Below are 72,089 nucleotides of genomic sequence, written 5' to 3' on the forward strand. Positions count from 1 at the left end.
AAAAAGTTCAAGTTTACGTCAATTCAGTGATTTCCATTGATTCCATCTATGAGGACTGCAACAGCGCACCCTGTGGAGGACTGCAACAGCACACCCTGTGGAGGAGCAGGCTATCACTGACAGCAACTTCCGGATTTCCGCATTTAAGTGCACATGTGCGAATGCAAGAAGTTTCTGTCAGATTCACAACGTAATGACGGCGAATGCTGACAGTTTCGTCATCATTACAACTGCAAATTCTGGGCCATAGTGTCTGTAAGCTGTGGTAAGAACCAATACACTGTCAGCAATCTACAGTTAAGTCCAGTTGTCACACTGTCAGTAATTCGCAATAAGGACCAATATTCACACTGTCAGTGATGTGGATCAGGAACCAATGGTCAAACTGTCAGTGTTGTAGATGATGATCATCATCATAGGCAGTCGCTCGGAATCGAGAAAGACTTGCTTCCACTCTTAAAATGAGTCCTTAGGTCGCTGAATAGTGCAAAACAAGAGCCACAATCCCTGTACAGGTGGGACAGATAGTCGCTGAGGGAAAGGGTGGGTGGGACTGGTTTGCCACACGCTCCTTCCGCTGCCTGCACTTGATTTCTGCATGCTCTCAGCGATGAGAATCGAGGTGCTCAGCGCCCTCCCAGATGCACTTGCTCCACTTAGGGCGGTCTTTGGCCAGGGACTCCCAGGTGTCAGTGGGGATGTTGCACTTTATCAGGGAGGCTTTGAGGGTGTCCTTGAAACATTTCCTCTGCCCACCTTTGTCTCATTTGCCGTGAAGGAGTTCCGAGTAGAGCACTTGCTTTGGGAGTCTCGTGTCAGGCATGCAAACAGTGGCGGAGCTGCTCGAGTGTGGTCAGTGCTTCAATGCTGGGGATGTTGGCCTGGTTGAGGATGCTAATGTTGGTGCGTCTGTCCTCCCAGGGGATTTGCAGGATCTTGCGGCGATATCGTTGGTGGTATTTCTCCAGTGAATGGATTGGATAAATACTTGAAGGGGAATATCTTGCAGTGGAATATCTGCAATATATTTTGAAGGGGAATATCTGCCCCAATCCGCAACCTTATCACGGTTATTGGTTCTCCCTCATCACTCCTCCAGCCACCATCAGAGTCATCTTCTCCATAAGTCCCATCACCCGCATTGAGGCTCTTCAATCCAGTCTGACCATTTCACCACCTCTCCTCCGCCAGTGCTTACTAATCAACAAAAGCATGTCCCTCCCCATTCAAAGCTGCACCATTAATCTCTCCACAAAAACCCTCCTTTGTCCTTTTGCCTTCAACCACTACCCCTTCTCTAAGAAAGTGCATTTATATAGCGCCTTTCACAACCTCAGGAATTCCAAAGCGCTTTTCAGCCACTGAAGTACTTTTTGAAGTGTGGTCACTGTTGTAATGTAGGAAACGCAGCAGCCAATTTGCGCACAGCAAGCTCCCACCAACAGCCATGTGATAATGACCCAGATAATCTGTTTTTTTAGTGATGTTGATTGAGGGATAAATATTGGCCAGGACACCAGGGATAACGCCCCTGCTCCTCTTTGAAATAGTGCCCGTAGGATCTTTTATAGTCAACTGAGAGAGCAAATGGGGCCTCAATTTAACGTCTCATCCGAAAGACCGCATCTCCGACAGTGTAGCGCTCCCTTAGCACTGGCGCGTCAGCCGAAGCTCTTCCACCTATCAGTGTCAGCTGTGACTCAATGGGTCACACTACTTGCCTCTGAGTCAGAAAGTTGTGGGTTCAAGTCCCACTGCAGGAACTTCAGAACATCAATCTAGGCTGACATGGCACTATTTCAGAGAAGAGCAGGGGAGTTCTCCCCGGTGCCCTGTCCAATATTTATGTCTCAATCAACATCACTAAAAAAAAAAGAAAATCTTATCACAGTGCTGTTTGTGGGAGCTTGCTGTGCGCAAATTGGCTGCTGCATTTCCAACTTTACAACAGTGACTACACTCCAAAAGCAAAAGTACTTCATTTGCTGTAAAGCGCTTTGAGATGTCCGGTGGTCGTGAAAGGCGCTGTATAAATGCAAGTCTTTCTAAAGTCCTTGATTGTGTTATGGTCACCAACCCTTAACCTGTCATGTCTAAATCACTTCAGTCTGGTTTCTGCCCGCTCACAGAACTGAAACCTTTTTGGCAGAAGCCACCAACAGTATCTCTTGTGACTGCACTGAAGGTGCTGATGCAGATCCCCCCCCCCCCCGGGGAGGGGCAGCAGGTGGGGGGTTTATTTTTGCCATGAGAGGGGTGGCGGGGTGGGGGCAGTGAGATCCGAATGGAATGCAAGGAGTGGCAGAGTTTGGGAGTGGTTGCAGTTTAGACAGGATATGGAAGATGTCTGTGAACTCCCCTCAAACTCCCCTGGGCTGCACCACGGTCAAGATTCTGTGTCAAATATGATGGAGTGACATGGGTTTTAAGTGGGGCGGGAGGGCTCGTTTTTTTTTAAAAAACAAATTAAATTTGGTTACGAATTGAATTTCTTGGTAATGGACCCAACCGGCCAAGAATTTGTTTTTCCATAAACATCTTTGACACTGGGCAAGGGACAGAGAACTGAAGCAATGCGTCGTGTTGCTGTGAGGGTTGCAATGTCTCGGTGCTTCCAGCGCTGTGGAGATTGAGCCTATATATTATTTTACAGAAATATATTGCACCCAAACAGCTTCGGACAAGCTGACTGCTCAACATCAGCAAGTAATTAAAGAGATTTTCTCTCTCTCTCTCTCTCCCTCCCTCTCTCTCTCGTAGTGCTGTTGAAATTCTCTCGGCGATTCCTGAGAGCAGGTTTGCATGGACTGTGAGCACCTGCCCCTGGCCGCGGTCTGAGTGTGAAATATTTTTACTGGAAATGATTCAAAGTTTTGGGAAAGGTTTTTTTTTTGAGAGAGAGAGAGAGAGAGGGCGCTGGGCAGGATTACGCCATTGCAGCCTGTTGGATCTGGGATTTAAACAAGACTGAGCCACCCCTTGGGCTGGAGACAGGAGTAAGGGAAGAGGGCAGCTCAGCGAAAGAGAAGGTGTGGGCATTTGTCTTGCTTCTCTCCGGTCCCCAGTTTCTGGCAGACAGAGTCCGGGATTAACTGTCATCGGAGGCATTCCACTATGGGACAGATCCATAGAGTGCGGAGGAAAGTTTTGCAGAAGTTTGTCTGGAACTTTTGGGTGTCCTTGCGTTCGCAGCTTGCTGTCGACCTCGGCCAACTCGGAGCATGGAAGTACTGAGGAGCCTCACCCTACTCTTCTGGTCTCTCAGCTGCTTCTGGGACCTGCCCAGCTCCGACTCGGCGGCGGTGCTGGGACACACGGCCAAGGGGCAAGGTGGCGTCCGCCAGGCGGTAGCCGGGGCGGCCAAAAGGAACCCCTCCGGGAGGGCGCACAGCCCCGGGGCTGGCCGATGGACCCCAGGGGCCGGGAGAGGTACGGCGGGCGTTAGGTCAGCGCTGTCGGGCAGCAGGAGAGGGAGCCCCAGGGCTGGGGAAGGGGCGGCCAAAAGCGAGAAAGGCAGAGCCGAGGCAGGAGCGCCGGGCGCCGGCAGTCGGAGGTCCAGAGGCAGCGCCGGGACCCCGCAGGTCACCCCTCACGATTACATGCTGTTCCTCTACAAGACCCTGTCGGTGGCGGAGCGCGGGGGCTTCAATGTCAGCCTGCAGCACTCGGCGGGGCTGGCCAACACCATCACCAGCTTCGTGGACAGAGGAGAAGGTAAGGCCATGGTTGGACTTGTGCACCTTAGCTCAGGGGGTGTAAGTGTGGTATACCTTAGCTCAGGGTATATGTGGGGTACACCTGAGCTCAGGGGGTGTAAGTGTGGTACACCTTAGCTCAGGGTGTTTGTGTGTGTGTGTGGGGGGGGGGGGGGTGTACCTTAGCTCAGGGTGTGTATGTGTGGGGTATACCTTAGCTGAGGGTGTGTGTGAGGTACACCCGAACTCAGGGTGTGTGTGGGGGATATACCTTAGCTCAGGATGTGTATGTGTGGGGTGTACCTTAGCTCAGCGTATGTGTGGGGTACACCTTAGCTCAGGGTGTATGTGTGGGGGTACACCTTAGCTCAGGGTGTGTATGTGTGGGGTACACCTTAGCTCAGGGTGTGTGTGGGTACACCTTAGCTCAGGGTGTATGTGTGTGTGGGTACACCTTAGCTCAGGGTGTATGTGTGGGGGGTACACCTTAGCTCAGGGTGTGTATGTGTGGGGTACACCTTAGCTCAGGGTGTGTATGTGTGGGGTACACCTTAGCTCAGGGTGTGTGTGTGGGGTACACCTTAGCTCAGGGTGTGTATGTGTGGAGTACACCTGAGCTCAGGGTGTATATGTGTGGGGTACACCTTAGCTCGGGGGGGGGGGTGCACCTTAGCTCAGGGTGTGTATGTGGGGTACACCTTAGCTCAGTGTGTGTGTGTGGGGTACACCTTAGCTTGGGGTGTGTGTGTGGAGTACACCTTAGCTCAGGGTGTGTGTGTGTGTGTGTAGGGGGGGGGGGGGCGGAGGGGAGTTGGACAGGAGAAATACCCAGCTTTGTACCCACCTGGTCAGGGCAAGTGGCGAGGCTCTTCATCAATGGGAACAAGGTCTACAGATACAAACCCAACCCAGTCACATCGTGACGGATTCTGCCCCTCAATCCCTCATCTTCTATCTGGTTAATTTCACTGTGAAGTTGACTAAAGGTCTCTTTTTGGGGCCATCGATAAAGACACACACACGTACACACACGGAGGCATCTGGACTGCCTGGGGCAGGTAAGCAGGCGAGATGCCACACAGGGCCAACATGAGATTAGGACTGGGAGCCCAGGTGCAGTTGGGGCTGGGTTTTTTGGGGCCACTTTCTGATTTGCAATGTCTGAGGTGTGTGGCAGCGGCAGCGATTGATAGCAGTGCCTCGGGGGAACTCCCAACAGATAATGAGTTCCAACTAGTGACAAGTTCTGGGGTTTACCCCCTACTGTCTCTTCCATTGTAACTTATCAAAAGAATTTGGAGCGAGCGAGCGAGAGAGGTCGGGATGCTAAGTGCGGCGTGTTTTTTGCAGGTACAAGGTATCTTTGGACCTGTGGTGCCCAAAGCTCTCCCCCACTGGGGGCTTTTCCTCGACTCGTGTCTGGGTCTGTTGTAGACCCGTGGTAGAGATTTGATCGCTGTGATTGGTCAATAACTCCATTATCCTTGGATCCTGCGACTCCCAGGAGGGGAGAAGGTGAACGAGATGGACCGGGGCCGTTTCTAGTGTAACACTTGCTATGTCTTAAAAGCTACCTCTTTGACCAAGCGTTGGGCCACCTGTCCTAATACCGCCTTATGCGGCTCGGTGTCAAATGATGTTCCCGTCAAAGCACCTCGGGATGTTTCACTATGTGAAAAGCGCTATATAAATGTAAGTTGTTGCTGGCTGTCCCATTTCCCGAGTGGTCCCTTGCTCGCTCTCTCTCGCGCCCCCCACTCCTTACCAAATCCACCCAGAGGAGCTGGTCCCTTGGGGGTATCTTTACCGCCCCTGACAGCATCACCATCCTTAAAGCACCGCCGCAGTGTTAAACCAACCGCACCAACTTCTGCAAACAGAAACGGGTTTTTATGAAAGAGTTAAGGATCAGTGTGTGAGTCATTGTGTAACCCACACCGAGGCACTCGGCAGATCCCTGGGTCCTGCTCGAGAGTCCATCAACATCGCGAAGGTTTATTACGGGTTCAGTGACTGATCGGCGGCTGGGGACTGAGCGAATCGATCAGAGAGGGGAGGGAGAATGATCAGCAAATATATGTCGCTGTGACTGGCTGCTCATTCCCCCAGCAGTGAGCGGGCAAGTCCTGTTAGCTTGCTGGTGTCTGCTAAAAGCTTCACTGCAACTTGTAAAGCCCCAGAAACCAAAAAAAAAACCCAGAACGGCAGGGTTTAGAATTGTTGCAAGCAATAAACTGAGAAAGTTTTCGTGCAAATTAAAGGGCCCTTTAACAGCAGGTATTGGTAAATAACTCATTCCAAAAACTCATAGCGACTTTAAACCCCCGGAATGAACCCCCGGTGTCTCAGCCTCTGCATTGTTCTATCCCTTCTCTGTGTCGCTCCACATCGCCTCTCCCGACCCTGTATCTTAGCCCAAGTGCGGTTGGACCCTGCAGTTTGGGCGCGTTTGCTGCTGTCTGGAGAGCTCTGGCTTGGAATGTAATTGAATGCGAGCGGATCTGCGCTCGCACAGAGCGGGGGTTCCTGTGTGGAGCGGAGCCTCCGCACTCAGCGGCGGGCCCGCACTGACAGTACCAGGGGTCCGCACACAGCGGCGGGCGCCGCAACTTCCGCCACACTGAGACATAGGAGTGTATTTACAACACACTTGTGTGCAGACATAAAGACACATGGGCTCAGCTCAGTGTGTTTCTTCCTTTGCTTTGATTTCCAGTGGCATAAAAGTCAGATATTTAGGGAGCGGGAGAAATTACGTATCGCCGGACTATTGGACAGTGAGGGGGGTGAGGGAGAGTGAGGGGGGTTTGGGGTGAAGTTCGGGGGTTGGGATGGGGTTTGGGGTGGGGGTTGGGTTTGAGGTGAAGGGCAGGGGTTGGGGTTTGGGGTGGGGGTGAGGGTGGAGTTTGGGGTGAGGGTGGGATTTGGGATGAAGGGCAGGGATTGGGGTTTGGGGGGTGAGGGTCGAGTTTGGGGTGAAGGGCGGGGGTTGGGGTGGAGTTTGGGGTGAGGGTGGGATTTGGGATGAAGGGCAGGGATTGGGGTTTGGGGTGGGGGTGAGGGTGGAGTTTGGGGTGAAGGGTGGGGGTGAGGGCGGGGGTTGGGTTTTAGGGTGGAGGTGGGGTTTGGGGTGAAGGGTGGGGTTTGGGGTTTGGGTGGGGTTTAGGGTAAAGGGTGGGGTTGGGGTGAAGGGCGGGGGTGAGGGTGGGGTTTGGGGTGAGGGTGGGGGTTGGGGTCTCAGTGGGGTTTGGGGTGAAGGGCGGGGGTTGGGGTTTGGGGTGAAGGGCGGGGGTGAGGGTGGGGTTTGGAGTGAGGGTGGGGGTTGGGGTGACAGTGGGGTTTGGGGTGAAGGGTGAAGGGTGGGGGTTGGGGTTTGGGGTGAAGGGTGGGGGTTGGGATGAAGGGCGGGGTTTGGGGTTTGGGATGAAGGGTTGGGGGGTGAGCAAGTCTGTGAGATTAGAGTTAAGAATGAATGCAGGGTGGGGGATAAACCAGTTGGAGAGGAGGAGCTGCCTTTACCAAAGTGCTGAATATCTTTCTCACTCTTTCTCCTCCTTCCATCCATTCAGTGATTCCCTCTTTCCTTACCTTCTTCTCATAATGAAAGATGGACAAGAAGATGGAATGCACCGTGCATGCGCAAATGGGCCTGTTGTCATGGTGACACGCTGGCTTGTTTAGGCATCTGCACCTGTGCCAGATTAGGTCACCAGCTTGAATGGCTGGAATAGAGATTGGGTTGGATAAGGCACAGTGTTTACTTGGAGTCAGCTGTATTATAAGGCCACTGGCTTTCATGTCGAACATTCTTCGCCTCTCTCTCCTCCTTTAAGATGCTCCTTAAAACATACCTCATTGACCAAGCATTTGGCCACCTGTCCAAGTATCTCCTTGTGTGGCTTGGTGTCAATATTTTGGCTGATAATTGCTCCTGTGAAGCGCCTTGGGTCATTTTACCACATTAAAGCTGCCATATAAATGCAAATTGTTATTTGTTGTTGAAAATTATCCCAAACTAGCACCAAAAGCCAATGTAATAGGAATGGAATTTGGTTTATCCTGGCACTGTAAGAAATTGGTCTCAATTCCTAGGATTGTCGGCCCAATCATAGGCAAGGCCGCTGGTTTTCATTTTCGTAGACGTAGAAACTCGACCATCTTAGGAATGTAGCCTCGAAAAAACAGCACAAATCCTAAATCTTGCGTAATGAAAATGGCATTTGCAAACTCCAGTCCGGGAAGGTGTCCTTAAAGCGTGAGATTTGTAGTGTACTTGATTTATAGGTCAGATGAAAGCTGGCTGATTGATGGTGAGCCTGCGGGATTTGCCCAGTTCGCTCGGATTTTCTCGTCCGACCTGGGCATGTCCGGGAGCAGTGGGGGATGGGAGCTGGTGGGTGAGAGCATGGCTGAGATGGGGCTGTGACATGCCCCTCATGGTCGAAGAGCCCGCTGACATGTGCTGTCTAGGCTCACATGTTGCAGAATGGCCGCTCGGGTGAAGTGGCAGAGGGAAGCTGGCACGTGTGGATCTGCTCCCCAGAAAAGTAAAAACATTTGTGGTTACTAACTAAAACAAGTGTACAAAAAAATTACTAAAAGTACTAAACAATAATACACTTTTAATCCAAATGTGTCCAATATGTGTCTTTATCTGGATATTTGTGGTATGTCTGGGCTTTGTCTCATTCCAAACTTGACTTTTGTATGTTACAATAAATGTACACTTTCTCAGTCAATGCTCAACATATGGTTCACCATTGCTGCCAGTGCTCTGACTAATAACTGTAGTGCTGTAAATTCTTAATATGCTCAATGATGTTAGGATTTTTCTTCAGTGCTTTTCCTGTCCAATTTTCTCTCCTTTTCTGGACAGACTTACTCATCCTGGAATGCAGTTTCCTGGCCACCGGTTGCTGTGCATTATCTTGCCAAGTGGTCATTCTATACAATTAAGCCTAGACTGTGTGTGTGTGTGTGTGTGAGAGAGAGAGAGAGAGAGTGGGCTGGTCTCCTGTGAGTGGCACCAGGCATTGCGTTCGTTACCTCTAGACTTGACTATTCCAAAGCACTCCTGGCTGGCCTCCCATATTCTACCCTACGTAAACTAGAGGTCATCCAAAACTCGGCAGCCGGTGTCCTAACTCGCACCAAGTACCGCTCACCCATCACCCCTGTGCTCGCTGACCTACATTGGCTCCAGGTTAAGCAACACCACAACTTTAAAATTCTCATCTTTGTTTTCAAAATCCTCCATGGCCTCGCCCCTCCCTATCTCTGCAATCTCCTCCAGCCCCACAACTCCCCGAGATGTCTGTCTGCGCTCCTCTAATTCCGCCCTCTTGAGAATCTCTGATTATAATCGCTCAACCATCGGTGGCCTTGCCTTCTGTTGCCTGGGCCCCAAGCTCTGGAACTCTCTGCCTAAACCCCTCCACTTCTGTGCTGCTCTCTCCTCCTTTAAAACGCTCCTTAAAACCTACCTCTTTGACCAAGCTTTTGGGTCATCTGCCCTCATTTCTCCTTATGTGGCACGGTGTCAAATTTTGTTTTCGAACATTCCTGTGAAGCGTTTTGGGACACTTTACTATGTTAAAGGCACTATATAAATACAAGATGTTGTAGTTGTTGCTCCGCCTGATAGAATAGAATCATAGAACGGTTATGGCATGGAAGGAGGCCATTCGGCCCGTCGAGCCCGTGCTGACTCTCTGCAAGAGCACCTCAGCTAGTCCCACTCCCCCGCCCCTTCCCTGTAGCCCTGTAATTTTTTTCCTTCAGGGACCTATCCAATTCCCTTGGTCTGATTGAATCTGCCTCCACCACCCTTTCAGGCGTGCATTCCAGATCCTAACCACTCGCTGTGTAAAACAGTTTTTCCTCGTGTCGCCTTCAGTTCTTTTGCCAATCACCTTAAACCTATACCCTCTGGGTCTCGACCCTTCCGCCAATGGGAATAGTTTCTCTCCATCTACTCTGTCCGGACGCTTCATTCACCAAAACTCCTGTTCCTATTTCTAATGTTCTTATGTTGACGATTTTGAACACCTCTGTCCAATCTCCTGATCCTGCTCTCATTTGACATCTGCCGCCCGGCACTTTCCTGCAGGGGTCAGTCATTGGGCAGGACCCTTCATTAACATGTCACTCCCTAGTCTCGGGAACCAAAGTCAATTGTAACCCTACAGCCAAGCTTGACGAAGATCAACCAACCCAGCGTCTGGCCCAGATGGAAACGGGGTCTTGCTGCTCCTTCACACAGAGCAGATAGCTGGCAACTCATTCTCGACTGGAAAAAGGGAAGGCATTCGGCAAGGAGTGGTTTGGGAAAGGTTCTCAAATCCTACAGCAGTCCCTCTCCCCCAGCTCCCCTCCCCTCTTGTGGCCTTGTTTGCTTTGGGATGTTGAGATAATAGATCCCAATTAACCTTGAAGGCTTGCTGAAGGTTGCAGAGGTGTGTTGGGTCCTTAGATCAGTCCTGGGGCAATGTTGCTGGCCTAGCGTGGCCAACAGACACGTCCCACCACAGGATAGACAGTCGTTGCAACCGAGGTCAAGTTGGCACAGCGTTGAACATTTCAAACCCTTTCAGCCCCGGCACAGTGGTCACTTTCTCAATGTAGCGCCCAACTTGTTGACAATCGTGGACGGCCCGTGTGTCAGACACAGAGTCGCACTTGGCGCCAAAGCGTTTGCTGGGAAGTTGGTGAGATCACAAACACAGCAAACTGGAAAATAAGAACCAACTTCAAATAAGGACACGCCGTAAGCTGCCTTTCCCTTTACAGGCGCTGCTACACATTTGTAAATAAAGAACGAAGGGTCGGCCTCACACACTGGTAAATCCAGGGCAGTAACCAGCAAAGCTGGGCAGGTCACATACTGATGTCTCAGCACAGCAGGACCTGTTCCAACGCTTGGCTAAATATCCCTTGCCTAATTGAATACTGGTGGGGGAACTCACCAACATAATCATGGCCTTTTCTTCAACAATTGCCCCAAATTTAGCCCTTTGGTTAATACTAGAGGCAGAGCGTCACGGGGGTAATTGCTGGTAACACGCTATGTATTATTTTGCCTTCTCTCTCTGGTTCCTGCTACAAACCTGCCCCGAGCCTTCCTCCTGCTGCTCCATGTCTGTATCACTAGGAGGAGCTCATGGTCCTTTACCTGCTCCTCAACACAGAAGGATGTGATGATGCAATTACCAGGGCGATTACATCATGGACTCGGCCAATTGCACTGGAACAATGTCCGCTGAAGGCCAGAGAGACCGAGGGGCAAAGCTTTCAAAGCACGGCGCTCCAACCCCAGCATCACCCACCCACCCTCCCTCCAAGGGTCTGCACAGTGTGGCACGGAGCCGGCAGACCAGGATGGCCATCCCAGATTTACTGGCTCACACATAGTCACAAAGCAATTGGAAATGTTCTAGCCATCGGTATCTCTCTCTGCAAATCAAGAACTGAACAACCAGGGAATAAGACAAGACTGGTTAATCCCTCAAGCCCATTCCACCAACACTTCCTACACAATTTGCTCTGCCATTCATTTTATTTCTTGAGGGAAAATTGTGAACAATGTCTCCCTGATCCCACGATGGTCAAGCAACTCCCCTCCAAATATCGATCTAAACTCCAGTCTGCATTATCCAGACCTGGCTCGTTGCTTTTTATAGATCGTATGTCCATGGCCCCCAAAAATAACAGGAGCCAACATTGCTTCATCATTTGATTATCTTAGTCTATATTTATCTATATTTTTAAATCTTATAATACTCCTGTGAAGCGCCTTGGGACGTTTCATTATGTTAAAGGCGCTATATAAATACAAGTTGTTGTTGTATCTCTCGATAGATAGGATAGACAGAGAGAGACTATTCCCGCTGGTTGGGGAGTCTAGGACGAGGGAGCACAGTCTAAAAATTAGACCCAGACCTTTCAGGAGTAAAATTAGGAAACACCTCTACACACAAAGGTTGGGAGAGGTTTGGAACTCTCTTCCGCAACCAGCAATTGATGTTGGGTCAATTGTCAATTTTAAATATGAGATTGACAGCTTTTTGTTAACCAAAGGTATTAAGGGTTATGGGCCAAAGGCGGGTAAATGGAGTTAGGTTACAGATCAACCATGATCTCATTGAATGGCAGAACAGGCTCGAGGGGCTCAATGGCCCCCTCCTGTTCCCGTGTTCTATTATTCTATACACAATGTCTATTAGACTCTCAGTTCCATTTGACTGTTATTTAGAATAATGTGATTATACCCTCCACTGAATTATCACCTTATTACTCTATTGTAACGGCAACTATTTCTCTGTCACCAAACAATATCATTCCAGTTCAGCTTCATGTCTCCTTTGGTCCTGCAGGTGGCCATCTGTTCTCTCACAGCTGGCCAGTATTCATGTGGGGGGTGAGAGCGGGTAGGTGAACTTCACACAGAGCCAGCACAGGTCTGCTCGTAAACAAGCACATCCCAGCTGGAGTCTCGTTTCTCCCTCTCTCCAGCCCAGGAAGGCGGAGGTCAATTGCAGTTATTACTCAGTAAGCAATAATGGACAGGGGAGTGGGTTAGGGACAGGGGCAGTGGGTTAGAGACAGTGGGTTAGGGTCAGGGACAGGGGTTAGAGACAGGGGCAGTGGGTTAGGGACAGTGGGTTAGAGACATGGGGAGCGGGTTAGGGATAGGGGTTAGAGATGGGGGGAGTGGGTTAGGGGCAGGGGGAGTGGGTTTGGGGCAGTGGGTTAGAGATGGGGCAGTGGGTTAGGGGCAGGGGGAGTGGGTTAGGGGCAGGGGTTAGAGACAGGGGGAGTGGGTTAGGGACGGGGGTTAGGGACGGGGGTTAGGGACGGGGCAGTGGGTTAGGGACAGGAGCAGTGGGTTAGGGACGGGGGTTAGGGGCTGGGGTTAGGGACGGGGGTTAGGGGCAGGGTTAGGGACAGGGGTTAGAGACAGGGGCAGTGGGTTAGAGGCAGTGAGTTAGAGACAGGGGCAGTGGGTTAGGGACAGGGACAGGGGGTTAGGGACAGGGGTTAGGGGCTGGGGTTAGGGACGGGGGTTAGGGGCCGGGGTTAGGGTCAGGGGCAGTGGGTTAGGGACAGGAGCAGTGGGTTAGGGACGGGGGTTAGGGACGGGGGTTAGGGACGGGGCAGTGGGTTAGGGACGGGGGCTAGGAACAGGGGCAGGGGGTTAGGGATAGGGGCGGGAGTTAGGGACAGAGGTTATGGGCCGGGGGTTAGGGGCCGGGGTTGGGGACAGGGTTAGGGACAGAGCAGTGGGTTAGGGACAGGGCAATGGGTGAGGGACAGGGGCAGGGGGTTAGGGATCAGGGCGGGGGTTAGCGACAGGGGTTATGGGCCGGGGTTAGAGGCCGGGGTTAGGGACGGAGCAGTGGGTTAGGGGCAGGGGCAGTGGGTTAGGGATAGGGGCGGGGGTTAGGGATGGGGGTTATGGGCCGGTGGTTAGGGGCCGGGGTTGGGTACAGGGTTAGGGACGGGAGTTAGGGGCAGTGGGTTCGGGGACTGATGCACTAACAACATGCCCTGCTATAACCTTGCATAGCTGAACACTACGTTAAATGGTATGAAGGACCACCCACTCCCCCACCCCCACAGCGCTATTTAAAGGTTCTTGAACTACTTACAGGTTAGTTGCTGGATTATTGCTTCTGGCTGCTGGTGCAATTGCCCGTGCATTTGAAGCTTCCCTGTACTTGGATTATTCAGCCAGCTGAAGGGAGCCAACTCAGTAAAGTTGAGGTAAATTCGTCGATGCTGTGCATCCAGACAGGAGGAGGCCATTCGGCCCATCTTTAGAAGAACAGTCCCGTTAGTCCCACTGCCCCGCTCTTTCCCCATATCCCTCCACTACCCTATCAGGCAGTGCATTCCAAATCCCAAACACTCATTGCGTAAAAAACGTTTTGCCTCATGTCAGCTCTTGTTATTTTGCCAATCACCTTGGATCTGTGTCCCCTGATTATTAACCCTTCAGCCACTGGGAACGGTGCTCCAGTAAAGGTCGGCGCAAGTGGGATAATTAGGCCGACAGTGTGGTATTCCTATATCTAACCCCTACTCCCTTCAAGCAGAGAACATAAAAACATAAGTCAGCCATACGGCCACTCGAGCCTGCTCTGCCATTCAATATTAGAAACATAGAAACATAGAAAATAGGTGCAGGAGTCGACCATTCGGCCCTTGGAGCCTGCACCGCAATTCAATGAGTTCATGGCTCAACATGCAACTTCAATACCCCATTCCTGCTTTCTCGCCATACCCCTTGATCCCCCTAGTAGTAAGGACTACATCTAACTCCTTTTTGAATATATTTAGTGAATTGGCCTCAACAACTTTCTGTGGTAGAGAATTCCACAGGTTCACCACTCTCTGGGTGAAGAAGTTTCTCCTCATCACGGTCCTAAATGGCTTACCCCTTATCCTTAGACTGTGACCCCTGGCTCTGGACTTCCCCAACATTGGGAACATTCTTCCTGCATCTAACCTGTCTAAACCCGTCAGGATTTTAAACGTTTCCATGAGATCCCCTCTCATTCTTCTGAACTCCAGTGAATACAAGCCCAGTTGATCCAGTCTTTCTTGATATGTCAGTCCCACCATCCCGGGAATCAGTCTGGTGAACCTTCGCTGCACTCCCTCAATAGCAAGAATGTCCTTCCTCAAGTTAGGAGACCAAAACTGCACACACTACTCCAGGTGTGACCTCACCAAGGCCCTGTACAACTGTAGTAACACCTCCCTACCCCTGTACTCAAATCCCCTCGCTATGAAGGCCAACATGCCATTTGCTTTCTTAACCGCCTGCTGTACCTGCATGCCAACCTTCAATGACTGATGTACCATGACACCCAGGTCTCGTTGCACCTCCCCTTTTCCTAATCTGTCACCATTCAGATAATAGTCTGTCTCTCTGTTTTTACCACCAAAGTGGATAACCTCACATTTATCCACATTATACTTCATCTGCCATGCATTTGCCCACTCACCTAACCTATCCAAGTCACTCTGCAGCCTCACAGCATCCTCCTCGCAGCTCACACTGCCACCCAACTTAGTGCCATCCGCAAATTTGGAGATATTACATTTAATCCCCTCGTCTAAATCATTAATGTACAATGTAAACTGCTGGGGCCCCAGCACAGAACACAGAAACATAGAAAATAGGTGCAGGAGCAGGCCATTCAGCCCTTCTAGCCTGCACCGCCATTCTATGAGTTCATGGCTGAACATGAAACTTCAGTACCCCCTTCCTGCTTTCGCGCCATACCCCTTGATTCCCCGAGTAGTAAGGACTTCATTTAACTCGCTTTTGAATATATTTAGTGAATTGGCCTCAACTACTTTCTGTGGTAGAGAATTCCATAGGTTCACCACTCTCTGGGTGAAGAAGTTTCTCCTCATCACAGTCCTAAATGGCTTACCCCTTATCCTTAGACTGTGACCCCTGGTTCTGGACTTCCCCAACATCGGGAACATTCTTCCTGCATCCAACCTGTCCAAACCCGTCAGAATTTGAAACGTTTCTATGAGGTCCCCTCTCACTCTTCTGAACTCCAGTGAATACAAGCCCAGTTGATCCAGTCTTTCTTGATAGGTCAGTCCCACCATCCCGGGAATCAGTCCAGTGAATCTTCATTGCACTCCCTCAATAGCAAGAATGTCCTTCCTCAAGTTAGGAGACCAAAACTGTACACAATACTCCAGGTGTGGCCTCACCAAGGCCCTGTACAACTGTAGCAACACCTCCCTGCCCCTGTACTCAAATCCCCTCGCTATGAAGGCCAACATGCCATTTGCTTTCTTAACCGCCTGCTGTACCTGCATGCCAACCTTCAATGACTGATGTACCATGACACCCAGGTCTCGTTGCACCTTCCCTTTTCCTAATCTGTCACCATTCAGATAATAGTCTGTTTCTCTGTTTTTACCACCAAAGTGGATAACCTCACATTTATCCACATTATACTTCATCTGCCACGCATTTGCCCACTCACCTAACCTATCCAAGTCACTCTGCAGCCTCATAGCATCCTCCTCGCAGCTCACACTGCCACCCAACTTAGTGTCATCCGCAAATTTGGAGATACTACATTTAATCCCCTCGTCTAAATCATTAATGTACAATGTAAACAGCTGGGGCCCCAGCACAGAACCTTGCGGTACCCCACTAGTCACTGTCTGCCATTCTGAAAAGTACCCATTTACTCCTACTCTTTGCTTCCTGTCTGACAACCAGTTCTCAATCCACGTCAGCAAACTACCCCCAATCCCATGTGCTTTAATTTTGCACATTAATCTCCTGTGTGGGACCTTGTCGAAAGCCTTCTGAAAGTCGAAATATACCACATCAACTGGTTCTCCTTTGTCCACTTTACTGGAAACATCCTCAAAAAATTCCAGAAGATTTGTCAAGCATGATCTCCCTTTCATAAATCCATGCTGACTTAGACCTATCATGTCACCTCTTTCCAAATGCGCTGCTATGATATCCTTAATAATTGATTCCATCATTTTACCCACTACCGATGTCAGGCTGACCGGTCTATAATTCCCTGTTTTCTCTCTCCCTCCTTTTTTAAAAAGTGGGGTTACATTGGCTACCCTCCACTCGATAGGAACTGATCCAGAGTTTATGGAATGTTGGAAAATGACTGTCAATGCATCCGCCATTTCCAAGGCCACCTCCTTAAGTACTCTGGGATGCAGTCCATCAGGCCCTGGGGATTTGTCGGCCTTCTTTAAGTTCTGGACCATGGTCTCTGAATTAACTGTTTCATTCTTCATCCTAATGTAGAATTCCACCATATTATGGTCACTCTTCCCTAAGGGGCCTCGCTCAGCAAGATTGCTAATTAATCCTCTCTCATTACACAACACCCAGTCTAAGATGGCCTTACCCCTAGTTGGTTCCTCGACATATTGGTCTAGAAAGCCATCCCTTATGCACTCCAAGAAATCCTCCTCCACCGTATTGCTTCCAGTTTGGTTAGCCCAATCCATATGCATATTAAAGTCACCCATGATAACTGCTGCACCTTTATTGCATGCACCCCTAATTTCCTGTTTGATGCCCTCCCCAACCTCCCTACTACTGTTTGGAGGTCTGTTCACAACTCCCACTAACGTTTTTGCCCTTTGGTGTTCTGCAGCTCTACCCATATAGATTCCACATCATCCAAACTAATGTCCTTCCTAACTATTGCATTAATCTCCTCTTAAACCAGCAATGCTACCCCACCTCCTTTTCCTTTTATTCTATCCTTCCTGAATGTTGAATACCCATGGATGTTGAGTTCCCAGCCCTGATCATCCTGGAGCCACGTCTCTGTAATCCCAATCACATCATATCTATTAACATCTATTTGCACAGTTAATTCATCCACCTTATTATGGATACTCCTTGCATTAAGACACAAAGCCTTCAGGCTTGTTTTTTTAACACCCTTTGTCCTTTTAGAATTATGATGTAGTGTGCCCTTTTTGTTTCTTGCCTTTGTTTACTCGGCCTTCCACTATTGCTTTTTACCTTTCTACCATCTGTTTCTGACTCCATATTACTTCGCCCTGTCTCACTGCATAGGTTCCCATCCCCCTGCCATATTAGTTTAAACATTCCAGAACTGCATTAGCAAATGTTACCCCCAGGACATCAATTCCAGTCCTGCCCAAGTGCAGACCGTCCCTTTTGTGCAGGTCCCACTTCCCCCAGAACTGGTTCCAATGTCCCAGGAATTTGAATCCCTCCCTCTTGCACCACTGCTCAAGCCACGTATTTATTCTAACTATCCTGCTCCCTCTACTCTGATTGGCATGTGGCACTGGTAGCAATCGAGAGATTACTACCTTTGAGGTCCTACTTTTTAATTTAACTCCTAGCTCCCTAAATTCAGCTTGTAGGACCTTTTCCCGCTTCTTACCTATATCGTTGGTACCTACATGTACCACGACAACTGGCTGTTCACCCTCCCTCTCCAGAATGCTCTGCAGCCTCTCCGAGACATCCTTGACCCTTGCAACAGGGAGGCAACATACCATCCTGGAGTCTCGGTTGCGGCCGCAGAAACTCCTGTCTATTCCCCTTACAATAGAGTCCCCTATCACTATAGCTCTCCCACTCTTTTTCCTGCCCTTCTGTGCAGCAGAGCCACCCATGGTACCATGAACCTGGCTGCTGGTGCCTTCCCCTGGTAAGTCATCTCCCTGGTAATTCATGGCTGATCATCGACCTCAACTCCACTTTCCCGCCCAATCCCCATATCCCTGATTCGTGTAGACTCCAAAAATCTATTGATCTCAGCCTTGAATATATTCAGTGACTGAGCAATGACAGCCCTTTAGAGAATTCCAAAGATTCACAACCCTCTGAGTGAAGAAATTCCTCCTCATCTCTGTCTTAAAAGGCTGGCCCCTTATCCTGAGACTGTGACCCCTGGTTCTGGATTCTCTAGCCCGGGGGAAACAACCTCTCGGCATCTGCCCGGTCAATTCCCCTCAGAATCTTGTATGTTTCAATGAGATCACCTCTCATTCTGCTGCACTCCAGAGAGTATAGACCCAATCTACTCAATAAAGCTCGAGAATTGGACGTTGGGATCTGTGAATTTACCTGACAGTGTGTATCAGTTCCTTTACTTACCAAGCCATTGCAAAGCTGCAGTTGTATTTTTAACTGTCGTGAGCAGTGATTTATTTTATTGACCTGTGAACGTAGATTAGAATAATAATGAATGGCTTGACTGAATAATGAGGTTGCCATGGTTCAGACAGCTTCTCTAAGGCTCCTTCTCGTGGTTTATGACATCATTTGAACCCAGGGATAAATTGACAGCCCATTACTCACTTGCCACCGTCCATAATTCTGTGTATATTTTAAATGTCAGCACAGAGATGAATCTAAGCTTTCCTCTTTTGAAAATGTATTCATTTTTTACTTTTGTGTAATATTACTGTAAAGAAAAGAAAATCTCCTTGTAAGTTCTGGTAAAATAGAGGCAGATGTGTTGCCAGTTCAGGAAAACCCCCCACTACGCCCTGAGTCCTGCCTGTCTTCTTTAAAGTGCGGTGCTGTCACGGTGAAGTGTCTCAGAAGACCTTCTTCCAACCATCTCCCTCTCCTGTAGGCAGTGCTTCACTACACTTCATAGAATCATAGAAATTTACAGCACGGAAGGAGACCATTTCAGCCCATCGTGGCCGTGCCGGCCGACAAAGAACTATCCAGCCTAATCCCACTTTCCAGCTCTTGGTCCAGAGCCTTGTAGGTTACGGCACTTCACGTGCACATCCAAGTACTTGTTAAATGTGGTGAGGGTTCCTGTCTCTACCACCCTTTCAGGCAGTGAGTTCCAGACCTCCCCCACCCTCTGGGTGAAAACAATTCTCCTCAAATCCCCTCTAAACCTCCTACCAATTAGTTTAAATCTATGCCTCCTGGTTGTTGAACCCTCTGCTAAGGGAAATAGATCCTTCCTATCCACCCTATCTAGGCCCCTCATAATTTTATACACCTCAATAAGGTCTCCTCTCAGCCTCCTCTGTTCCAAAGAAAACAACCCCAGCCGATTCAATCTTTCCTCAAAGTTACAGTTGCTGGTAGCCACTTCAGGGCTTCAGCCACGTGAGCGTTTCTTGGGCGTGTCGTTACACTGGGATTGATGGTGGGTTATTCTACTCTGGAGCCCATCACAGCCAATCCTTACTGTGTCCTTAGTTGATATCCACCCTTGCCTGCTTCTGGTTAGGTGTCAGTTCAATAGTGGCGGGTGTAATGTATGCACGTGTGAATATGCTCACAGGATTGTAGAGCAGTTGCTGGAGGGGAGCGGGCAGGACAGAGGGCCTCCTTGTAGAACTGCTTCTGGGCTTGGCCAAGGTGGCCATCAACCGGTGCAGGCAGCGATGGGGTCGTTCAGCCCGACTGCCCGCCTCTCTTCAGCAGTTATGTTCGCGCCAGGGTGTCCCTGGAGATGGAGCTCGCAGTGTCCACCGGTACGCTCGCGGCCTTCCGCGAGAGGTGATAATGCACTCCAGAGGGACTGGAGTGCATTATCACCCCCGGCAACCACATTTTAATTTAAGTTTCCGTTAAAGTTTATTTGTTAATTTGTGGGTTCTAGTGCCCTTGCAAAAAGGGGGCATTTGATATTACGTTCTGCTTAAAATAGTTGTAGAGCTGTTGCATTGTGAGTGGCTTAGCCAGTCACGTGATGTTCACAAGACTCAATAAAACCCCAGTCCATTAGGTCTAGGTCATCCACGATGAGGTATGCAGTTGTGAGCCTGGTGGATGAACTGGTAATGTGTAGTGTGATTGTTAAACCTTTGTTAATAAACCAACTAGTTCTTAATAGCAATGTGTTGCTATGAATTCTTAAGCAAAGAACCCATGAAGCAAACACATTACAGTCACATGACCTAATGGTTGGCCTTTCTAAAATCTAATCTCCCAGGGGAGATTCTGGGAGACTTTCCTCTGCTTTGCCCAGAGGAGCTGAGACCAAGTGCATTGCTTCCCTGCGGAGAGGACAAAGCCTTTGTGTCTGCCATGAGAAAATTACTTTTAATTTTATGTTTCAGCAATAACACTGGGGCTAGAATTGGACGACAGTTAATAGAATCCGCCTGAATCCTGAACCGAATCACTATCTGGGCAGTTATAGATTATCACAGTTGTTTGGTGCTAAAGGGATGAGGGAGCTGAGTAACACAGCGAATTAGCACAGTGCGCTTTAATATCACGGGGGTTTAAGGATAAATCTAGCCCAGGTGGAAGAGGGGATGGGCTTGGAACGGTGTCTTTATCCAGGTGCAAGGACACAGCACAAAACTGCGCACAGCTCAGGGCAAGTTGAACACAAGAACATAAGAAATAGCAGCAGGAGTAGGCCATTCAGCCTGTCGAGCCTGTTCTGCTATTTAATGAGATCATGACTGATCTATGACCCAACTCCAAGAGACAGTGAAAGGCTCTATAGAAATACAAGTCTTTCCTAAATTTACTCAATAGTCACATTGCTCACCGCGATGAAGGCAAAAACTGAACAAAAAGATAAATTGGAGAAAAATATTTTCTGAAAGCCTGGAAGTTTCACTGTGCGAGATTTTCATTTGGGCACCGAAGGCTAAATTTCTGTCTTCACCACCTTGGGGGGGTTAATCGTGTAGAAATGGTCCCATTGTGGAACAGCTGATTTTCGTTCCATTGAAATGGCTGGGTGGGCAATTCACTCCCAACTGATCACCACGCAGGCGGCGAACAGGGACATTTACCCCTTGATGTGTATCAAGTTCCTCGATCCATTATTTTGGCACAGGCGTTAATCCATTCACTTCAAAACCTTAAGCATTCAGATGATGAGATCGCACCTCGTAATTTTCTGGGAAATATAACATTCTACAAAACAGGCACTGGAAATTCCTATTACATCACGAGCCAACAGCAAGAATAATGTGGGGAAATGTGAGGTTAGTCACTTTGGGAGGAAGAATAGAAAAACAGAATATTTTTAAGTGGTGAGAAAGTTTTAAATGTTGGTGTTCAGAGAGATTTGGGTGTCCTTGTGCAAGAAACACAGAACGTTAGCATGCATGTACAGCAAGCAATAAGGAAGGCAAATGGCATGTTGTCCTTTATTGCAAGGGGGTTGGAGTATAAGAGTAAGGAAGTCTTGCTACAATTGTACAGGGCCCTGGTGAGACCACACCTGGAGTACTGTGCACAGTTTTGGTCTCCTTATCTAAGGAAGGATATTCTTGCTTTGGAGGCGGTGCAACACAGGTTCACTGGATTAATTCCTGGGATGAGAGGGCTGCCTTATGATGAGAGATTGTGTAGAATGGGCCTATACTCTCTGGAGTTTAGAAGAATGAGAGGTGATCTCATTGAAACATACAAGATTCTGAGGGGGATTGACAGGGTAGATGCTGAGAGGTTGTTTCCCTGGGCTAGAGAGTCTAGAACTAGGAGGCATAGACTCAGGATAAGGGGTCGACCATTTAAGACAGAGATAAGGAGGAACTTCTTCACTCAGAGGGTGGTGAATCTTTGGAATTCTCTGCCCCAGATGCTCTGAATATATTCAAGGCTGAGATACATAGATTTTTGGAATCTCGGGGAATCAAGAGATATGGAGGTCGGGCGGGAAAGTGGAGTTGAGGTCGATGATCAGCCGTGATCTTATTGAATGACGGAGCAGGCTCGAGGGGCCGTATGTCCTACTCCTGCTCCTAATTCTAATTTATATGTTCTTAAGACATTAAAAGGCAGCAGCAAGAATGGGAATGTTCAACAGCCCTTCTAATGGAGCTTGGTAAAGGAGCACATAACATCATCATCACCAATGGCACTTATATCATGAGTAAAACCTCGTGGGGAGGGAGAGGTGAAACAGGAATAGTTAAAATATCATATTTTTAACTTGCAGGATGAATTTCAAGAGCTGCAGGATCCAACAAAAGCGTTTTCATTTAGTTTTCGGTGGGAGGAGGAGGGAGAAATAGCAGCAGAATCTCTTACCGAGCCCACCTCTCCCCCACTTTGCCCCTCTCCCAGGGGGAAGTGTGCAACCTGTGTCGTTATACGCGGCCTCGAGCCGGTCAGAGGCCCCAAGAGAAGCCAATGACAGGACCTAGGCAATGGTGACAGCTGACCCTGAACATTTTGCCAACTATTTCTACATCACCTGTTGCAATCACGCCTTGTGACGATTGTACGTGTGCAGATTCAACACCAGATTCAGTCGGTGGTATTTAGTGTTATCCAGAAAGTAGAGACTTGCATTTATATAGCGCCTTTCATGACCACCGCACATCTCAAAGTGCTTTACAACTAATGAAGTACTTTTGGAGTGTAGTCACTATTGTAATGTGGGAAACACGGCAGCCAATTTGGGCACAGCAAACTCCCACCAACAGCAACGTGATAATGACCCAGCTAATCTGTTTTCTCGTTATGTTCAGTGAGGGATAAATATTGGCCAGGACACTGGGGATAACTCCCCTGCGTTTCTTCAAAATAGCGCACCATGGGATCTTTTACGTCCACCTGAGTGAGCAGACGGGGCCTCGGTTTAACAACTCATTTGAAAGACGGCACCTCCAACAGTGTAGCACTCCCTCGGAGTGTCAAATTAGATTTTTGTGCTCAAGTCTCTGGAGTGGGACTTGAGCCCACAACCTTCTGACTCCAAGGCGAGCGTGCTACCCACTGAGCCATAGATAGCGAAATCTCAGTGCCCCAAACCGAATCTTTGTGCTGAAGCTCTCGCAAGGCAAACGCCACTCCTGTCGCCCTCAGCCGTCCCACATTCTAACACATTACTCTCAGGGGGTTACGCTGACATGAAAGATCTCAGCAACAACAATGACAGTGTGCATTTATGTAGTGCCCTTAACATTGTAAAACGTCCCAAGGTGCTTCACAGGGGCGTTATCAGACAAAAAAATAATTGACACTGAGCCACAGAAGGCGATAGTTGACCAAAAGCTTGGTCAAAGAGGTAGGTTTTAATGAACATCAAAGGATGAGAGAGAAGCACAGAAGTTTAGGGAGGGAATTCCAAAGTTTAGGGCCTGGGCAGTTGAAGGCACGGCTGCCAATACTGAGGCGACGGAAGTCAGCAATGCGCAAGAGGCCAGAATTGAAGGAACAGAGGGTTGAGTTACCGCCCTGGATTGACTGAGAGGGAGCACTTATACATGCCTTTAGAGTTCTTTTGCATTCCGGTGCATTGCTGTGCACGTCCTGGTACCCAGCGCTGTAAGTAGTGGCAGTGATGTAAGAGGGGTTTCCTGACCTGAGGGCTTGTTAGATTGCAGCGTAGCCAGTTTATTTTCATAAGAACGAATTTTAGGAAATTTTAGTACCTTGTATATAATATATATTTATATTGCACGCTGACTGTTATTTCCTGGCAATCAACTGCGGATTTATCATTCGATAAACTTGGAGTAATTACGTTACAATCAGTAAGCCTTTGGTGCGACATCATCAGGTATTGACTGCCTGTTAGCCTGTCAATGTGACAGTGTGGCCTATAGAGGCAGCATAACCAAGGCAGTACCACTTCACAGGAGGAGTGCTCAGAGGCAAAGCACGAACGAACAAGACATTGCGTGTACTGGACCCATACTTTCCGGGGTGTAGAAGAATGAGAGGTGATCTCCTTGAAACAAACAAGATTCTGAGGGGGATTGACAGGGTAGATGCTGAGAGGTTGTTTCCCCCAGCTGCAGAGTCTAGAATCAGGGGTCACAGTCTCAGGATAAGGGGTCGGCCAGTTAAGGCAGAGATGAGGTGGAATTTCTTCACTCAGATGGTTGTAAACCTTTGGAATTCTTTACCCCAGAGGGCTGTGGATGCTGAGTCGTTGAGTATATTCAAGGCTGAGATAGATAGATTTTTGGAGTCTGAGGGAATCAAGGGATATGGGGATTGGGCTGGAAAGTGGAGTTGGGGTCAAAGATCAGCCATGATCTTATTGAATAGCGGAGCTGACTCGAGGGGCCATGTGGCCTACTCCTGCTCCTAGTTCTTATGTTCTTATGTTCCTTGTGTCCCAGCCAAGATTCATCCCTCAACCAACACCTCATTCAGCCCAGTGCTGTTTGTGGGATCCTGCTGTGTACAGATTGGCTGCTGCGGGGGGCATTTTGTTTGGGCTGCAGATGAGCTAAGGTTCAACCTGGCCATACAGGAGAGTGTAGAACCAAGGGGCAGAGTCTTGTACAGGCCAGTACGCGGTGGTTGTATCGAGAGGATGTAAGGAGCTGTCCCTGACATCGAACAAGGTGCAAGGGCAGAAACATGACATAACATCGAGTCTACGGCAGAGAAACAAGCCGCTCGGCCCAGCAGGTCCGTGCTGGTGTTTGTGCTCCATCTCCCACCCTCCTCCCACCCTCTTCATCTCACCTCTATAAACTCATACCGTTTGTTTTGTATTTGAGTCTTTGAGGGGGGATGAACATAAGAAATAGGAACAGGAGTAGGCCATTCAGCCCCTCGAGCCTGCTCCGCCATTCAATACCATCATGGCTGATCTTCGACCTCTTCTCCATCTTCCTGCACTGTCCCCATATCCCTTGATTCCCTTAGTGCCCAAAAATCTATCGATCTTTGTCTTGAATATACTCAAAGACTGAGCCTCCACAGCCCTCTGGGGCAGAGAATTCCAAAGATTCCCCACCCTCAGAGTGAAGAAGTTTCTCCTCATCTCTGTCCTAAATGGCCGACCCCTTATCCTGAGACTGTGACCCCTGGTTCTAGACTCCCCAGCCAGAGGAAACATCCTCCCTGCATCTACCTTTGTCAAGCCCTGTAAGAATGTTGTATGTTTCAATGAGATCACCTCTCATTCTTCTAAACTCTAGAGAATATAGGCCTAGTCTGCTCAATCTCTCCTCATAGGATCTCTAAGGTCCCATCACAATTTCCAATAACTGTACGCTGATAATACTTGTGGCTACACCTTTGCTGGAATGTTTTGCCACCAGTGCGTTGAACTGCAATGACTGTCTTTATCTTGGCCAACACGGCAGCCATTCCACACGGGCTTCTTCAGAATCCGAGCTGCCGACCGTTGACACGCAGGGTAAGCGCTCAGATCCACACGTGAATATTCGCGCTATCTTTCCACAAAGCCCTGGCCACCGATAAAGTCCGCAAATGTGTCCCTGCCATTGCAATCGCCTTTGTACCTTCCAAGTCATTTTATGGTACGGCACCGTTCCTTTAGCAGGGTTACATTACACGGGACTCTTCCCTTTTATTCAAGCTCCATATCACAGCACTGGACTCAGATTAAGTTACTGAGAGCGAACGATCAAAACTTCAGTCTTAAATTGGGATTACGGAGACGTGGCTCCAGGATGATCAGGGCTGGGAACTCAACATCCAGAGGTATTCAACATTCAGGAAGGATAGAATAAAAGGAAAAGGAGGTGGGGTAGCATTGCTGGTTAAAGAGGAGATTAATGCAATAGTTAGGAAGGACATTAGCTTGGATGATGTGGAATCTATATGGGTAGAGCTGCAGAACACCAAAGGGCAAAAAACGTTAGTGGGAGTTGTGTACAGACCTCCAAACAGTAGTAGTGATATTGGGGAGGGCATCAAACAGGAAATTAGGGGTGCATGCAATAAAGGTGCAGCAGTTATCATGGGTGACTTTAATATGCAAATCGATTGGGTTAACCAAACTGGAAGCAATACGGTGGAGAAGGATTTCTTGGAGTGCATAAGAAATGGTTTTCTCGACCAATATGTCGAGGAACCAACTAGGGGGGAGGCCATCTTAGACTGGGTGTTGTGTAATGAGAGAGGATTAATTAGCAATCTCGTGCGAGGCCCCTTGGGGAAGAGTGACCATAATATGGTGGAATTCTACATTGGATGGAGAATGAAACAGTTAATTCAGAGACCATGGTCCAGAACTTAAAGAAGGGTAACTTTGAAGGTATGAGGCGTGAATTGGCTAGGATAGATTGGCGAATGATACTGAAGGGGTTGACAGTGGATGGGCAATGGCAGACATTTAGAGACCGCATGGATGAACTACAACAATTGTACATCCCTGTCTGGCGTAAAATAAAAAAGGGAAGGTGGCTCAACCGTGGCTATCAAGGGAAATCAGGGATAGTATTAAAGCCAAGGAAGTGGCATACAAATTGGCCAGAAATAGCAGTGAACCTGGGGACTGGGAGAAATTTAGAACTCAGCAGAGGAGGACAAAGGGTTTGATTAGTGCAGGGAAAATAAAGTACGAGAGGAAGCTTGCAGGGAACATTAAGACGGACTGCAAAAGTTTCTATAGATATGTAAAGAGAAAAAGGTTAGTAAAGACAAACGTAGGTCCCCTGCAGTCAGAATCAGGGGAAGTCATAATGGGGAACAAAGAAATGGCAGACCAATTGAACAAGTACTTTGGTTCGGTATTCACTAAGGAGGACACAAACAACATTCCGGATATAAAAGGGGTCAGAAGGTCTAGTAAGAAGGAGGAACTGAGGGAAATCCTTAATAGTCGGGAAATTGTGTTGGGGAAATTGATGCGATTGAAAGCTGATAAATTCCCAGGGCCTGATGGACTGCATCCCAGAGTACTTAAGGAGGTGGCCTTGGAAATAACGGATGCATTGACAGTCATTTTCCAACATTCCATTGACTCTGGATCAGTTCCTATGGAGTGGAGGGTAGCCAATGTAACCCCACTTTTTAAAAAAGGAGGGAGAGAGAAAACAGGGAATTGTAGACCGGTCAGCCTGACCTCAGTAGTGGGTAAAATGATGGAATCAATTATTAAGGATGTCATAGCAGCGCATTTGGAAAGAGGTGACATGATAGGTCCAAGTCAGCATGGATTTGTGAAAGGGAAATCATGCTTGACAAATCTTCTGGAATTTTTTGAGGATGTTTCCAGTAAAGTGGACAAAGGAGAACCAGTTGATGTGGTATATTTGGACTTTCAGAAGGCTTTCGAAAGGTCCCACACAAGAGATTAATGTGCAAAGTTAAAGCACATGGGATTGGGGGTATTGTGCTGACATGGATTGAGAACTGGTTGTCAGACAGGAAGCAAAGAGTAGGACTAAATGGGTACTTTTCAGAATGGCAGGCAGTGACTAGTGGGGTACCGCAAGGTTCTGTGCTGGGGCCCCAGCTGTTTACATTGTACATTAATGATTTGGACGAGGGGATTAAATGTAGTATCTCCAAATTTGCGTATGACACTAAGTTGGGTGGCAGTGTGAGCTGCGAGGAGGATGCTATGAGGCTGCAGAGTGACTTGGATAGGTTAGGTGAGTGGGCAAATGCATGGCAGATGAAGTATAATGTGGATAAATGTGAAGTTATCCACTTTGGTGGTAAAAACAGAGAGACAGACTATTATCTGAATGGTGACAGATTAGGAAAAGGTGAGATGCAACGGGACCTGGGTGTCTTGGTACATCAGTCATTGAAGGTTGGCATGCAGGTACAGCAGGCGGTTAAGAAAGCAAATGGCATGTTGGCCTTCATAGCGAGGGGATTTGAGTACAGGGGTAGGGAGGTGTTACTACAGTTGTACAGGGCCTTGGTGAGGCCACACCTGGAGTATTGCGTGCAGTTTTGGTCTCCTAACTTGAGGAAGGACATTCTTGCTATTGAGGGAGTGCAGCGAAGGTTCACCATACTGATTCCCGGGATGGCGGGACTGACATATCAAGAAAGACTGGATCAACTGGGCTTGTATTGACTGGAGTTCAGAAGAATGAGAGGGGACCTCATAGAAACGTTTAAAATTCTGACCGGTTTAGACAGGTTAGATGCAGGAAGAATGTTCCCAATGTTGGGGAAGTCCAGAACCAGGGGTCACAGTCTAAGGATAAGGGGTAAGCCATTTAGGACCGAGATGAGGAGAAACTTCTTCACCCAGAGAGTGGTGAACCTGTGGAATTCTCTACCACAGAAAGTTGTTGAGGCCAATTCACTAAATACATTCAAAAAGGAGTTAGATATAGTCCTTACTACTAGGGGAATCAAGGGGTATGGCGAGAAAGCAGGAATGGGGTACTGAAGTTGCATGTTGAGCCATGAACTCATTGAATGGCGGTGCAGGCTCGAAGGGCCGAATGGCCTACTCCTGCACCTTTTCTATGTTTCTATGTTTCTAAAAAAAGTGCTGGATTCCATTCCAGATATTCAGCAATTATGTTGCATTTTGCTGCCGTTTTGTTCAGTGGATGTACACAGAGCTATGAGGGATCATTAGATCCATCGCCACCGAACTTTGAGTACAACTTTTACATTTACAATTAACCCAAGCGCCTTGTTAAACAACTAGAAACTGCAAAGTAACCAAAAATGTTTGAGAAAACCTTGCAAATCAAATTAAAATTTGGTTGCCGGGGGTGATGATGCACTCCAGACCCTCCGGTCGCCACCTGTTGCGGAAGGCCGCGAGCGTGCCGGTGGACACTGCGTGCACCATCTCCAGGGACATCCTGGCTCGGTTGTAAGCACGGAAGAGGGGTAGGTAGTCGCGCCAAACGACCCCCTCGACTGCCTTTGGTGGCCTGCTTGGCCAGGCCCAGGAGCAGTCCTGCGAGGAGGCCCTCCGACCTGCCCGCTGTGTAGCATGTCCGTCGATTGCAAAGCACTGATTTCGAACACCACCACCGCCCAACTTCCCCTCCAAGTCCTGTTGTAACATAGAAACATAGAACATAGGTGCAGGAGTAGGCCATTCGGCCCTTCGAGCCTGCACCACCATTCAATAAGATAATGGCTGATCATTCACCTCAGTACCCCTTTCCCGCTTTCTCTCCATACCCCTTGTTCCCTTTAGCCGTAAGGGCCACATAGAAACATAGAAACATAGAAAATAGGTGCAGGAGCAGGCCATTCAACACTTCGAGCCTGCACCGCCATTCAATGAGTTCATGGCTGAACATGAAACTTCAGTACCCCCTTCCTGCTTTCTCGCCATAACCCTTGATCCCCCGAGTAGTAAGGACTACATCTAACTCCCTCTTGAATATATCCAATGAACTGGCATCCACAACTCTCTGCGGTAGGGAATTCCACAGGTGTGGACCTGTCCCTCCATTTCTTCATCATCACTGGGTCAAAATCCTGGAATGTCCCCTCCTGGCATCATAGCCAGACGGACCGTGCCGGGTTCAAGCAGAGGGCATAACCAAACAAAATGGGGAACGCTTTTTTCCGTACGGTACTCTTAGTGAGACCATAAACAGGTTTATAAAGAATAAATGGTGTCCATGGGAAATATTCCCGCTATAATCACTGCAGAGTTGAAGTCTATAAATATTTATAGTTTCTGGGTTGAGTCCAGAACAGGGCAAGCTGTTCAGGATTTACGGACAGCTTTGATCAGGTGACTGGCCTTCTCATTCTGAATTTTATGTTCTTAATTACTGCACAGATCAGCTTCACAGATTTTCTTTCCTCTCCCGTTTTCTCCATTTTTCAATCTCATCTTTTAAAATGAAAAGCAAAGCCGGGAGGTAGAATTTCCGTCGGGTGCTCGCCCAATCTCCCAGTGTAACCTTGGCAGAGGATCAACACCAACACCCACCAGTGCCGTTTCTTCAGGGGTGTCGAGCAAAAATAGAAAGACTTGCATTTCTATAGCGCCTTTCATGACCACCGGACGTCCCAAAGTGCTTTACAGCCAATGAAATACTTTTTGGAGTATAGTCACTTTTGTAATGTAGGAAACCCGGCAGCCAATTCGTGCACAGCAAGCTCCCACAAACAGCAATGTGATAATGATCAGATAATCTGTTTTAATGATGTTTGAGGGATAAATATTGGCTGGGACACCGGGGATAACTCCCCTACTCTTCTTCGAAATAGCACCATGGGATCTTTTATATTCACCTGAGAGAGCAGACGGGGCCTCAGTTTAACATTTCATCCGAAAGACAGCACCTCTGATAGTGCAGCACTCCCTCAGCACTGCACTGGGAGTGTCAGCCCAGATTTTTGTGCTCAAGTCCCGAGAGTGGGTCTTGAACCCACAACCGTCTGACTCCAAGGCAAGTGTACTACCCACTGAACCACAACTGACATGGAAGAACAATCATAGCAGAATCTTTTGTTCACGATTGGTATCTGGCGACTCCTGTTGGAAGTACAGATGGGGGCGGGGGGGAAGCATTGCGCTCAACTGGGATATCTGCCCCCACCCACTGTGCACACATCAGTCCAGCACCACCAGAATGATCGCTGCCTACATTAATAGTCTGAGCTCACACGTACGGAACAAGGCACAAGTGCTCCCCTGCATGACGGGCGCTATGTAAATGCATGATGTTGCTGTCCTCCCCGCCCCCCACCCCTCCCTCCCCTCACCCCCTCTCACCCGCCAGGGCATCACTGGCACTGAGGCCAGGCAGGGGACCAGTTCCGAGATCGCAGCCACTGCTCAACTTGCTGCTGGTAAGTGTTGAGTGCAATGCCCTCCAACACCCCGAGCTATTGCATGTGCCAGTGACTGTTGCGTAATGTGCGCAGCGGAGGCTGAACCTCAGGACTCGGCAGGGACAACAACTCGAAACAGAGGGGAAATGACGATACACAAAGGGGGCTCACATTTTGCTGAGGGATGTTGGTTGAGGCGTTTGCATGATATTTGTTTAAAACAAAGTTGTTCATTTTAAACTTCTCACAAGCTTTGGACCCAATACTTTTCACAAGTGTCACAGAAGGGAATTCCAACTTTGAGAAGCTGAATGACATTTTATCCTACAGGAGCAGGAGTCGGCCATTCGGCCCCTCGAGCCTGCTCCACCATTCAATGAGATCTTCTACCTGGCTGATCTTCGACTTTGACAGTGGGATCTCTCACCCACTCAATGAAACTAGCCCTAACCAAATCAATCGTTAATTTTTGAGACCACAGAGATGCTGGTATACAGGGCACCACCCTAGTGACAGAGTGCCAACTGAGTCCTTTCACAAGTACTGGTGCAGATCACTTCAAATAGCTCTTTTCCACGAGCAAAGGAATAATTGAAATACTCATTTGGCTCCTTATCACAACGAAAAGCCTCAGAATGCTTTATGCGTTGAATTACTTGACTGAACTTTCCATTGGCTGGACAGTGTTGAGTGCTTTACCCAACACGTTCCCCTCTGTCTCACTCTCTCATACCCCTGGATGGGTATCTCTGAGCTGGCGCTTGGGAGGGTGCATGTGAATGATCATCTCTGTGGTCTCAAAAATTACCAATTGAATGAGGAAGAAACATAGAAAATAGGTGCAGGAGTAGGCATTCGGCCCTTCGAGACTGCACCACCATTCAATATGATCATGGCTGACCATGCAACTTCAGTACCTCATTCCTGCTTTCTCTCCATACCCCTTGATCTCTTTAACCGTAAGGGTCACATCTAACTCCCTTTTGAGTATATCTAACGAACTGGCCTCAACAACTTTCTGTGGTAGAGAATTCCACAAGTTCACAATTCTCTGAGTGAATAAGTTTCTCCTCATCTTGGTCCTAAATGGCTTACCCCTTATCCTTAGACTGTGACCCCTCATTCCGGACTTCCCCAACATAAGAACATAAGAATTAGGAACAGGAGTAGGCCATCTAGCCCCTCGAGCCTGCTCCGCCATTCAATAAGATCATGGCTGATCTGGCCAACATCGGGAACATTCTTCCTGCATCTAACCTGTCCAATCCCATCAGTATTTTATATGTTTCTATGAGGTCCCCTCTCATTCTTCTAAACTCCAGTGAATATAAGCCTAGTCGATCCAGTCTTTCTTCATATGTCAGTCCTGCCATCCCGGGAATCAGTCTGGTGAACCTTCGCTGCACTCCCTCAATAGCAAGAATATCCCTCCTTAGATAAGGAGACCAAAACTGCACACAATACTCAAGGTGTGGTCTCACCAAGGGTAGGGTCAGATAAAAGGGCCAGGGACATCTTCCCTCACCGCTTCTTCCCGGGCACATCTAGAGGGGAAGAAGGGACAGGTTAGAATGCATTACAGAGGAGCAGTGACCTCACTTTCAATGGGAGGGAAATGTCATCGTGAACCTGCCCATCGACTTTTCCTTCTCCATCTGTAGCCTGTCCACCTCCCCACCACCCCCGGCTCCCCTCCTTGGATCCGCTGTGCTTCCTCCTGTAGGGGGTGAGAGGGCAGAGGTTTGAGGGTCCACCACCCCTCTCTGCTGCTATGGTCTCTCATCCCCTCCAATCACAATGCAAAAAGTGAACGTGACCGTTGGTTGTTATAAGAGAAAGACTTGCATTTATATCGTGCCTTTCACAACCACCGGACAACTCAAAGCATTTTACAGGCAATGAAGTACTTTTTGGAGTGTAGTCACTGTTGTAATGTGGGAAACGCGGTAGCCAATTTGCACACAGCAAGCTCCCACACACAGCAATGTGATAATTACCAGATAATCTGTTTATTTGTTATGTTGATTGAGGGATAAATATTGGCCAGGACACCAGGGATAACTCCCCTGCTCTTCTTTGAAATAGTGCCCGTGGGATCTTTTACATCCACCTGAGAGAGCAGACGGGCCCTCGGTTTAATGCACTCATCCGTAAGACGGCACCTCCGACAGTGCAGCACACCCTCAGCTGACACAGGCCAGGTGTCAGTGTGTGGCCCGTAATGGGAAGGTGTAAAGGTGCATGAAATAATGACTAACATTCCACGAGAGCCCACAGGTGGGGTGCATGTAAAGGGCTGTGAGTGAAAGTTTGCGGGTGTAAGGGGCATGGTGCTTCCTTATGGACACTGATGGTGAGCAATTCACGCATTTGCAGGAAAGAGAGGACTTGCATTTATATAGCACCTTTCACCTCCTCAGGACATCAAGCGCTTTCGCAGCCAATAGGTTACTTTTGCCATGTAGCAAAATGTGGCAGCCAATTTGTTCACAACCAACAGCAATGAGATAAAGAGTCGGTTAATCTTTTTTGATGGTCGTTGGTTGAGGGAAGAATGTTGGCCAGGACATGAGGAGATCTACCCTGTTCTTCTCTGAATAGAGCCATGGGATCAGGCAGTGAATTAGGCCTCAGTTTAAGATCTCATCCCAAAGGTGACGTGTCCAACAAAGTAGAACACTGAAGTGTCACGCTAGATTACATGCTCAAATCCTTGAATCGGGGAATGAAGCCACAGCCTTCTAGCTTAGAGGCAAGAGTGCTAACACGGAGTAAGCGGACACTTTATTGCAGTGAGAGGCAGATGGCTGAGTGGCAGACATGTTTAGTGCAGTGCATTTTTGAATGGTATGGTTGTTGCCTCTTACCTTGCCTGGCCTGGTAAGGCCATTAAATATTTTGTAGTATTGAGTAGCCCTATGCCAAATGGTGGAATTAGCATGGAGTGCACTGGCTAGCCATTTTCATTTCTCTGCTGCCGAACAATTGTCAGCTCTGCAGAGGGCATCTCCTCCAGCATTGTGTCCAGCAGATATTTATAATTAGCAGCCAGAAAGTCTTCCGTCTGCCCGCCCAGTAAAGCTGCCACAGGCAAGCTCCAATCAGAAGCATTTACAGTGCCTGATGCTGGCTCACACTATTCAAGTTTAACTGACCCTCGAAATTGTGGCATAGTCAGCGGCAGCACAGTCACAAGTCGTTCCCTGCTGCGCTTCCAGCAGTAACCTCACCACGGAGGAAAGTCCATTCCATCTGGACCGGCCACCGGTACAATGAACAAACACAACACAATGCTCCACCAGTAGATGTCACTAGCGCACTCAGTAACCACCAGGAATATTGAGTGGCTTAAGATGATCCTAAGAACATAAGAAATAGGAACAGGAGTAGGCCATACGGCCCCTCGAGTCTGCTCTGCCATTTAATACGATAAGGATAAGGGGTAAGCCATTTAGGACCGAGATGAGGAGAAACTTCTTCACCCAGAGAGTGGAATTCTCGACCACAGAAAGTTGCTGAGGCCAATTCACTAAATATATTCAAAAAGGAGTTAGATGTAGTCCTTACTACTAGGGGGATCAAGGGGTATGGCGAGAAAGCAGGAATGGGGTACTGAAGTTGCATGTTCAGCCATGAACTCATTGAATGGCGGTGCAGGCTCGAAGGGCCGAATGGCCTACTCCTGCACCTATTTTCTATGTTTCTATGGCTGATCTGATGATGGACTCAGGTCCACTTCCCTGCCTGCTCCCCAGAACCCCTTATTCCCTTATCAGTTAAGAAACTTAATGATCGACGGGCAGATAGAGAGAAACTATTCCCTCTGGTGGGGGGAGTCCAGAACAAGGGGCAGAATCTTACAATTAGAGCCAGGCCGTTCAGGGGTGATGTCAGGAAACACTTCTTCACACAAAGAGGAGTGGAAATCTGGAACTCTCTCCCCCCGCAAAAAGTTGTTGACGCTGGGGGTCAATTGAAAATCTCAAAACGGAGATGAATAGATTTTTGTTGGGCGAGGGTATTAAGGGTTACAGAACCTAGGCGGGTAGATGGAGTTAAGATACAGATCAGCCATGATCTAATTGAATGGTGGAGGAGGCTCGAGGAATTGAATGACCTACTCCTGTTCCTATGGCTCCTACCAGATTGTATTAGATTTCAAAGCATTAATTTTTGGATTGTGAGACTGAGGTGAAGGGCCAAGACATACACCGCAGGGCAGCATGAAGGCCGAGAACAGTAGGAGAGAAGCTGAGGTAACTCAAAAGGCAGCGATTGAGAGACTGCCAAAGCTATAGATCACCGGAGCAAGGAGTTAAATGAAGTTTTGAGTCCTGGGAAACAAGGCGTTAGAGTAGGATGATTAATTAAGCCTTAATATTAACATAGTGCAGAGAGGAGGAAGAGTGTGCAGGAGGTTGACTTGCTGAATTGAAAAGCAGACCCATAGATTGGAGATGGATATTGAATAGCCTTCTATTTTCAGAATCCATGCTCTAACATTAATACTGCGCTGCCAGCGAAGAAAACCAAAGTAATTGTATAAATATGACAAACGCCTGGTATTCCTATAGCAACGGACCATTGAATGGAGGCCATGTGTTGTGGCTTACCACAATACACTGCGATACCGGTAAACGTCTTAATGGGGAGATTATCAGGGCCTGTTCCAATCGCAGCTACGCTCGAAGAAAGAGCAGAAAACAAGAGCTGGCCTGGAGTCAATGCTCAGTTAATGACCCACACAATGTGGTGCTTTCTGCATTGTTGCCTGGATTTGCTTTTGTGGTGGGTGACGTCATCCGAAAATAACTCCGATTGCGGCAGTGCCTTTCCAGTGCTCTCCCACTTATCCATTATTCCGGAATGACGGAATGTACGCAGATCGCCTCAGTCTTGCTTTTCCAGCCAGCGGGTTGGAGCCAACAGGCCCCACCGCTGATGTCACCTCCGAGACTTGCAGCCTCATTACAGACGACTGATTTCAGTTCTGTGTCTAGCAAGCAACAGTTTGCTTTACTGGTGAGCTGTGCTTCTTCAACCAGAATGTAAAATAGAGTGCTTCACCACAGGGAAGGATCGCTTTCTGCAAAATTAAACTGTATGGCACCCAGGCTCACAATGCGCAAGGGTTATCATTTGTACGGAGAATAAAATTTAGTGTTGATCTTAAAACGATGATTCTCCTCGGGGAGGGGAGGGGTCCCACAATGTCAGCTGTGGCTCAGTGGGCAGCACACTCACCTCTGATGTCAGAAGGTTGTGGGTTCAAGTCCCACTCCAGAGACTTGAGCACAAAATCTAGGCTGACACTCCAGTGCAGTGCTGAGGGAGCGCCACACTATCGGAGGTGCTGTCTTTTGGCTGAGATGTTAAACCGAGACCTGCTCTCTCAGGTGGACGTAAAAGATCCCACGGCATTATTTCGAAGAAGAGCAGGGAAGTTATCCCCAGTGTCCTGGCCAATATTTATCCCTTAATCAATATAACAAAACAGATTTTCTGGTCATTATCACGTTGCTGTTTGTGGGAGCTTGCTGTGCGCAAATTGGCTGCTGCCTTTCCCACATTACAACAGTGACTACACTTCAAAAGTCAAAATTGGCTGTAAAACGCTTTGAGATGGCCGATGGTCGTGAAAGGCGCTATATAAATGCAAGTCTTTAATAACCCAGCATTGAATCATTCAAGGAAGAACAGCATGATAAATTAAGGTTTAAAACAACTTCACTCTCGGGCTTACAGTTTACAAGCTCCACGTTTCCAACTGGTGTTGTTTAGGGAACGTCTCCCAATGGACCTACTTGACCCGGCCCTGATGGAGGAATGTCTATCAGTGCTTGTACTATAACACTGCACTGTCAGGGTACATTTGCTGAGATTGTGCTCCAGGTGAAAAGCTTTGCTTGGCAGGAGTTCCGGTTGATGAACTGGGCCAGGGTGCAGGCACTCCTCATTTGCTGCACACCCGATCACATCGCTCCCGTATTCTCCGTCGTCAAAATCGATTGTCGCAAAATTGGAAGTTCCGCAAATTGGGTGCGCTGAACTCCAGGCCCGATCCTCCACTTGTCACTGTCGTCGAGTGAGTGTCTACAGTGGGTAGGGGGAGCGCGACCAGTTGGATAGTGCTTTCAAAGAGCCAGCACAGGCATCGATGGGCTGAATGGCCTCCTTCTGTGCTTTTCCGGGTCCGTTATGGCTCCTCTCAGCTTCTCCAACCTGAGAGGGCCCAGGTGCAAGGCCCATCTTCTGGGTGCCCTTTCTAATGTGTGTGCAAGCAGAAAACATGCAAGAAAATGAGGCTACATGCCCCCTTTGGCCCCTCCAACCTGACGTATATGGATGCATCTACCTGGAATATAAGCAAACACTCAGGGATTTCCCAGGAAAGGGTGTGGAGACTTGGTCTAATGTGTCTCCATCCCTTTTGTTTAATGCTTGGCACCTGGGAACTGGTTGTTCCCTGAGCGAAAATGATAGACTGATAGAATGATAGACTGATAGAATGATAGGTTGATAGAATGATAGACTGATAGAATGATAGACTGATAGAATGATAGGCTGATAGAATGATAGACTGATACAGCACGGAAGGGATTCCGCAGCCTCTGCACATTGCAACAACAATGCTGGTAGTTTACAGCATCATTTTGAAGCCTTATAATTCACCTTGAATTTCTTGTTCTCTTAGAATCCTAGAATCCTCATCATCATAGGCAGTCCCTCGAAATCGAGGAAGATTTGCTTCCACTCTAAAAGTGAGTTCTCAGGTGACTGTACAGTCCAATACAGGAATTACAGTCTCTGTCACAGGTGGGACAGACAGTGGTTGAAGGGTGGGTCCTGACTGCCTCGATGTCCTTGATGAGTGTCTCCCTGTTTTTGGCCAGCAGTGGAGTGGGGCCTTGGGTGCTTAGGCCGTAGATGGATTTAACTGCGGTGAAGAATCCTCGCACATCATGGCTGTCGGCCAGCTGCTGGATCTCCTGTGCTTTCTCCACCCACCATCGATTCTTTAGGTCACGGGTTTTTTGTTGGGCCTCAGCCTTCAGCCGTCTGTAGAGCTGCTTTGCTGCTCCCGAGTTGGGTTGTTGCTTTAGGTTCAGGAATGCCCTGCGCTTGCGGTTTATCAGCTCCTGGATCTCCTGGTCATTCTCGTCGAACCAGTCCTGGTGTTTCCTGGTTGAGTGGCCGAGCATCTCTTCGCAGGCGCTGGTTATGGAGGCCTGGAGGGCGGACCAGGCGCTGTGGGCATTCTGCGCCTCAGGTTCATCGAGGGTCGCCAGGTTGGCAGTGAGGCGCTGGCTGTATAGGGCTCTCTTAGCTAGGTCTTTGAGTGCCCCAGCGTAGAATTATAGAATAGTACAGCAGAGAAGGAGGCCATTCTGCCCATTGAACCTGTGCCAGCTTTTTTGTAGGGCAATCCAGTCAGTCCCAATCCCCCCCGCTCTTTCCCCATATTCCTGTAATTGTTTCTCCTTCAAGTATTTATCCAATTCCCTTTTGAGTCTGTACCCACCGCTCTATCAGGCCGTACTTTCCAAATCCTAACCACTCACTGCATAAAAAAGGTTTTCCTCCTGTCACCTCTGGTTGTTATGTCAATCTGTTCCCTCTGGTTATCGACCCTTCAGCCATTGGAAACACTTCTCTTTATTTACTATATAAACCCATGATTTTGAACACCTCTGTCAAATCTCCCCTTAACTTCCTCTGCTCCAAGGAGAACAAACCCAGCTTCTCCAGTCTATCCACGTAACTGAAGTCCCTCATCCCTGGGACCATTCCAGTAAATCCCCTCTGCACCCTCATGCCACTCCTAAAGTGTGGTATCCAGAATGAGACTTAATACTCCAGTTGGAGCGAAACTAGTGTTTTATATAGGTTTAGCATAACTTCCTGGCTTTTGTACTCTATGGTTCTATTTATAAAGCCCAGGATCCCAAATGCTTTATGAACTGCTTTATTAACCTGTCCTACCACCTTCAAAGATTTGTGTACAGACACCCCAAGGTCTCTGTTCTTGCACCCCCTTTAAACTTGTACCATGTAGTGTGTACAGTCTCTCCTCATTCTTCCTACAGAATGTATCACCTCACACTTCTGCATTGAATTTCATCTGCCCTGTGTCTGCCCATTCCACCAGCCGGTCGATGTCCCCTTGAAGTCTAGCACTATCCTCCTCACTGTTGGCTATATTTCCAAGTTCCGTATCATCCGCTTATTTTGAAATTGCACCCTGTAGCCCCAAGTCCAATTCATTGATCTATATCGAAAACCGCAGTGGTCCTAGTACTGAGCCTTGGGGAACTCCACAGTACACCTCCCTCCAGTCTGATACAACTCTGTTTTCTATCCCTAAGCCCATTTTGTACCCATGCTGCTGCTGCCCTTTTTATCCCATGGGCTTCAATTTCACGAACAAGCCGATATGTGGTACTCTATAAAAAGCTTTTTGCAAGTCCATATACACAACATCAACGGCACTTCCCTCATCCAACCTACTATAAATCCATCATTTATGGTGCTCCATTTAATAACTACACTTATTTCATTCTTATTTCTCTACCACCATTGCACAAGGATTACAATGGTTCAAGCTAAAGCTCCACTGCTTCTCAGGGCAACTAGGGATGGACAATAAATATCAGCCTTGCCACCAAAGCCAACATCCAGGAAACAGATAGATACGGGCCGGCAAATCAATGCAGCCAAACTGCATTAACAATGAGTCCAAGTTTAACGTAAAGCTCGCCCGAAGTGCGAATTGTTCCGTGTTCCACCAGGATCAGTGCTGGGACCACTGCTGTTCACAATTTACATTAACGATTTAAACTTTGGAATCAAAAACACAATTTCTAAATTTGCAGACGACACCAAATTGGGGGGATGCGGGTGGAGGGGGTGGGGTGTGTGGTGGGGGTTGGTCAATACTGAGGAGGACTGCAACAAATTACAGGAGGACATTAATAAACTTGCAGGATGGGCATATAATTGGCAAATGAAGTTCAACACAGATAAATGTGAGGTGTTACATTTTGGTAGGAAGAATAGGGAGGTCACTTATTACTTGGAGGGTGCGAGTCTGGGTGGGATAGAGGAACAACGGGATCTCGGAGAACAAATACACAAATCACTAAAGGTTGCGACACAGGTTAGCAAGGGCATAAAAAAGCAAACCAGGCACAAGGGTTTATTTCTAGAGGTATAGAATTGAAAAGTAGGGAAGTTATGCTAAACCTGTATCGAACCCTGGTCAGACCACACTTGGAGTATTGCGTACAGTTTTGATCACCATATTATAAAAAGGATATAGAGGCACTGGCGAGGGTGCAGAGATTTACAAGGATGATACCAGAAATGCAAGGGTGTACATATCAGGAAACGATGAACAGGCTGGGTCTCTTTTCACTTGAAAGGCAGCTGAGGGGTGACCTAATAGAGGTCTTTAAAATTATGAAAGGTTTTGATAGAGTGGGTACAGAGAGAATGTTTCCAGTTGTGGGGAAGAGCATAACTAGAGGCCATCAATATAAGATAGTCACCAAGAAATCCAATAGAGAATTCAGAATAAACTTCTTTACCCAGAGAGTGGTGAGAATGTGGAACTTGCTGCCACAGGGAGTGTTTGAAGTGAATAGTATCGATGCATTTAAGGGGAGGCTAGACAAGCATATGAGGGAGAAGGGAATAGAGGGATATGCTGATAGATTTAGACGAGGAAAGACGGGAGGAGGCTCGAGTGGAGCATAAACGCCGGCATGGACTGGTTGGGCCGAATGGCCTGTTTCTGTGCCGTATGTCCTGTGTAATCCTATGCAGTGAGCAAGATTCTATATATGTGTGATGCCATTCCTATACACCACCCACGTTCTCCATGTCCCCAATCACCTTGTGTTTTCAGCCTAATTTTCCTATAAACACATTGTTGTGTAATAATATTTTTGTATCAAAACTCTTCCCGGGTATGTTTGCACATATTGGTTGCAGGACAGTATATAGATTCAATGTGCTAATGTTTGTGGGTATGTGGTTTGAATTATCAGTGGAGACATTTCACAGTTTGTCACACGCTCTTGCCCCCTTCGCTGTTTCCCCTCACTGCTGTTTCTCTCTGCGTCCTTGGACTCTTACATATTGTAGTCCTGAGTCGATGGATAAGGCAGTACCAGTGTCGATGGTCATTGATAGCAACAGACCCAAAACATGCTTTCATGCGTGTAATGTATGTCATTTTTCCCCCTTTTTAATTGTTTATCTACTGCACGTTAAATGGTGTAGAAAGGAAGAACTAGCATTTATATAGCGCCTTTCACCACCTCAGATGTCCCATAGTACTTCACAGCCAACAAAGTACTATTGAAGTGCGACCATTGTTGTAATGTGGGAAACGCAGCAGCCAATTTGCGCACAGATCATCTGTTGGGCTGAGGGATAAATATTGGCCCCAGGACACTGGTTAGAACTCCGCTGCCCTTCAACTAGTGTTATGAGAACTTTTACATCTATCCAAAGGACAGCGCCTCCAACATTGCAGTACTCTATCAAGTATAGATTATATTATCATAATATTACCATATTATCCAGTTTCTGGCGTGGGTCTTTAACCCACAGGGGGAGAAATTGGGGTGGTTAGCGCCCTTGGGGGGACACTAATGGGGCGCAAATGACTTTTTGCCCAGACGCGGCACTACTAACGTGTTTAGCGGCGGCAGTAACCGGTATCAGCCGCCCTGCACTGCCCCGCCCTGTCCCGCCCCACCCCGCCCCGCCGGCGATGATGTCATCACCGTGCGCCCCGTCTTCACACCAGTACAAAGATTGCCCACCGCCCCCTGAATCCGCGCTGGGCAACGACAGCAACAGCTCCAGGGGGCGCCAACGGGGTGGCAGGAGGCTGGCGGGGCGCAAGTTAAAGGGGAGGTGGCGGGCGGGTCAATTAGAAATGTGCCAACTTGCTTGTCGCGGCCCGTTGCCGCTTTGAACGCAGGGGCCCGCGCCGCGATCTGCAATGCGGCACACTCCATGCGCGTGCCGGTATGGTGCCACAGCACCCTGCCCCCCCCCCCCCCCCCCCGGGTGTGCAGGCAGGGCCCCGCAGAGTTGGCAGGCTGAGCCCTCCCCTTTAATGAAGGGGCGGGCACCTTCCACACTGCAGCACGCACCCAACTCCCGACCCGACCGTCCCGATAGCGCCCCAGAGAGCAAGTGGAGGGTGTTTTTTTTTTTCTGCCCTCCACTTTCTCTCGGGGGCGATGACCCCAATTTCGAGAGCGGGGCGGGGCTTCTGCGCCTGGCACCAAATGACCCGCCTTGCGGATGTCACCGCCTCCAAAAGGTGCGCTACGGAATTTTTCAGCCAGAATCTTTTGACCCAGAGGTGAGAGTGCTGCCATGGAGCCAAGGCTGATGGTATCATGACTATATATTTCACCCCCTTTCCGTAACGTGCTGTATAGTTTCATGGGCACTGACTGACCTACATGGTTACTGTCTCGACATCATACCCTGCCCTCACCCAACAACCACTGATTAGCAATCCAGAATGAGTATCCTGCAGTACTGCTAGATCAGCTTTTCCACCAGGGATACAAGCCAAGGCCTCTCTGTATCACTCACTTCCTAATCAGGTGCTGCACTTACTGATTTATCAACTGAAGGGAATATTAGAGAGAGGTTTCCTGAAGTTTATTTTTGTGGTATTTTTGGTGCTGAGCAAAACTTATCCATGTCTTTGTTATCTCTCAACTTGACTATTCCAATGCGCTCTCCTGGCTGATCTCCCACGTTCTACCCCAAGTAAACTATGAGCCATGATCTTATTGAATGGCGGAGCAGGCTCGAGGGGCCAAATGGCCTACTCCTGCTCCTATTTCTTATGTTCTTATGTAGAACTCGGCTGCCCGTGTCCTAACTCGCACCAAGTCCCATTCTCCCATCACCCCTTGTGCTCGCTGGCCTACATTGGCTTCCAGTTAAACAACGCCTCGATTTCAAAATTCTCATCCTTGTTTTCAAGTCCCCCCATGGGCTCGCCCCCTCCCTATCGCTGTAATCTCCTTCAGCCTTACAACCCCCCCCGAGATGTCTGCGCTCCTCTAATTCTGCCCTCTTGAGCACCCCTGATTATAATCGCTCAACCATTGGTGGCTGTGCCTTCAGTTGCCTGGGCCCCAAGCTCTGAAACTCCCTGCCTAAACCTCTCCACCTCTCTACCTCTCTTTCCTCCTTTAAGGCGCTCCTTAAAACCTACCTCTTTGGCCAAAATTTTGGCCATCTGCCCTAATATCTCCTTATGCGGCTTGGTGTCAAATATTTTGTCTTATCACACTCCTGTGAAGCGCCTTGAGATGCTTTAAAGGCGCTATATAAATACAAGTTGTTGTTGTAAGCATCATTAAAATGAAATCCTTTGCCTTCACAAGTGGTCGTGTTCGGATGGAATCACACCAAAATTGCCCCTCCCCTTAAGGCCTGTTACCACCGCAAATCGGCGGCCACATGCGGAGTGGAGTGGTTGCCAACTTTTGGTGGAATGGCCGCTGCTAGCCCAGTTGCCCTCCCCGAGGTTTCCCGGCAGTGCCCTGAGCGCCCCCCTTACCGCTCCTCTGCTGCCGATCCGTGCTAATCGAGTCATCAGCATGCACACTGTCGATCTAACCCTCCGACGGCGACATTCCCCTCTGAAAATCTTCGGCCCGCCCGGCGATGCCAAAACAAGCTTTCCCCCGGAGGCCCAGTTAGGCTGCGGCCTTCCGCAGCGGCAGGGCAGCTACCCTTAAAGGGCCACCATGTGTTTTATTGTCGGCTGACTGCCAGGTCTGGTCGACAATTATGCCCCCGGGTTCGGCCGGGCCGCCACACGCAGCCTGGCTCCCTCTTGGGTACAAGGCCGCTGGCCCGGCCGAAACCCTCCCCGGTGGCCCAGCAGAACAAAGTTTTTAAATGGCGAAGGTTTTCCCCTTTAAGTGAAGGGGGAGCCGTTATGATGCGGTGCCGCGATGACATCATCGCTCGCGGCGGTCACTCCGCACCGCCCCCAACTTCTGCCCCTCGGGTATCCGCCCCTCTCATGTACTCACTGCCCCGTATCCGCCCCTCTCGTGTACTCACTGCCCCGTATCCGCTCCTCTCGTGTACTCACTGCCCTGTATCCGCCCCTCTCGTGTACTCACTGCCCCGTATCCGCCCCTCTCGTGTACTCACCGGCCCATATCCACCCCTCTCGTGTACTCACCGGCCCATATCCACCCCTCTCGTGTACTCACTGCCCCGTATCCGCCCCTCTCGTGTACTCACTGCCCTGTATCCGCCCCTCTCGTATACTCACTGCCCCGTATCCGCCCCTCTCGTGTACTCACTGCCCCGTATCCGCCCCTCCCGTGTACTCACTGCCCCGTATCCGCCCCTCTTGTGTACTCACCGCCCTGTATCCGCCCCTCTCGTGTACTCACTGCCCTGTATCCGCCCCTCTCGTGTACTCACTGCCCCGTATCCGCCCCTCTCGTGTACTCACCCCCCCGTATCCACCCCTCTCGTGTACTCATCGCCCTGAATCCGCCCCTCTCGTGTACTCATCGCCCTGTATCCGCCCCTCTCGTGTACTCACTGCCCCGTATCCACCTCTCTCGTGTACTCACCGGCCCATATCCACCCCTCTCGTGTACTCACCACCCTGTATCCACCCCTCTCGTGTACTCACCGCCCCGTTAAGAGCGACTTCAAGATCGGAATTAAAAAAATAACAAAGAGCGGAATTTCACTCAAGAGGCGACCACGGCCGCGGTAAAAACTATGCAAATGGGGTGCGGCACCCCGTTTTGGGCGGGGGGGAATTTCAGCCCCATTGAATGATGCAGCACAGAAGGAGGCCATTCAGCCCATCGTGCTGGGCCGGCTCTTTGAAAGAGTGATCCCATTAGTCCCACTCCCCAGCCCTTTCCCCTTGCCCTCCAATACTTTTCCTTTTCAAGTATGTATCTGATTCCGTTTTGCAAGTTAATAGTTTTATACTTTCAGGTATTTTTAAAATGGCTTCAGCCTCTCAAAATGTCCTGGTGGGATTAGAACTCACAATTATTCGGCTCAGTCTCTAGATTACTGAGCCCAGTAACATAACCACTACACGACCACCTCTTAATTATTGCGTCCCTTAATCGTTATGGGGTTTTTTTTTACATTAACTTGGTTATTAGTTCCTTCTGAGCCTCAAACTGATTGATTCTCTCTTTCCCCAGATGATCGCCACCCTTATGTGAGGAAGCAGAAATATATCTTCAACATCAGTGCGATGGCGAAGGAAGGGTTACTGGGGGCGGAGCTGAGGATCCTGAGGTCACGCCCAGCGGAACTGAGGAGGGCACGGACTCCGGGAAACGTGTACAATCTCAGATTATCCAAGTGCCCCGCAAACAGGCAGAAGCCGATCGTCCTTGATTCGCGCTCCGTCGACGTTTTGGATATGCCCAAGTGGGAGGTCTTCAATATTTGGAAGCTCTTCAAAGCCTCCAAGAAGGAGCAGCAGTTGACTCAGCTGTGCTTTGAGCTGGAGGCCTTGGACAGGGGCAGGACAGTGGATTTAAGAAGCTTGGGTTTCGGCCGAGTGGGACGCCAGACCAAAGAGAAAGCTCTTCTGTTGCTGTCTGCTAGGACCAAAAAACGGGACCTGTTCTTCAACGAGGTCAAAGCCAGATCCGGGCAGGATGACAAGACTGTTTATGAGTTCCTGTTCAACCAGAGGAGGAAGAGAAGGGCCCCTCACACATCCCGTCAAACGAAAGGCAAGAAGTCTAAGCCAAGGTGCACGAGAAGACCCCTCCATGTGAACTTCAAGGAGATGGGCTGGGATGACTGGATCATTGCTCCTTTGGACTATGAAGCATATCACTGTGAGGGGGTTTGTGATTTCCCTCTCCGGTCTCACTTAGAGCCCACAAACCATGCCATCATCCAGACACTAATGAACTCCATGGACCCAGAATCCACCCCACCAAGTTGCTGCGTCCCCACAAAGCTAAGCCCCATCAGTATTTTGTACATAGACTCGATCAACAATGTAGTCTATAAACAGTACGAGGACATGGTAGTCGAGTCCTGTGGGTGCAGGTAGCATTGGTAAGAGTTACCAGGCAACCAGTGACAGGTACAAATATGGGACTTGTGCCACGTTGAGTATTGGAGATCGAGTTGGTTTTCTGGTGATGGTATATGCTGTCAAGACAGCACAGACCATTGGTAATAAGTCAAACATGAATATTCTATGGTGGCGACATTAAATTGCTGCTGAAGCCAAGCAGGCATCAGCTTTGGCTCCAAATTAACTGTGCAACCACTTTGGGCAACCACATTGTCTCCAAAGTGTCTTCTTGTGGATGGCACACCCTTTCACTGGAGTGATCTGGTGCCAAGTATCTGATTGATGACTCAAACAGTACATGCTACTGGTAGCTCACACTCCCATCACTGCCTGCTTAACTCATCGACAGGAGATGGAGCTGGGGGATAAGTAATCCTGGGAGGAAGGGAGCAGGGTGGGGTGGGGGGGAGGGTGTGGCTGGGGTTGGTGGGGAGGGAGGTTAATCTGAGACATGGCTCCAGAAAGATTCTTTTTACTAATTTAGGGCAAACTGTAATGCTTGCTCCACATTCTTGTGGCCGATGGTGCAGGTTAACCCTCAGAGCAGTCCCCTCAAAATTGTCTCCTGCTCAATGCAAGCAAGCACTGTCCACAATATTGTCCACCGTCTCCTCTGTAACACTGAACAAACATTAGAGAGACTGAGACCCGGTTCCCCACGAAATGTTAACATCTTCCGCCAGGTTGATGGCCCGCACGATGGTGCTATTCACTCATGACCCGCCAGAGGGCAGAGGGTGTGATGTGACAGAGAACCTCCTGTAGCTTGCCAGAGCTGGCAGGACCCGCCCTCCAGGGGTCGTTCCACGGGTCCGTGCTGTTGACGGGCAAGGCTGGTCGCTGGCAGCATGGACTTGGAAAAATTACCTCCCCCATAAAACCTGCTCATGCTACTTGATCGCCTCGTCGTGGCAGAGGCCCTTGCTCAACGTTCTGACCTTTTCTTTTGCGAGGGGGCAAGTTGAACAGGTTGCAGTCGGGCCCGGCACAATATCTGGTTCAATCGCAACCGCTTGCAAATTCCTGTCACTAGCAACGCGTTTCAACAGCTGCCCCATTGTTAACGGGAACGTATCAATTCGTCCAACTTCCCAAACCTTTGTCAGAAAACAAGCACTCTTAATTTAAACCAGCATGTTCCAGAGGTTTGAACTCCAAATAAGCAGGTTTCCAATTTGAGTCCTGTGAGAAATTAAAAAAAAAGTTTTCCCAAGAAAAAGAAGAAGGGATAAATGAGAGTCTGAGGCAGTCAGAGCACACGTCCACCTCCCCATCTCCGCAGAACATTGTCAGTGACAATAGCAGAGGCCTGAGAGTAGTCCCGGTCCAGTTTAGGGAATGTTGTATGTTGTGATTTAAAAAAAAAACAGGGAGAAAATATATAATGTCTTTTAAAAGCAATAAAAAAACTTTAAAATGTTGTCCATTTTACTATTCTGTAGAGATATCAAGAGAGCAACACTGGCACACGAGTAATACCAGTGACCTGAGGTGTATATTCGTTTAATATTATTTAGGAACATGGAAAAAGGGCCATTCAGACCATCAAAGCTTCACCCTCTACTACCCTGCCTTTACCTGAGGATATAACGTAAGAAATAAGAGCAGGAGTAGGCCACTTGGCCCTTCAAGCCTGCCCTGCCATTCAATAAGATCATGGCTAATCTTCTACCTCAACAGGGCCTGGGTTAAGCAGTTGGTAATGATTATGACTGGTACAGGGAGTCGGGCTAGAACAGCAAAATATGATGCAAGCTGTCCTGAGTAGGTCCTTCCACCATGCTAAGAACAGATGCCCATTGTATTGGCAATGAGGATACACTGACTCTTGGGGCAATAGGTGCTGGAAGGTGCTTGCTGAAGGCCAGGTATGAACACAGGGCACATATATTCATGTCTGGGTTGTAGAAAAGCAAAGAGTTGCTGCTCAACCCCCTCACCACCAACTGGGGGATAAGAACATAAGAAATAGGAGCAGGAATAGGCCATACGGCCCCTCGAGCCTGCTCCGCCATTTAGTATGATCATGGCTGATCTGATCATGGACTCAGGTCCACTTCCCTGCCCGCTCTCCATAACCCATAATGGTCCACCATTCAATAGGATATAGTGTGCATTCATACTGTGGTCAAGAGGATTGTAGCAATGCATTTGCACATCTTATGGTCATCTGTGATGCTCGTCATACCACTCACAAGGACCTCCTGGTGCCTACTGTCCACCTAATGGGTTCAAACCCACACTTGTCAGTTGCCTAGCAATCAACGAGTGACTATCCTCCTTGGGGAATCTAACCGTCTCCTTGTGCATAACTGGAGGTTCCTAAGCCTTGGCTTGATCAACTTCTTGTGCCTAAGCTCTCCATTCTTAAAACAAATAGAAATACACTTCAGTACATTTTCTGCTGGAGGTCACTCTGACTGTAGTTATAGTCATGTATCTTTCCCTTGGATATCACCATCAGTTTCAGAATCATGTCTCGCATTGAACCCCTTCACCTTACTGTCATCATCCAGTAGGCAATCCTAAAGGGGGTGTTACTGGCTTAACAGGAAGGTTTTGGTTAGACATAGCGAGTGATGTAGTTATCCAACTTGTTCACTGCTTCAGGCCCTCTGCAAATGTACTGATACGTCTTATAATACGCTGTTCACTTTAACTGGGAGCAGATTACCTGCACAAACTGGACTCTAAAAGTGCACTCTTTCCCTTATCATAACTGCAAATTCACAAAGTTTAATCACTTCTTTTGGTGAGGGAAAGGGTTAAACCTTTGAGTAATGAAAGACTTTTGGAACCAATATTTCTTCATAAAGTAGCTGCAAAATTACATTTCTGGACATTACTAATGAGGAACATTGTAAAGTAGAGTCAGAGGAATGCACAAAAACACACACTAGTGTAAGGCAATAATATTCTGGGTACCATGTGACGACACTATCATTTGCTTCCACTTTTGCATTTGGTGTTAAGACGCTCCTACAGTTCTCAAAGGGTTAAGGAACATGTTCCAAAATTTTAAACCATAGTAACCAATCAGCTGTCAGAATTTGATGTTTGCCCCTCCTCTCCCCTTCCCTCGATGCTGTGATTAGGCTTAATCCGAGCACTGGTTACTGTGAGAAACATAAGGCAGAGTTGTGTGGATCTGAAAAAGACAAAAGGGTTTATTTTCCTCAATGGTGAGCGACTAGGAGCTGTGGAGGAGCGAAGGGATTTTGGGAGCCCAGGTACTCAAATCACCAAGAGCTAGTGCACAGGTACAAAAAGAAATGCAAAAAGTCTGACGGAACGTTGGTCTTTATGTCAAGGGGGTTGGAATACAAAGGGGAGGAGGCGATGCCTCAGTTGCACAGAGCGCTGGTCAGAGCCCATCTGGAGTAACCATGTTCAATTTTGGGCACCGCACCCCAGCAAAGATATATTGGCCTTGGAAATGGTACAGCGCAGATTCACTAGAGTGCCATCAGGGCTTAAAGGGTTAAATTATGAGGCGAGGTTGTGTAAACTTGTTTGGTATCCACCTGAGTTTAGAAAGTTGAGGGAGTGATCTAATTGAGGTCTTTAAAATGATTAAGGGATTGGATAGGGTAGATAGAGAGAATCTATTCCTTCTGGTGAGGGTAAGTCTAGAACAAGAGGGCATGATATTAAGAATTAGTGCTGGGCTAGGCGTGAAATCAGGAAGCACTTTTTCCACACAAAGGCTAGTGAAAATCTGGAACTCTCTTCCCCCAAAGGACTGTGGATGCCAGGGGCCAATTAAAACTTTCAAGACTGAGATCGATAAATTTTTATCAGTTAAGGGTATCAAGGGATATGGAAAAAGGTGGGGCGGGGGAAACGATGAGGTAAATGGAGTTCAGATACAGATCAGCCATGTTAATGGCGGAACAGGCTCGAGGGGCTGAATGGTCTTTTCCCCATTCCTTTGGTCCAAAGTTGCATTCCTACTGCAATGCTGCACATTGGCACATTTGTCATCGATGCTAATTTGCGGAGCTATCCCACTGAGGTCCCGTACCTTCCGCCCTCGTTGGCAGACATCCAGGTGTGTGACCCTGCCGAAAGTCGGCAAGAGGGAAGGCTGAAGCAGGCAAAAATAAACTGCAGAGTTGTCAACGGAAAGTCTTGGCTTCCCGGCAGCCCCCGACCCAGCTGGTCAATTGGAAACCATTTGGTTGTCCCGCAGTAAAGGGTTAGCCACCATGTCCACGGACAGCGCCGTTGCGGTTATCTCTTGATGCAGTCTTGGTACTTCTGTCAAATCTATGCTAGCGCCAAGATATTAGTATGGGGGCGGAGAGGTGGAGGAGAGTGAGGGTGGAGGAGGGTGAGGGTGGAGGAGGGTGAGGATGGAGGAGGGTGAGGGTGAGGAGGGTGAGGGTGGAGGAGGGTGAGGGTGGAGGAGGGTGAGGGTGAGGTTGGAGGAGGGTGAGGGTGAGGAGGGTGAGGTTGGGGAGATGGAGGAGGGTGAGGGTGGAGGAGGGTGAGGGTGGAGGAGGGTGAGGATGGAGGAGGGTGAGGGTGAGGAGGGTGAGGGTGGAGGAGGGTGAGGGTGGAGGAGGGTGAGGGTGAGGTTGGAGGAGGGTGAGGGTGAGGAGGGCGAGGGTCGAGGAGGGTGAGGGTGAGGAGGGTGAGGGTGAGGAGGGTGAGGTTGGAGATGGGTGAGGGTGAGAAGGGTGAGGTTGGGGAGATGGAGGAGGGTGAGGGTGAGGAGGGTGAGGGTGGAGGAGGGTGAGGGTGGAGGAGGGTGAGGGTGAGGAGGGTATGGAGGAGGGTGAGGGTGAGGCGGGTGAGGGTGAGGAGGGTGAGGTTGGGGAGATGGAGGAGGGTGAGGGTGGTGGAGGGTGAGGGTGAGGAGGGTGAGGGTGGAGGAGGGTGAGGGTGAGGAGGGTGAGGGTGGAGGAGAGTGAGGATGAGGAGGGTGAGGGTGGAGGAGGGTAGGGGCGGGGAGGGTGAGGGTGGAGGAGGGTGAGGGTGAGGAGGGTGAGGGTGAGGAGGGTGAGTGTGGAGGAGAGTGAGGGTCGAGGAGGGTGAGGGTGGAAGAAGGTGAGGGTGAGGAGGGTGAGGGTGGAGGAGAGTGAGGGCGAGGGTGGAGGAGGGTGAGGGTGAGGAGGGTGAGGGTGGAGGAGAGTGAGGGTCGAGGAGGGTGAGGGTGAGGATGGTGAGGGTGGAAGAGAGTGAGGGTGAGGAGGGTGAGGGTGGAGGAGGGTGAGGGTGGAGGTGGGTGAGGGTGGAGGAGGGTGAGGGTGAGGAGGGTGAGGGTGAGCAGGGTGAGTGTGGAGGAGGGTGAGGGTGAGGTGGGTGAGGGTGGAGGAGGGTGAGGGTGGAGGTGGGTGAGGGTGGAGGAGGGTGAGGGTGAGGAGGGTGAGTGTGGAGGAGGGTGAGGGTGAGGAGGGTGAGGGTGGAGGAGAGTGAGGGTGAGGGTGGAGGTGGGTGAGGGTGGAGGAGGGTGAGGGTGAGGAGGATGAGGGTGGAGGAGGGTGAGGGTGGAGGAGGGTGAGGGTGAGGAGGGTGAGGGTGGAGGAGGGTGAGGGTGAGGAGGGTGAGGGTGAGGAGGGTGAGGGTGGAGGAGAGTGAGGGTGAGGAGGGTGAGGGTGGAGGAGTGTGAGGGTGGATAGGGGCGGGGAGGTGGAGGAGGGTGGATGGGGGGAAGTATTCAGGAGCTGAAGCCCACCGGCTCAGACATCAGTACTCCACCATGCGTCGCACATGTGCACCATGGTGCCTTTCCCTAGCAGTAGGGATGCCCATCCCCTCGGCACCAATGGGCACGTGCCTATCAGACGGCTCAATGTGCCAGCCAGTCCGCCCTGGAGAGAAGAATCCAATACTGCACCGAATTTGCTTCAGGAGGGAGGGAGGGGAAATTCACCCTAACTTTCAGCAACAGCCTCGTATGTAATCACCGCATGTTGGAAGGAAATCAGATATGTGAATTGCTTAATGTTTATGATGAGCAACTTGTTACCAGTTTATAAATGTTACTGTAAATGAGAAGTTGTAGCAACTTTCCTGAATGCATGTACCATACAAAGAAATGAAGAAATGAGATGTGCTCGAGATAAACAGAACCTTGAATGCTGAAAATCTGAAATAAAAACAGAAAATACTGGAAATGCATAGATCTACCGCACAGAAAGAGGCCATCTGATCAACTGGTCCATATCGGCGTTTATGCTCCACCCACTCCTCTTCATCTGACTCTATCAACACAACTTCCGATTCCTTTCTTCCTCATGTGTTTATCCAGCTTCCCCTTAAATGCATCTAAGCCATTCGCCTTGTCTACGGCTTGTGGTCAATGCTCCCCCGAATTTATTTTTGAGTGCGTGGCCCCTTTAAGGGGCTTCGCGGCCCATTCACAGTTTCGTGCATGTGCGAAATTTAGCATCGAAAAAGCCGGTCTGGGCTGCACGGGACGTTAAAGGGAACATTGCTTGTGGCAGAGAGTTCCACACTCTAGCCTGTCTGGGTGAAGAGGTTTCTCCTGAATTCCTTATTGGATTTAAAAAAAGATTTGTTCCTGGGGGTGTGGGCGTCGCTGGCAAGGCCGGCATTTATTGCCCATCCCTAATTGCCCCTTGAGAAGGTGGTGGTGGTGAGCCGCCTTCTTGAACCGCCGCAGTCCGTGTGGTGAAGGTGCTCCCACAGTGCTGTTAGGGAGGGAGTTCCAGGATTGTGACCCAGCGACGATGAAGGAACGGCCGATATATTTCCAAGCCAGGATGGTGTGTGACTGGGAGGGGAACGTGGAGGTGGCGGTGTTCCCGTGCGTCGTTGTCATGTCCGAAGCGGGTGAGGTCGATGCTGGTTTCATATTCCATGTAAAGGTTTGGTACAACTGAGTGTCTCGCTGGGCCATTTCAGGGGGCAGTTAAGAGTCAACCACATTGCTGTGGGTCTGGAGTCACAAATCGGCCCAGACCGGGTAAGGACGGCAGATTTCCTTTCCTGAAGGACAGAAGTGAACCCGATGGGGTTTTTATGACAATCCGGTAGTTCCATGGTCACCATTTCAGAGACTCGTTTTTTTATTGCAGTTATTTTATTTAATTAAATTCCCCAGCTGTCACTTTATTAATGACTATCTTATATTTGTGGTGCCTAGTTTTGGCCACCCCCACAAATGGAAGCAGAATTGGTAAGCACATTCCCTCAGGAACAGGAAGAGAATAGACAAACTGATATTTTAGGTGCGATCCTTCACTGGGACTTTTAACATGGTATTGGTACCACAAGGCCTCTTGCACATCCCCATCGGTCGCCGTGCCTTCAGCTGCCTGGGCCCTAAACTCTGGAACTCCCTCCCTAAATCTCTCTACCTCTCTTTCCTCCTTTAAGTCGCTCCTTAAAACTTACCTGATTGACCACGCTTTCTGCCCTCATCTCCCCATATGTCATCATTCATTCACAGGCGGTCCCTCGAACGAGGATGACTTGCTTCCATAACAGTTCACAGATGTTTCGATGAAGAACCCGATGTTCCAGTCCTGAACTCCAGGGGTGGAAGGTGCCTGTGCGTGGGTTTTTTTAACGTGTGGTGGCCGTTGCACACCAGCCACCACACGGGCTCGACAGAGCTAGGTCTTGGTCCAGTGGCAAGGGTTAACCAGGACGACTGGAGACCTGCTCTGCTGCACGGACCTAGTGCGCGCACACATATCGCAGTGTGGGCTGGGCCCGTGCTGCCCCTGGGCCCTCGGCTCTTCTGGGCCCCGTACCCTCATTCGCCGCACCCCCGCCACGATGTGGCTCAGTACCGACTGCGTTAAAGGCGCTCTATAAATGCCAGTTGTTGTTGTTGCTGTTGCGGTGACTCCACATGCAGAGGTGAGCGGACTATTCCCAACCAGCGCGGTCTACACTGGGCCAATCTCAGGGGTGAGATGGTGAGATGCGAGAGGGAACGCTCGTGGTATCGTCCTGCGGCAACACCGTAAGCGCGGTACAAAGCAGCGATGGTCACGGGGTGGCGGGGGGGGGGGGGGGTGGGGGAGACACGGGGGGAGCGGAGAAGGAAGAGAGTACCTCTTCCACGGGCTCTTTGGCGGACACAAGCTTTCCATTTTATTTTCATAATTTGGGAAAGAAGCAAGTGAATTAGGAAATGGGGCAAAAGACTGGGGCAGAGAAGTGGAGGAGGGGTTCGAAATCAACATCCAGATTGGTATGATAATAAATAGCAGCTTTTGTTTCCAGATCCATTAGAATCTTTCACCAAAGAATAACAAAAGCAACACAGGAGGGAGCGTGTCGTGTAATCATTACAATGTGCTGACTCCCATCGGGGTCAGCCAGTGTTTAGTTAACAAAATGCAAGTGCCACATTTAATTAGGCAGCACAATTCCAAGACTTGGGGGTGTATGGGGTTGTGGGAAGTGCATCAAAGTTACCAAGGAACGGTCCATACACACTTTGCTGTCCTTTTCTCTCTCCTCTTCCCTCTGTTCCCCGCACTCACCACCTCTCGCCCCACACACACACACACACAACTATAACCTGTTGCCAATCTCCAATTAAGAATTAGGAGCAGGAATGGGCCATTCAGCCCCTCGAGCCTGCTCTGCTATTCAATGAGATCATGGCTGATCTTCTACCTCAACTCCACTTTCCTGCACTGTCCCCATATCCCTTGATTCCCTTAATATCTAAAAATCTATCGATCTCTGCCTTGACTATACTCAACGACTGAGCCTCCACAGCCCTCTGGGGCAGAGAATTCCAAAGATTCACCACCCTCTGAGTGAAGAAATTTCTCCTCATCTCAGTCCTAAATGGCCGACCCCTTATCCTGAGACTGTGACCCCTGGTTCTAGACTCCCCAGCCCGGGGGAAACATCCTCCCTGCATCTACCCTGTCAAACCCTGTAAGAATCTTGTACGTTTCAATTGTTCCTTACCCCCCGGTGGATTTAGTTCAAGGTCCTTCTCTTCACGGTCACACTCAGCCATATCTGAGCAACTTCTCCAGAGGTAAGTTCCAGTCCTCAACACTGGCTTCTCTTGATTGCTCCCCCTCGCTCTGCCATCGGAGGCTGATTTTTCAGGCCCAACACTCTACTCTTTGGGTCTCTCTCCAAGACCCGTAAACTCTCGTGCCCACTCTCCCTTCCTTCAAAAGGCCTCTTTAAAAACCTATCCAGTCAACTGTGATTTGAAAGTAAAAGAAATACTTGCATTTCTATAGTGCCGTTCAAAACCTCAGAACGTCCGAAATTGCTTTACAGCCAATGAAGTACTTTTGGAGTGTAGTCACTGTTGTAATGTGAGAAATGCAGCAGGCAATTTGCGCACAGCAAGCTCCCACAAACAGCAATGTGATAATGACCAGATCATCTGTCTTTTTGTTATGTTGATTGAGGGATAAATATTGGCCAGGACACCGGGGATAACTCCCCTGCTCTTCTTCAAAATAGTGACATGGGATCTTTTACGTTCACCTGAGAGGGCAGACGGGACCTCGGTTTAACGTCTCATCTGAAAGATGGCACCTCCGACAGTGCAGCGCTCCCCCAGCACTGCACTGGGAGTGTCAGCCTGGATTTTTGTGTCCAAGTCCCTGGACTGGGACTTGAACCCACAACCTTCTGACTCAAAGGCGAGAGTGCTACCCACTGAGTGACATCTTTCCCCCTCCCCCCCCAATCCTTCCCTTCATGGCATCCTCCTCCCCTCTCTGCAAAGCACTCGGTGATGTTTATCTGTCTGAGGGCACCTATATTAAACGCAGCGTACTGTTTGTCGCTCCCCCACATTTTTTCCCCCCCTCCGTCTATTTTTATTTTCTATCCCAAACCTAGTCTCAAGAGAAAGGGGCCTCTATGGAGCTGGCCATGTCCTGTCAACGCACAGAATGCAGGGTTAGCTGGAAATCCGTACACAAATAGGATGTACCTGTCTGAAAATCTCTGCGCACACACAGATCAAGTGGTCGCTGGCTCGGCCTGACGTCCCGTGACAAACAGCACCATTTAGTCGGCTCATTGTGCGCGCTGCCATTGGCTGAGTGGGAACTGTAGCCCTGGCACACAACATCCGAGAGGCTGCAAAGCAAACATCTGGCCGGTTCCTCAGCAGACCCAGGCGGTTAACCTTACCTACTCAAACAGGAAAATCACTGAGCCTTGCACAGCCAGTCAGTCAGCCTCTGTAACAATGCCGACCTTATCTAGACAACCTGCTCCTTCTAGGATTTTTTTTTTCCAGTTAAAAATCACACTACACAACCACAAGAGGAAAATCTATGCAGGCTTGGCCAAAAATACTAAACATCTTTGGAGAATATTTTTTCTTTTCCAAAAGGAATATTGTTAATAACCGCAGCAAAAATGGTGTTAATCCTCCCTCCATCACCGGTACTCTTCAGAATCCATAGCTTAAAAAAAAACTACTTTCGCCCTCTCTTCAAATGGATGCTTTTTTCATGAAATAGGTGCAGTTATTTTAGCCAAAATTTTTTTTCATTTTTACATTCCTCCATGTGAGAAAACATTAAAAATACTCATTAAAAATACCACAAAGTAGTTGGAGAGGAAATAACACAGTTTGCAGTTGGGGAGTGGAGGGAAGGAGGGAGCAGCCAGTAATAATATCAAAAGGTGCTGTGTGTACGATTGGCCCCTTAAAGGGACAAATCAAACGTGATCGCTTCGCAGTGATGCCTTCCATCTTGAGTGGACGGGTCCCACCAAGGCTCCTCCTGAATGTCAACTGGCTACAACGCATCACAAAGTATTCACAGAAGCAGGTCACTTGGCAGCTGTGGCTCAGTGGGCAGCATTCTTGCCTTGGAGACAGAAGGTTGTGGGTTCAAGTCCTGCTCCAGGAACTTAAACACATAAATCTCAGCTGACTCTCCAGTGCAGTGCTGAGGGAGTGCTGCACTGTCGGAGGTGCTGTCTTTTGGTTGAACTGTGACCCTGTCTGCTCTTTCAGGTGTAAAAGATCCCACGGCACTATTTCGAAGAAAAGCACGGGAGTTATCCCCGGTGTCCTGGCCAATTTTTATCCCTCAATCAACATAACAAAAACAGATTATCTGGTCATTATCACATTGCTGTTTGTGGGAGCTTGCTGTGCACAACTTGGCTGCCGCGTTTCCCACATTACAACAGTTACTGCACTCCAAAAAAAAAGTACTTAATTGGCTTTAATGCGCTTTGAGACGTCCGGTGGTCGTGAAAGGTGCTATACAAATGCAAGTCTTTCTTTCTTTAATAGGTCCGTGCCAATGTTTGTGTTCCACACCAGCCCCCTCCCACCCCTCTTCATCTCACCCTATCGGCATATCCTCTATTCCTTTCTCCCTCGTGTGTTTATCCAGCTTCCCCTTAAATGCATCCATACTATTCGCCTCAACCCCTCCCTGGGGGAGTGAGTTCCACATTCTCACCGCTCTCTGGGTAAAGAGGCTTCTCCTGAATTCCTCATTGGGTTTATTAGTGACTATCTTATATTGATGGCCTCGAGTTTTGGTCTCTCCCACGAGTGGAAACATCTTCTCTACGTCTACCCTATCGAGACCTTTCATAATTTTACAGACCTCTATCAGGTTACTTATTATTATCAGAATTATGATTATTTTTCCCCCTATTGTTGTCTGGTACAACATCTTTATCTGCCCGGTATAGCACTAAGCCACAGTAGCCAAAAGATCCCCGGTTTGGCTGCTGGTCTGGACTGTGTTGACTGATCTTAACCAGGGAGCAGAGGTTGGAAGGAGAAAATCAGCCAGGGTTCCCACTGCTGCCCATCACCCAGTAAAGCCCAGTTAGAAGAGTGGGTATTGGATGAGGGCAGGACCAGGGTCAACTTTGATGACTTCCAAAGTCGGATAGCCCGGAGTCGAGGCTCGTACAAAATGAATGGTTACATGGTTGAAGTACCACAGAAACATAACAACAGAAAATAGGTGCAGGAGCAGTCCATTTGGCCCTTCGATTCAATATGATCATGGTTGATCATGCAACTTCAGTACCCCATTCCTGCTTTCTCTCCATACCCCTTGATCCCTTTAGCCGTAAGGGCCACATCTAACTCCCTTTTGAATATATCTCACGAACTGGCCTCAACAACTCTCTGCGGCAAAGAATTCCACAGGTTCACAATTCTCTGAGTGAAGAAGTTTCTCCTCATCTCGGTCCCAAATGGCTTACCCCTTATCCTTAGATTGTGACCCCTGCTTCTGGACTTCCCCAACATCGGGAACATTCTTCCTGCATCTAACCTGTCCAGTCCCGTCAGAATTTTATGTTTCTATGAGATTCCCTCTCATTCTTCTAAATTCCAGTGAATATAAGCCTAGTCAATCCAGTCTTTCTTCATATATAAGTCTTGCCATCCCGGGAATCAGTCTGGTGAACCTTCGCTGTACTCCCTCAATAGAAAGAATGTCCTTCCTCAGATTAGGAGAACAAAACTGTACACAATACTCCAGGTGTGGCTTCACCAAGGCCCTGTACAACTGCAGTAAGACCTCCCTGCTCCTATACTCAAATCCTCTCGCTATGAAGGCCACATGCCATTTGCCTTCTTCACCGCCTGCTGTACCTGTATGCCAACCTTCAATGACTGATGTATCATGACACCCAGGTCTCGTTGCACCTCCCCTTTTCCTAATCTGTCACCGTTCAGATAATATTCTGCCTTCGTGTTTTTGCCACCAAAGTGGATAACCTCACATTTATCTACATTATACTGCATCTGCCATGCATTTGCCCATTCACCTAACCTGTCCAAGCCACCCTGCAGCCTCTTAGCATCCTCCTCACAGCTCACACTGCCACCCAGCTTAGTGTCATCTGCAAACTTGAAGATATTACATTCAATTCCTTCGTCGAAATCATTCATGTATATTGTAAATAGCTGGGGTCCCAGCACTGAACCCTGCGGTACCCCACTAGTCACTGCCTGCCATTCTGAAAAAGACCCATTTATTCCTACTCTTTGCTTCCTGTCTGCCAACCAGTTCTCTATCCATGTCAGTACATTACCCCCAATACCATGCACTTTAATTTTGCACAATAATCTCTTGTGTGGGACCTTGTCAAAAGCCTTTTGAAAGTCCAAATATACCACATCAACTGGTTCTCCCTTGTCCACTCTACTAGTTACATCCTCAAAAAATTCCAGAAGTTTTGTCAAGCATGATTTCCCTTTCATAAATCCATGCTGACTTGGACCGATCCTGACACTGCTTTCCAAATGCGCTGCTATCAGAGGAACTGTACCCAGCAAGAGTCTGTACAGGAAGGGAGAGAATCGGGGTGAGGGAACATCGAATCAAAGAATGATGCAGCATAGAAGGGGACCATTCGGCCCATCGTGCCTGTGTCGGCTCTTTGAAAGAGCTATCCCATTAGTCTCTTTCCCCGTAGCCCCCTGCGAGTATTTACCCCATTCTCTTTTGAAAGTTATTATTGAATCTGCTTCCAGCACCCTGTCAGGCAGCGCATCCCAGATCACAAAAACATTATAACAATATCATAATAATCGAGTTGGCATCAGCGGGGTAATGGGCTGGAAACAAGATTACATGCAACAGCGTTAGGGAGCTGGATTAACACATGTGTATACACACATGCAGACGCACACTCATACACATACACAGTTGAAAATGAGCATCTATGAGTAGATCTCAAAAGACTTGCATTTATATAGCGCCTTTCACAACCACCAAACGTCTCAAAGCGCTTTACAGCCAATGAAGTACTTTTTGGAGTGTAGTCACTGTTGTAATGTGGGAAACACGGCAGCCAACTTACACACAGCAAGTTCCCACAAACAGCAATGTGATAATGACCAGATAATCTGTTTTGGTTATGTTGATCGAGGGATAAATATTGGTCAGTACACCAGGGATAACTCCCCTGCTCTTCTTCAAAAATATTGCCATGGGATTTTTTATATCTACCTGAGAGAGCAGACAGGGCCTCGATTTAACATCTCTTTCAAATGACAGCACCTCTGACAGTGCAGCACTCCCTCAGCACTGCACCGGGAGTGTCAGCCTGGATTTATATGCTTAAGTCTCTGAAGTGGGACATGAACCCACAACCTTCTGACTCAAAGGAAAATGCACTACCCACTGAGCCACAGCTGACACTGTTAGTTTGGTCTCTTCATAGCATCAACCTCATGAACTCTGCTCAGCCAACACAATCAATCAATGTCCAGAAAAATGAACCAAAAAAAAGGCTACAAGTTAATAACAATTAATGATTAATAATATTTCTTCCACAGCACCTCCCAAACCCACGACCTCTACCACCGGGAAGGACAAGGGCAACAGGCGCATGGGAACACCATCAGCTCCAAGTTCCTCTCCAAGTCACACACCATCCTGACTTGGAAATATATCGACCGTTCCTTCATCGTCGCTGGGTCAGAATCCTGGAACTCCCTCCCTAACAGCACTGTGGGAGCACCTTCACCACACGGGACTGCAGCGGTTCAAGAATGCGGTTCACCACCACTTTCTCAAGGGCAATTAGGGATGGGCAATAAATGCTGGCCTTGCCAGCGACGCCCACATCCTGCGAATGAATAAAAAAATAAATCATTGAATTTTAAAGTGCAACTGCTTAAGAGACTCCCCGCTTTAAAAAAAGCCCTATTGGCAGGACACCACTGTTCATTTAATAGCAACAATATCTTATCTCCACAACTGCTGGAGAAAACTTATAGGTCACGGTGTAAGAGTTTCTGTTATTGAAGGCAGAAAACCCAGTCTGCAAACACAAGGGGCTAATTCCTGCATTCCCACCACCAGCAGACAGGGGGCACTTTCAGGATCCTGTCAAAAAATGTAGAAATGTGAATTTATATATGGAATCTGCACCTTCACATTTAGCAATATTAATATCTTGTTGGTGATTCCGGAGATTGCAGCTGCTTGGTTTGGGAACCACAGGAACAGGAGGAAGCCATTCGGCCCCTCGAGCCAGCTCCGTCCGCCATTCAATGAGATCACGGCTGATCAGCATCTTAACTCCATCCGCCTGCCTTGGTCCCGTCACCCTTAATACTCTTGTTTAACAGAAAGCAATCCCCCGCCCCGCCCCCCGCAGCTTCACCGCAGCATTTCCGATCTCATCTTCTTTTAGACTCCGAAATTCGTCAGCGCCCCGGTTTGCGGGCGCTAACCGAGGCGAGGCAGGACTTCCTGCGCCCGGCGCGGAAGCCACACCCCGGCGGCGGAATTGGAGTTACCGGCCCCCGAGAGTGAGCGGCGTGCAATGCCGCGGGGACGGGACCGGTGCACCGAGCGCAAAGAATTACCAGCGCTCCCTTAAAGGGGAGGGCACACCGCGAACTCTGCAGTGGGGCGATGGGCCCTCACTTCACCACCGGGGATGCGGGGTGCCGTGGCAACAGCCCGGCACAGAAGCGGAGCGCCGCGGCTGCAACATGGCGGCACGGACCCCGCGAACTCCGCAAGGCAGGGCCGCGACCGGTAAGCCGGCCATTGAAAGAAAATTGCACGTCGCAGCCCGCCTTTAATTTTCGCCCTGCGTGCGTGGCTGACACGGACATCGCCCGCAGTGGGCCGCAAGGGGGCGCTACCGAAGTTCCACCGCGGGGTGAAGACGGGTCGCTGCGCATGACGGTGACCAACCCGGGGCGCTACCGGCAAGGGTGGGGCGCTGCTTGGTTTGCGCCGCCGCTAACTCCCACGGGATTTCGCTGGAGGTGGCAATGCCGCGGGTGATAAATCGTTAGCGCCACTAATGGGAGGTGCAAACATAGCGAGTTTCTCCCCCCTGAACGGTACGTTCGAGATTCCTTGTAGATGGTAAAGCAGTGGTGAACATCAGCACAGGCATTGCCCACAGGCCTGTGTGTCAAGAGTTGCGGGAAGAATATGATTGCAGTTACAGCAACAGCAACAATGGCCCCTTCCTGTCCCTATGTTCCCCTAACACTCCAGGAAAAGACCACAGAGATCATATATCTGGTGTCGTATGACCTGTGAGAGGACTTGAGGGCGGCCTGCATCGTCGCGTGTCCTTAAACTGAGGCCCCGGGCCTGCCTGTGACGGCGGATGGTAACGTTGTCATGGCATCCTTTACATAACGGGGCAGCTTTCCCCCCTTCAACCTACACCCTCTCGTAGTCGTCGGTGGGATCTTGCTATGCGCCACTCTGGCTACAGTCTATTCCCGACGGACCGGCTCGCATTGTGCGAAAATGGACCCCTCCCGGCTTTGGAGGGCAGGTGGGTGGCACAGCATGCCAGACCCGGAGTGGGTCCAGGGGAGGTGGGTGAATGACCCGGGGGTGAAATACCCTGTGGGGGGAGGCGGGGGGGGGGGGAGGGGTGTTGGGGTGGTGGGCTGTGTTTCCTGTATTTCCTGGGGAGGGGGGGCGATGTGAACTGCAGTAGGGTTAACATTGCCCCACTCTCGCTGCGGTTCAATCACGCCACACATGTCCCACTGGGGTCTGCTTAACAGGAGCGAGGGGTAACTGGGGCAGTTGGTTTACCAAAGGATGTTCTGTTTAAGAGGTTTTCATTGTACAATATTAGATTTCCCGTTTCTCTGAGGCTGTACTGTAAACCAAGATCGGTTCCACATGTCTGTGATTTCACTCATTGCGGTCGGTGAGATTCACAATTATGTCTTTATCCGTCAGTGCTGTGTGAGAATGCAATACGTAATGGGAGACACATCCTGACGATTGGAGAAGGCTTCACCGGGTGAAGGAACCAGAAATGGAGACTTGGTGGCCGGGGTGTGTGTTGGCAAACACCCACAACCATCTCCGCTCCCCGTTCCAGACCGGGAGGCCCATTGAAGCCACAATGAGGTAGACTTGCCCGTGACTCACGCGCATCAATCAACGGTGGGCCGGTGAACCGAGAGTGGCGGGGTGGGGGGGGGGGGTGAGTGACCGGGGAGTGGGAGGGGTGAATGACCCGGGGAGGGGGGGGGTGACCCCAAGGGGGGAGTAAGTGACGCGGGGGGGGGGGGCAGACCCGGGAGGGTGTGACCCGGGGGGGAAGGGGTGAGTGACCCGGAGGGGGGTGGTTACCCGGGGGGGGGGGGGGGGGAGTGAGTGACCCGGGCCGGAGGTGGGGGGGTGTGACCCGGCGGAGGGGGAGTGAGTGACCCGGGGGTGAGTGACCGAAGGGGGGGTGGAGGGTGAGTGACCTGGCGGTGGGGGGGGAGGAAGTGAGTGATCCGGGGGGGGGGGGGGTGAGTAACCCGGGGGGGGGGGGGTAGTGAGTGACCCGGGCCGGAATGGTGGGGGTGACCCGGTTGGGGGGGGGTGAGTGATCTGGGGTGGCAGTGGGGTGGCAGGGGGGTGGGTAACAAAACCCTCAGGAAGAGACCCAATGCACACCTATCAATGTGGAGGCCTCCCAAGCACTCACTGAATACCACACGCGGAATATGGATGAGCTAGTGCGGAGGAGGCGGTGGAAGGAGATTGGGAGGTCAGGGGAAGGGCTTCGTTGAATCTGGGCTGTGCTGAAAACCCAATGGCCCTGAGCCTCTGACAGCTCTCCATCCCATTCTGTACAGAGCAACGCACACACAAATATATAAATGCATATATTATGCATCATCATATGCAGTCCCTGAGGCAACGCATATATCAATATGTCTTTATTTCTAAGTGCCGCAGTAGTGATATCAATCCAGGGTGAAATACTGGGGTGTTGAATAAGATAAACAGTGAATCTCGCCTCTGAGTCAGTAGGTCGTGGGTTCAAGTCCCGCTCCAGAGACATGAGCGCAAAATCTAATCTAACACTTCCAGTGCAGTGCTGAGGGAGTGCTGCACTGTCGGAGGTGCCGTCTTTCAGATGAAACGTTAAACCGAGGCTCCGCCTGCTCTCTCAGGTGGACGTCAAACATCCCATAGATCCCACTGTTTCGAAGAACAGGGGGGTTCTCCCCGATGTCCTGATCAATATTTATCCCTCAACCATCATCACTAAAACAGATTATCTGGTCATTTATCACATTGCTGTTTGTAGGAGCTTACTGTGTACCAATTGACTGCTACGTCTCCTACATTACAACAGTCATGAGACTTCAAAGTACTTCATTGGCTGTAAAGCGCTTTGGGATATCGTGAGGTTGTAAAAGGCGCCATAGAAATGTGCCTTTTTTTAAACTAAATTTAATTTAAGGCATCACTGAATCAAATTTTGGTTGATAATGTTCCTATAAATATCCGCATTCATAAATTAAAGGACTGAATAGAATAGTTTGTTAGCACACTACACTTTCACTTCTGGGAACTGGGTTTGAATCCAAAACAGACAAATGGTTATTTGCATGTATCGTGATAACAACAAAAACAACTTGCATTTATATAGCGTCTTTAACGTAGTAAAACAGCCCAAGTGCTTCACAGGAGCGATTATCAAACAACATTTGACGCCAAGCCACATAAGGGGATATTGGAACAGGTGACCAAAAGCTTGTTCAAAGAGGTAGGTTTTAAGGAGTGTCTTAAAGGAGGAGAGAGAGGTGGAGAGGCAGAGAGATTTAGGGAGGGAGTTCCAGAGCTTAGGGCCCAGGCAGCTGAAGGCACGGCCGCCAATGGTATAATAACTGCAGCAACTCTCCAAGACTTCTTCGGCAGCACCTCCCAAAGCCGCGATTTCCACCACCCAGAAGGAGAAGGGCAGCAGTTGCAAGAGAACACCGTCACTTCCAAATTCCCCTCCAAGTAATCTTCCATCCCGACTTAGACATATATTGCCATTCCTTCATCATCACTGGGTCAAAATCCTGGAACTCCCTCCCCAACAGCACTGTGGAAGCACCTTCACCACATGGACTGCAGCGGTTCAAAGAAACATAGAAACATAGAAAATAGGTGCAGGAGCAAGCCATTCGGCCCTTTGAACTTGCACCACTATTCAATATGATCATGGCTGATCATGCAACTTCAGTACCCCATTCCTGCTTTCTCTCCATACCCCTTGATCCTTTTAGCCGTAAGGGCCACATCTAACTCCCTTTTGAATATATCTAACGAACTGGCCTCAACAACTTTCTGTGGTAGAGAATTCCACAGGTTCACAATTCTCTGAGAGAAGAAGTTTCTCCTTATCTCAGTCCTAAATGGTTTAACCCTCCTCCTTAGACTGTGACCCCTGCTTCTGGACTTCCCCAACATCGGGAACATTCTTCCTGCATATAACCTGTCCAATCCCATCAGAATTTTATATGTTTCAATGCGATCCCCTCTCATTCTTTTAAATTCCAGTGAATATAAGTCTAGTCGATCCAGTCTTTCTTCATATGTCAGTCCTGCCATCCCGGGAATCAGTCTGGTGAACCTTCGCTGCACTCCCTCAATAGCAAGCACGTCCTTCCTCAGATTAGGAGGCCAAAACTGTACACAATATTCAAGATGTGGCCTCACCAAGGCCCTGTACAACTGCAGTAAGACCTCTCTGCTCCTAAACTCAAATATCCTCTCGCTATGAAGGCCAAAATGCCATTTGCCTTCTTCATCCCCTACTGTGCCTGCATGCCAACTTTCAATGACTGATATACCATGACACCCAGGTCTCGTTGCACCTCCCCTTTTCCTAATCTGTCACCATTCAGATAATATTCTGGCTCCCTGTTTTTGCCACCAAAGTGGATAACCTCACATTTATCTACATTATACTGCATCTGCCATGCATTTGCCCACTCACCTCACCTGTCCAAGACATCCTGCAGCCTCTTAGCATCCTCCTCACAGCTCACACTGCCACCCAGCTTAGTGTCATCTGCAAACTTGGAGATATTACATTCAATTCCTTCGTCCAAATCATTAATGTATATTGTAAATAGCTGAGGTCCCAGCACTGAATTTTGCGGTACCCCACTAGTCACTGTCTGCCATTCTGAAAAGGGCCCGTTTATCCCGACTCTCTGCTTCCTGTCTGCCAACCAGTTCTCTATCCACCTCAATACAGTCCCCCCAATACCATGTGCTTTAATTTTGCACAATAATCTCTTGTGTGGGGCCTTGTCAAAAGCCTTTTGAAAGTCCAAATACACCACATCCACTGCTTCTCCCTTGTCCACTCTACTAGTTACATCCTCAAAAAATTCCAGATTTGTCAAACATGATTTCCCTTTCATAAATCCATGCTGACTTGGACCGATCCTGTCACTGCTTTCTAAATACGCTGCTATTACGTCTTTAATAATTGATTCCAACATTTTCCCCATTACCAATGTCAGGCTAACCGGTCGATAATTCCCTGTTTTCTCTCTTCCTCCTTTTTTAAAAAGTGTGTTACATTAGCTACCCTCCAATCCATAGGAACTGATCCAGAGTCGATAGAATGTTGAAAAATGACCACCCATGTATCCACTATTTCTAGGGCCACTTCCTTAAGTACTCTGGGATGCAGACTATCAGGTCCTGGGGATTTATCGGCCTTCAATCCCATCAATTTCCCTAACACAATTTCCTGACTAATAAGGATATCCTTCAGTTCCTCCTTCTTGCTAAATCCTCGGTCTCCTAGTAGTTACCGAAGGTTATTTGTGTCTTCCTTCATGAAGACAGAACCAAAGTATTTGTTCAATTGGTCTACCATTTCTTTGTTCCCCATTATAAATTCACCTGATTCTGACTGCAAGGGACCTACATTTGTCTTCACTAATCGTTTTCTCTTCACATATCTATAGAAGCTTTTGCAGTCAGTTTTTATGTTCCCTGCAAGCTTACTCTCATACTCTATTTTCCCCCTCCTAAATGAACCCTTTGTCCTCCTCTGCTGAATTCTAAATTTCTCCCAGTCCTCAGGTTTGCTGCTTTTTCTGGACAATTTATATGCCTCTTCCTTGGATTTAACACTATCCCTAATTTTCCTTGTTAGCCATGGTTGAGCCACCTTCCCTGTTTTACTTTTACTCCAGACAGGGATGTACAATTGTTGAAGTTCATCCATATGATCTTTAAATGTCTGCCATTGCCTATCCACCGTCAACCCTTTAAGTATCATTCACCAGTCTATCCTAGCCAATTCACGTCTCATACCATCGAAGTTACCTTTCTTTAAGTTCAGGACCGTAGTCTTTGAATTAACTGTTTCACTCTCCATCTTAATGAAGAATTCTACCATATTATGGTCACTCTTCCCCAAGGGGCCTCGCACAACAAGATTGCTAATTAATCCTCTCATTACACATCACCCAGTCTAGGATGGCCTGCTCTCTAGTTGGTTCCTCGACATATTGGTCTAGAAAACCATCTCTTATACACTCCAGGAAATCCTCCCCTACTGTGTTGCTACCAGTTTGGTTAGCCCAATCTATATGTAGATTAAAGTCACCCATGATAACTGCTGTACCTTTACTGCACGCATCCCTAATTTCCTGTTTGATGCCATCCCCAAACTCGCTACCACTGTTTGGTGGTCTGTACACATCTCCCACTAGCGTTTTCTGCTTTTTGGTGTTCTGCAGCTCTAGAAACCTTCGCTGCACTCCCTCAATAGCAAGAACGTCCTTCATCGGATTTGAAGACCAAAACTGAACACAATATTCCAGTTGAGGCCTCACTAAGGCCCTGTACAACTGCAGTAAGACCTCCCTGCTCCTATACTCAAATCCCCTAGCTATGAAGGCCAACATACCATTTGCCTTCTTCACCGCCTGCTGTACCTGCATTCCAACTTTCAATGACTGATGTACCATGATACCCAGGTCCCATTGCACCTCCCCTTTTCCTAATCTGCCATCATTCAGATAATATTCTGCCTTCGTGTTTTTGCCACCAAAGTGCATAACCTCACATTTATCTACATTATACTGCATCTGCCATACATTTGCCCACTCACCTAACTTGTCCAAGTCATCCTGCAGCCTCTTAGTGTTCTCCTCACAGCTCACACCGCCACCCAGCTTAGTGTCATCTGCAAACTTGGAGCTATTACACTCAATTCCTTCATCTTAATCATTAATGTATATTGTAAATAACTGGGGTCCCAGCACTGATCCCTGCGGCAGCCCAGTAGTCACTGCCTGCCATTCTGAAAAGGACCCGTTTATCCCGACTCTCTGCTTCCTGTCTGCCAACCAGTTCTCTATCCACGTCAGTACATTACCCCCAATACCATGTGCTTTAATTTTGCACACCAATCTCTTGTGTGGGACTTTGTCAAAAGCCTTTTGAAAATTCAAATACACCACATCCACTAGTTCTCCCGTGTCCACTCTACTAGTTACACCCTCAAAAAATTCCAGAAGATTCGTCAAGCATGATTTCCCTTTTATAAATCCATGCTGACTTGGACCGATCCTGTCACTGCTTTCCAAATGCGCTGTTATTTCATCTTTAATAATTGATTCCAACATTTTTCCCACTACTGATGTCAGGCTAACCGGTCTATAATTACCCGTTTTCTTTCTCCCTGGGGTCACATTAACTACCCTCCAGTCCATAGGATCTGATCCAGAGTCGATAGACTGTTGGAAAATGATCACCAATGCATCCACTATTTCTAGGGCCACTTCCTTAAGTACTCTGGGATGCAGACTATCAGGCCCCGGGGATTTATCGGCCTTCAATCCCATCAATTTCCCTAACACAGTTTACTGCCTAATAAGGGTATCCTTCAGTTCCTACTTCTCACTAGACCCTCGATCCCCTAGTACTTCTGGAAGGTTATTTGTGTCTTCCTTTGTGAAGAGAGAACCAAAGTATTTGTTCAACTGGTCTGCCATTTCTTTGTTCCCCATTATAAATTCACCTGAATCTGACTGCAAGGGACCTATGTTTGTCTTCATTAATCTTTTTCTCTTCACATATCTATAGAAGCTTTTACAGTCAGTTTTTATGTTCCCTGCAAGCTTACTCTCATACTCTATTTTCTCCCTCCTAATGAAGCTCTTTGTCCTCCTCTGCTGAGTTCTAAATTTCTCCCAGTCCTCAGGTTTGCTGCTTTTTCTGGACAATTTATATGCCTCTTCCTTGGATTTAACACTATCCTTAATTTCCCTTGTTAGCCACATGGATTTATGAAAGGGAAATCATGCTTGACAAGTCATCTGGAATTTTTTGAGGATATAGCTAGTAGAGTGGACAAGGGAGAACCAGTGGATGTGGTGTATTTGGACTTTCAAAAGGCTTTTGACAAGGTCCCACTCAAGAGATTGGTGTGCAAAATTAAAGCACATGGTATTTGGGGTAATGTACTGACATGGAATTCTCATCATACAGATTCCACATCATCCACGCTGATGTCCCTCCATACTATTGCGTTAATCTCCTCTTTAACCAGCAACATTACCCCACCTCTTTTTCCTTTCTGTATATCCTTCCTGAATATTGAACACCCTTGGATGTTGAGTTCCCAGCTCACCACCACCTTCTCAAGGGCAATTAGGGATGGGCAATAAATGCTGACCTTGCCAGCGACGCCCACATTCCGAGAATAAAAAAAGATTTCCTCTTTGTTGAACGTGAGGGTCCTTTGTGAAACAAGCCATCTCTTAACCTAGAATGAGCCACAGCAATAAGTTGCCTCAAAGTTCAAATCTTATGCAAAGAGGCCTCAGGACAGCTAGTCTAAGAAATGGGCATAACAGACTGGTGTAATATGGGCTGCTGTTGGGGTTAAGATATACCACTGGGGCAGAGTCGAAGGAGGTTTGCCCTGTATCTAATACTATACGTGAACTCGAGTAAGCTTGACTCTGACACGGCTTGCCTGAAATGGGATCATGCTTCATCTCCTTTCACTTTGATTGGCGAAAATTTCACTGGAAAAGAATAAAATTAAATCACGAGAAATATGTAAAGCAGATGAAACCAGATAGGCAGCTGTCTATATTTTTTACAAGGCTGAACTTCAAAAGCCTTTGTTATATCAGAGCTGGGTGTTCGTTCAAACATCTAGAACATAAAACATGGTGGCACTATATTAAACTCAATAAGGCCACTGCTGACAGTCACTACTAATGTTGCCTGTTGGATACAACAAAATCTACGACATTCAGGCTTGGTCTGATAAATGGCAAGTAACATTCGCGCCACACAAGTGCCAGGCAATGACCATCTCCAACAAGCCAGAGACTTACCACCACCCCTTGACATTCAACGACATTACCATCGCCGAATCCCCCACCATCAACATCCTGGGGATTACCATTGACCAGAAACTTAACTGGACCAGCCACATAAATACTGTGGCTACAAGAGCAGGTCAGAGGCTGGGTATTCTGCGGCGAGTGTCCCACCTCCTGACTCCCCAAAGGCTTCCCACCATCTACAAGGCACAAATCAGGAGTGTGATGGAATACTCCCCACTTGCCTGGATGAGTGCAGCTCCAACAACATTCAAGAAGCTCGACACCATCCAGGACAAAGCAGCCCGCTTGATTGGCACCTCATCCACCGCCTTCAACATTCACTCCCTCCACCACCGGCGCACCGTGGCTGCAGTGTGTACCATCTACAAGATGCACTGCAGCAACTCGCCAAGGCTTCTTCGGCAGCACCTCCCAAACCCGCGACCTCTACCACCTAGAAGGACAAGGGCAGCCGGCGCATGGGAACACCACCACCTCCAAGTTCTCCTCCAAGTCACACACCATCCTGACTTGGAAATATATCGGCCGTTCCTTCATCGTCGTTGGGTCAAAATCCTGGAACTCCCTCCCTAACAGCACTGTGGGAGCACCTTCACCACACGGACTGCAGCGGTTCAAGAAGGCGGCTCACCACCACCTTCTCAAGGGGCAATTAGGGATGGGCAATAAATGCCGGCCTTGCCAGCAGTGCCCACATCCTGGAATGTATTTAAAAAAAATCTATGGTAAATGACAGCCCGGAGAGGGTTAAAGGTGTCACCAGTTGGTTTCAAAAGCAATTTAATTGCAAGAAGCAACATCTTTCTTCCAGCAATTTCTTTCTCCTGTCAGTCTTGCAGAGTTGGAAATTACATTTCTCTACTGTTTATGTTCCTTGGAATGGTGCAAATTTATTTCGAGTTCAGTCTATTGCAAAGAAAAACTCTGAAGTGTTTACACTGAAATTCTCCAATACCACTGTCAGAGGGAATCAGAGGCTAGGAATAGATCTCTTTTGACTGAAATGCCCGACTACCCAAGTGAGGTTGGAAATTCCAGTATCCAAATAAATCTTTTTGTTAAACACTAGGTATATGGGAGGGAGGGTAGAGACATATGGTTCAAAAATGAATATCCCATGTTTTTTTACGGAAAATATCTAAATGAAGTCAAAACAGGAATTTGGGTGAAATGAAGATTATTTGTTTTTTGAACTCTTCGTTGGGTCATCTACTTGTCTTTATATCCCCCAATCATGCCCTTGCTGTTTGCTTTGGTTAATCCAACAGCTGGTGACATCATAACCCTCTTCGGCAGTAGGGTTCCCAACTGTCCAGGATTGGCCTGGGCTCTCCAGGAATGGAAGATTCATCTCCAGAACACTGCTGTGAGCAACACCTGGGATATACATCACAGGGGGCATTAAAGATAATGTGTACTTTCTTTCATTCTCTTTCAACACTTTTGCTTGCTAGTTATAAAAATATTGGAACAAAAAGAACAAAGACTTGCACTTGCTATTGAGGGAGTGCAGCGAAGGTTCACCAGACTGATTCCCAGGATGGCAGGACTGACATGTGAGGAGAGACTGGATTGACTGGGCCTGTATTCACTGGAGATTACAAGGATGAGAAACGATCTCATAGAAACGTATAAAATTCTGACGGGACTAGACAGGTTAGATGCAGGAAGAATGTTCCCGATGTTGGGGAAGTCCAGAACCAGGGGTTACAGTCTAAGAATAAGGGGTAAGCCATTTAGGACTGAGATGAGGGGAAACTTCTTCACTCAGAGAGTTGTTAACCTGTGGAATTCTCTACCGCAGAGAGTTGTTGATGCCAGTTCATTGGATATATTCAAGAGGGAGTTAGATATGGCCCTTACGGCTAAAGGGATCAAGGGGTATGGAGAGAAAGCAGGAAAGGGGTACTGAGGTGAATAATCAGCCATGATCTTATTGAATGGTGGTGCAGGCTCGAAGGGCCGAATGGCCTACTGCTGTACCTATTTTCTATGTTTCTATGTTTCTATAGCGCCTTTCACGTCCACCGGACGCCATTCAATGAGATCATGGCTGATCTTCGACCTCAACTCTACTTTCTCGCCTAATCTCCATACCTCTTGATATCCCTAGCGTCCAAATATCTATCAAAAAATATATAAAAGAAAAAATGATAGATTTGCATTTCTATAGCACCTTTCATGACCACCAGATGTCCCAAAGCGCTTTACAGCCAATGAAGTTCTTTTGGAGTG

General features: G+C 48.6%; 1 protein-coding gene across 1 annotated transcript; it reads left to right on the forward strand.

The window, feature by feature from the left end:
• Positions 1–3,147: 3,147 nt before the first annotated feature.
• Positions 3,148–46,156, forward strand: gdf5 (growth differentiation factor 5). The gene is made up of 2 exons (XM_070895128.1): positions 3,148–3,714; positions 44,883–46,156. Exons 1-2 carry the CDS (start codon positions 3,222–3,224, stop codon positions 45,752–45,754), a joined length of 1,365 nt encoding a protein of 454 aa, XP_070751229.1. The 5' UTR covers positions 3,148–3,221; the 3' UTR covers positions 45,755–46,156.
• Positions 46,157–72,089: the final 25,933 nt, after the last annotated feature.

The sequence above is a fragment of the Pristiophorus japonicus genome, chromosome 12, assembly GCF_044704955.1.
Source record: "Pristiophorus japonicus isolate sPriJap1 chromosome 12, sPriJap1.hap1, whole genome shotgun sequence".
NCBI lineage: Eukaryota > Metazoa > Chordata > Chondrichthyes > Pristiophoridae > Pristiophorus > Pristiophorus japonicus.

Coding starts and splice junctions, on each gene's coding strand:
- gdf5 (XM_070895128.1), top strand. CDS start 3,222: ATGGAAGTACTGAGGAGCCTCACCCTACTCTTCTGGTCTCTCAGCTGC. Junction 3,715..44,882: donor CTTCGTGGACAGAGGAGAAG/GTAAGGCCATGG, acceptor CTCTTTCCCCAG/ATGATCGCCACCCTTATGTG.